General features: G+C 37.1%; 1 protein-coding gene and 1 pseudogene across 4 annotated transcripts; both read right to left on the minus strand.

Moving 5' to 3' along the window:
- Positions 1-15,320: 15,320 nt before the first annotated feature.
- LOC111141974 (cleavage and polyadenylation specific factor 6) lies at positions 15,321-50,396 on the minus strand. 4 transcript variants are annotated; one of them, XM_022494864.1, is made up of 11 exons: positions 50,296-50,396; positions 42,268-42,477; positions 40,626-40,729; positions 36,881-37,026; positions 35,829-36,002; positions 35,588-35,698; positions 34,600-35,104; positions 32,076-32,191; positions 31,447-31,600; positions 26,884-27,079; positions 15,321-20,191 (listed from the first exon to the last, which is right to left on the minus strand). In XM_022494864.1, exons 1-10 carry the CDS (start codon positions 50,353-50,355, stop codon positions 26,890-26,892), a joined length of 1,770 nt encoding a protein of 589 aa, XP_022350572.1. In that variant the 5' UTR covers positions 50,356-50,396; the 3' UTR covers positions 15,321-20,191; positions 26,884-26,889. The 4 variants fall into 4 exon arrangements, with proteins under 4 accessions (XP_022350572.1, XP_022350573.1, XP_022350574.1 ...); XM_022494865.1 differs by having other exon boundaries at positions 26,884-27,076; positions 50,296-50,395; XM_022494866.1 differs by lacking the exon at positions 35,588-35,698 and having other exon boundaries at positions 50,296-50,394.
- A 16,173-nt stretch (positions 50,397-66,569) lies between these two features.
- The window catches only part of LOC111142005, a 6,357-nt pseudogene continuing 837 nt past the window's right edge, over positions 66,570-72,089 (minus strand).

A 72,089-nucleotide genomic window follows, 5' to 3' on the forward strand; every position in this document is an offset into this window, starting at 1 on the left:
TTCATTCCTGACGCTGGTTAGTTTTACCTTCTCTTTCTTAAACTCTATCAGTCTCATTAAGGGCTAACCTTTTTAATTACCTTTTCAAAGTACCAATTGTTGACTGTGTTGATTCTCTGTTTAGTATTTACTAAGTTCTGCATTTATCTCTACAATTGCCTTCTATTCCTTTTTTTTTTTAAAGATTTTTTATTTATTTGACAGAGAGATCACAAGTAGGCAGAGAGGTAGGCAGATAGAAATGGGGAAGCAGGCTCCCTGCTGAGCAGAGAACCCAACATGGGGCTCGACCCCAGGACCCTGAGACCATGACCTGAGCTGAAGGCAAAGGCTTAACCCTCTGAGCCACCCAGGCGCCCCATCTTCTACTCCTTTTAAAATTTCTTGTTGTTCTGGTATCTTATCAAGGTAGCTTAAACTGGCAGCTAGCAAACTTCTGTAAATATTCCTGGTAAATACTTTAGGCTTTGTGAGCCATCGAGTAGTTCTCTTTATGCTGTTAGAGTACAAAAGCAGCCACAAACTTACATAAATGAATGCATGTAGGTCTGTTCCAATACATCTATCTACCAAAACAGGAAGGGGGCAGGATTTGACCAATGGGCCATATATTGCTGGTCCCTGGCTTAGACCATTTGATCCCTTATAGGTCTGTTTCCACTATCTGTCATTTCTCTTTTGTTCATATTTTGCCTTCCAGTAGGTAAATCAGGTTATTTTTGATTGAGGGACAGAACTGCACTCGAGTGCAGACTTTGAAACTCTGGATGATGTCAATCTTCCTCCAGGTAACTCACTTCTGTTCCTGGCAGGAGGCAGACTTACTTGCAGCACCTTTCATTCAAATAGGGATTAAGACAATTCTGAAGCCGGATAAGCTTTCTGGGATCCCAAATAAAAACCTGATGTGTATAGTTTTTCCTTGCAGCCCTCAATTCTAATTTGTGTTCCTTTAGCCCCATGCATGCTAAAAATTGTGTTTAGCTTCTAGTCCTCTTGGGCTCTACTTCCAGAATTGAAATTTTAGAATGTTTTTCAGAATCTCACATGGCAGACTCATAACTTCTTTCCTTGATTTTAACCCTGCAATTCTTCATGCATGCTTGCTTTTGATGCATTCAAACAGATTTATAATTTCTCCAGCTTTCCCAGTTGTTTTAGGTGAGAAAGTAGGCCCAAGCCATTCAGTCTGCCATCAGTGGAAACAGAAATCTCTTTGTACTAACCTAGTACACAGTGTGCCTTTTCAATGTAGAGATTGGCGTCTTCAGTTCAGAAAATTATGTTGATTATCTATTTAGAACTTCAATTATGTTAGGCTTTTTTTTTTTTTTGCCTGCCTTCCTATTTCTGTAATTTTAATAAAGCAATTATTTTTTAAACCTTTAAAAAAACACTTATTGTGCTTCTTTTCATTTTATTTTCATTTCTATGACGGGTTTTTTTTCTTTTTTCATTCTGTCATTTCATATTTCATCTTCTATTATCTGGCCATCTGTATTTTTGTATTTGACACTGTTTTCTTCTACCACAGTAGTAACTGCTTCATTGACTGCAGCTTTTAATTCATAGTAAATGTTTGACTGGTTGACTCCTTTCATTTGCAGGGTCTGGGGCAAGAATATAAACAGGAGCCCCTAACTATATGTCTAAATTTAAGAGTTATTAAACCTTAAAACGATGAAATAAAATATATTCAACCCTTCTATCTCAAACAAATATACTTTCAAAACAATTAAAGATGTGTAAAGCTATGGTTTTTATATAATTGAAATTCAGTAAATACCAGATAACTATATTTAACTATTACTGTACCTGTCTAGTGTTCTCTTGAGGGACCAGCAATGCTTGCATACAGCATAAAATAAGCACATTATTTCATAAGTTACATTACTTATCCCATCAATTTTATTTTTTTTGCCTTTATTTCAGCACAATCATTAATCATGTTATCCTATTTCCACATAATTTACATTTCACTGTCAGTAACAGTCTTCAAGACTATGAATTTAAACAAAATCTTTTTTTTAATTAACATACATGTATTATTTGTTTCAGGGGTACCAGCCTGTGATTCATCAGTCTTACACAATTCAAAGCACTCCCCATAGCACATACCCTCCCCAATGTCCATCACCCAGCCCACCCTAAACATAAGCTTATTCAAAGTATACCAAATTTGTAGAGTACAAATTTGAACATAAAGAGAAGAAAATCAATGCTTGGCCCTTAGTGGGAAACTGCTTTGTTATGCAGGAATCTTTTACACTTGTGCTAAGGAAGAACTTGACAGTTAGTCTTTTCTGTGTCCCCAAACTTCAGACACTCAAATCCTCCTTGCTCCGTGAAGCAATGTCTGTAGCAACACAACCCACAAACCTGCATATTTGGACACGGTTGTCTTTTGAAGATACTAGGCAGAGGATATGGAGAAGTGTTTCCCTAGGGTCTAAATGTGGTTATTCACAAGAGCAGAAGTGTAGTTACTAATTGCACTGTGTTGGCACTAAGCATTGGAGTCAAAGTGACAGTGCTGCCTTGTGTGTTCTTTAATATATTTGTGTGCCTGTGATATGTGGGTCCCTCTCAAGTGTGGGACCCAGAACAGGGACTCTGTTTGTCTAGATCTATGGGTGGTGCTGGAATTTGGTTATAATTTTCATCTTCTGCACAAAACTTTTTCTGTTACTTTTTTTTTTTTTTTTTGGTCTGATGCCAAGTTTTACTGCTCTACTCGCATTTTTCTCTTTAGTATGTTTGTATCAGTGCAGTGCCAAATACTTCACACCATATATGTTTGCTGGCTCTTTCTAAAAGCTGTTATCTATCCCTTCTCCCCCATTACTCCAATAGTCTCCATTCGCACTTGTTTTCAATACCACTTACATCTTTTTGCCATTTGTGGATTTTGGTCTATATTCCAGATTTACAGGTCAAATCGTCTGTCCCCTTCTGCAAACTACCCCACCCAAAAGATATGTTGAGGTCCTAACTCCAGGTAGGTTAGAATGTGACCTTAGAAATAGGGTCTAGAAATAGAAATATTGCAGATAGAATCAGTTAAGACTGAGTCACACTAGAGTAGGGTGGGCCCCTAATCCAATATGACCAGTGTCCTTACAGTCATGAAAAGTCAGAGACACTAAGGCAGAATGTCATAATGAAAGCAGGGACTAGAGTTATGCAAATGCAAGCAAAGGAGTGCCAAAGATTGCTAGCAAACCACCAGAAGCTAGGAAGAGAAAAGTACTGCCCTGCAGTTTTCAGAGGGAGCATGGCCCTACTAACACCTTGATTCTGAACTTCTAGTCCCCAGAACTGTGAGTCAATAAATTTGTTTTAGTGATGGTACTCCATGAAAGCAGCGCTAGGAAAATACTATGCAGGCTGTCCCTCCTGCCCGCTTGTTGCTCTGGTAGGTGTCTAGAAGGTGGAAGGAACTTTGGATCTAAGCTGTCATAAATTTCACTGCCCACCATTCTCCACACTTACAAAAGAACTCTGTCACTAGAATTCCCTACGTGATTACCCCAAAAGGAATGCGCTCCCATTCCGCATACCAACCTACAAAGGATCCTGAATAAATATATACAAGGAGTATTTTCATACATGGAAGCAAATAAACTTCTCCACAGTATAAGTGTGACTGCAATATGGAAGACTTTTGAGTGACTGTGAGCTTGTGTCCTTGCCAAGGGCTTACATTATTGGGAACAAAGGCTCTTTATAGGTAGATGTACAGTAAGTTCTGGTAAAAGTCATTATGCCTTCTAAGTCCCATATGAGACACAAGTTTACTGTGTGAGAGAAATGGGATGCTCCATTGTTAGGACGATGGAAGCCTCATAGAGGTCACAACTCTAGAACTTTAGATTCTTCTGCTATTCCCTGACCAGTAACAGCTCATTAAAAAATATCTATCTTGCAAAACTGTGTACTTCTTGGGGGCTTCAAGTTTATATAAGGCAACAGGGTAAGGGGCTTTTCAAACAAGTGCAGAGGGCTTGGTCACTCTAAATCATCATGACACTTGGGTTTGTGCAACACTCCAAACATCTATCAATTAGTAACATCCCTATCCAACTACTTCCCCATTTATTTGCTCTTCACAGTATTCTTTTCAAGACCATCTCCTCTAAAGAAAAACAATAAAAAATTTTTAAAAAATAGACTATCTCCTTTCTTGTCTCCCACTCTCTTCCAAGTTCATTCCACTCATCTTTTTATGCTCACCACTCCTCTAAATCACACTACTCTAAAACACCAATGAATTCTGGATTGTCAAATCAAATGGTCGATTTAGTCTTCATCCTACTGAACCCTTCAGTAGCATGTGACACACTTCACACTCTCTTTTGTGAAACTTGGCTTGAGACACCCTCCTGTTTGTTCCTTTTTCTGTTCCTCCCTTCTTTCTTTCCCCTCTTACCAGGACTCTGGGATCATGACCTGAGCCCAAGGCAGACGCTTAACGACTGAGCCACTCAGGGGACCCTTTCTTTCTGGTTTTTGTTTTTTTTTTTTTTTTGGCTCTCTCACCTCACAGTCTGCCCCATCTCAGTATTCTTTGCTGCATCATTCCATTTTCCCTATTTCTAGCCATAGAAGCACCCTAGAGTTCATTTCAGTTTGCTGACCTTTTCTCTTTATCATCACCCTCTTGGTGATCTCACCTGGCCTTACTTTTTTTTTTTTTTTTTTTCCATTTTTTAAAACTGAAATTCAGTTAAGTATAACATATTTGTTTCAGGTGTACAGGTCTGTGATTCATCAGTCCTATATAATACCTAGTGCTCATTACAATACATATCCTCCCCAATGTCCACCATCCTCCTACTCCCCTCCCTTCCAGCAACCCTCAGTTTATTTCCTAAGATTAAAAGTCTCTTATGGTTTATCTCCCTCTCTGGTTTTGTCTTGTTTCATTTTTTCCTCTCTTCCCCTATGATCCTCTGCTTTGTGTCTTAAATTCCACATATCTGTGAGAACGTATGATATTTGTTTCTCTGACTGACCTATTTTGCTTAACATAATACCATCTAGTTCCATCCATGTCTTTGCAAATGGCAAGATTTTGATGGCTGCACAGTATTTCACTGTATATATATACACATCTTCTTTATCCATTCATCTGTCAGTGGAAATCTGGGCTCTTCCCATAGGTTGGTTAATGTGGACACTGCTGCGGCCCCACTGCCTTAGTACTTTATTGTACAAATGTCCTATTTATCTATTGTCAGTGGACATCTGAGCTGTTCCATTTTTTGCTATTAAAAATGTTGCTATAAACATTTTTGTTTATATGCCTCTAGTGCAGAGATTCAAGTTTTCCTAATGTATATATGCACATTTAAAAAGTAGTGCTAAACTGTCTTCCAAAGTGGATATACCAATTAACACCCCTTCCAGCAGTATTTTTCATTGGATCACATCCTAGCTAATACTTAGAACCAATTAAACATGTTTGGCCTATCTTGCAGATATTTCAATTGAAATGACACCTGTGAATTTAATATGCTTTTCTTAGATAACTAATGAAGTTAGAAATAATTTCACATACTTATGGAATGTTCTGTGAAATGTCACTTCATGTCTGTTGCCCATTTTTCTGTTGGGTTTTGTCATTCTTACAGATCTAGGTTTTTATATTCTTGATACTAGTCCTTCCAGACTGCGGCTTCTCTTTGCATTCTGTGGTATCTTCTAATGACCAGAAGTTCTTAATGTATTCACATTTATCAATATTGCCTTTTGATTTGTACCTTGCATTAAGAAATTCTAATCTACAGTCATAAAATTACTTTCTAGATTTTCTTGTATTTTCTAACTTTGCCTCTCAGATTCAGTCCACATTTAATCCACCTAGAACTGGTACTTACATATAGCATTAGGCAAAAATCCTAGTTTTTCTCAGAATAGTCCATAGTAATTTCCATTCTAGCATAAATCTAGCTTTCATGCATGTGGTTTTGGCCTCTGTATATTGTTCCATAGTCTGTTTATCTATTATTGCACTATGACTTAGTACACTGCACTCTCTTATTAGAAGTTTTGACTGACGGGCGTCTTCCCACATCTCATTGTTGTTCATCATCTGCCTTTAATTTCCACATAAGGCTGAGAAACAGGTTATCAAGTTCAATAACAAAAAGAAAGAAACCTCTTGGAATTTTAATTGAATTTGTACTAATGCTAGATCAGTTTGGGGGAACTGTCAAATTTATAATACTTTTTATTCATGAACATGCTATGTCCATTAATTTGGATCTATATTAATGTCTTCCAGTAAAGGTTTAAAACTCTCCAAAAGAGGGCTTCTACATCTTTGATGAAATTTAATACTAGCTACTTTATATCTGATTTCTGTATTTTGTGTTCACAGAACTTGCTAACCTATTAATTCTAATAATTTAACTTCAACCTTTCATATCATCTCCTATCACCTGGAAATAATGACCACTAACGAGACCCACTATTACATTCTCTAGAGTGGCTCCTCTGACTCCATGGTAGAGGAGATCACTGCTTTGCTACTGAATCTTTCTAAATTTGTTTCCTTGTCTATAAAATGAGGAACCCCAATAATACTGTTTTGACACTTACATGAAATAACACATGGGAAGTGGCCAGCATGTATTAGTCTCATCAACTCTTCTTCCAGACAGCACATTGCTTTTTTTATGTTCAAGGTATTTTGCACATTGCAATAATTTTGAGTATTCATTGAATAGAAATTATTCTATTTCCTGGCTCACAAAAACAGAAGGAATATTCCTTGGCTTATAATTCATTCCTGAATCCCATACTTAGCAGAGAACAGGCACTCAAATTCTAAAAAAGATAGGCTTTCACCTAGGGTTAAAAACAAAAACAGTATTGGGGCGCCTGGGTGGCTCAGCAGGTTAGGGCCTCTACCTTCGGCTCAGATCGTGATCTCAGGGTTCTGGGATGGAGCCCCGCGTCAGGCTCTCTGCCTAGCGGGGAGCCTGCTTCTCCCTCTCTCTCTGATTCTCTGCCTACTTGTGATCTCTGTCAAATAAATAAATAAATAAAATCTTTGAAGGAAAAAAAAAAGAACCTTCAAGTCCAAAGGACTGGGTTTAAAAAACAAAACAAAACGGTATTATGTAACTAAATAAAGGTAAGTCTACTGTTAAACCTACCATGAGAATTGTTTAGAATGACATTAGGATACTGTATACACCTCTTCAAAAAACATTAAATATATTCTTTAATTAAAGTAACAGTCTCTGTAGAAGCACAAAATTTGCAGGTACAAAATACCTTCCCTTCCAATGACTTAACTGTGTGCACTGAGCAAATTCAGAAGTATTTTCAGTGTAGGGATGGACATGAAAAAGATTTTATTAGTTTATTAACTGGTTTTATAACTGAACTCCATCAGAAAAATCAGGGTATTATTTTTATTACCTCATTCTGGTTTGACCATACTGCTGTGACTTACCAGAGATACAGGATTAGAAAAGAATCTTTCAGATCTTTCTTGATATTGGAACTTGGCTTGGATCTTTCAGTTCTTGTGTCTGCTCTTTACTAGTCGTATTAGTTTGGGGCTGATGAATACACTGAAGTCAATTACTCAATCATGACTTACCCTTTTCTTACATAAAGCTATCACTAGATGGCAGCATACTAACCTTTTAAAATATTTTTCAGTTTAAAATATTTTAAAATATTGAAACATTTATGCTATTTAAGTCATTATAAAAATCACAAGATATTTAAAAATGAGTTTTCACCTCCAAAATGAATATATATTTTTTAAACCATTATTACAAAGTATGTGGGAAAATATGATTTTTCACATACAGCTGGGGTGAAGGTAAATGAGAGGGCAACATCATGTGTCAAAAAAACCTCAAATGTTCATATTCATTTAATCAAGCATTCTAAGAAACTACTTTTTGGAAAACAGAGATATATATTTAGATTTATTTACAAGGATATTCACTGCGGTGTCTGTCCTTCATACTAGTCAAAAATCAAGTGAAATAACCTGAATACCCAATGACAAGAACTGATTAAAACTGTAAGTTGAAATATCAGGTAGCCACTAAAAGTTTAAAACCCCAATATGTTGATCATTACTGTATATAAGTCACTTGGGCATCTTGTCCCAAAGCAAATTCTGATTCCCTTTCCCTAAGTCTGGGATGGAGGCTCTGATTCAGCACTCGTTAACAAGTTCTCCACTCATGTGATGCTCACATTGGTAGGCTATAGACCACGTTTTCATTAGTTTTTAGACCATTAAATAAGAAAATGTTGATACGGTGTTAGCACTCAAGTGGCCCCCATATAACCTACCTGTACATTTTCTCTGTAAAACACAGGGCTCAGGCTTGAGATCCCAAGATTAAGAGTCACACGTTCTTCCTACTGAGCTAGCCAGTTGCCCAAGAACTTCTGCTCTTACTATTCAGCTGTGTTTGCTCTTAAACTATGTCATTAGTACTGTTTTCCTGTGATTTCATGGCTATTACATAAATCAGTGAAGTGAGTGTAAATAGAACTGGTTCAATGAAAACTAAGCTTAGTATTCCGGAGACTCAATAAAGATGACTCACTCTGAAAATCACAGTTGACAGTGACACCACTCCTTACCCGTTAAGACGGCGACCACCAGAAAAATGAAAAGTAAGTGTTGGTCAGGGTGTGGAGAAACAAATTCTTATGCATTGCTAGTGGGCATATAAAATGATGCACCTGCTACGGGAAAGTCTTGGGGTTCAACAGAATCACCACATCTGATTCAGCAATTTCACTGCTAGGTATATACCCCAAAGAATTGCAAGCAGGACTCATACTTATACACCAATGTTCACAGCAGTATTATTCACCACAGCCAAAAGATGGAAAAACCCTAATGCCCACCAACACATGAATGGGTGAAAGGTGGTATATACATACAATGGATCAGTCACCCCTTAAAATCAAATTCTGATACATGTTACACCCTGGATGAACCTTGAAAATATTATGCTAAGTGAAATATACCAGTCACACAAGACCACATAGTGTATGACTCCACTTATATGAGGTACCTAGAATAGGCAAATTGATAAGACAGGAAGTATGGCAGAGGTTGTCAAGGACTGGGGGTGAAGTAGGAATGGGGAGTTATTGTTTAATGGGTACAATGTTTGCTTGGGATGATCCAACAGTTCTGGAAAGAGATGGTGATGGTTGCACATTGTGAATGTATTTACTGCCACTGAAACATACGTTTAAAAATGGTTAAAATGACATTTTAAACATGTTTTACCACTTAAAAGATGCTCGTGAATTAGCTCTTAAAACTATTATTACAGGTTTCCCTGCCAACCAAAAGTAGACCCCCAAAATAACCTCAGGCTTTTCTTTTCTTTTTTTTTAAAGATTATTTATTTATTTATTTGACAGAGATCACAAGTAGGTAGAGAGGCAAGCAGAGAGAGAGAGAGAGAGAGAGAGAGAGAGAGAGAGGAGGAGGAAGCAGGCTCCCTGCTGAGCAGAGAGCCCGACGCGGGGCTTGATCCCAGGACCCTGGGATCACGACCTGAGCTGAAGGCAGAGGCTTTAACCCACTGAGCCACCCAGGTGCCCCAAACTCAGGCTTTTCTAATACGTTAGGACACGTTTTGCTAAGGGGTGTACGAAATAAATCAAGATAAAGCTCAGATGCTCACAGTGCAAAGCCATGGTGGTTTGACGCTGAGTGGTTTCCAGGGAAGGAGCCTGGTAGTGCCATTCACTGCTCAGGGTCCACACAGCCTCTGTAACAGCTGGTGGTCAACAAAGTGCTTGACATGACTTTTACTTTTTGCCTTTTCCCATAAAAGCCAAAAATCCTCTTCAGATTTCTCTTGGTTAGCAAAAACAAGGCACTAACTCGTAAAATTTCATAGAAGTGACATAAATGCAAACTTTTGTAAACAGTGCCTGTTTTCAGGAATACCTGTATACCATAAGCTTAAGCTAACAAGATGATGTGGTAGCGATATGAATTTAGAAGACATTCACTGATTCATTTAATGAACATGTATGTGGCACATGCTGATGCAGGAACTTAGGACTTAGAAAATAAGCAAGTCGGGGCGCTGGGTGGTTCAGTGGGTTAAAGCCTCTGCCTTCGGCTCAGGTCATGATCTCAGGGTCCTGGGATCCAGCCCCGCATCAAGCTCTCTGCTCAGCGGGGAGCCTGCTTCCCTTCCTCTCTCTCTGCCTACTTGTGATCTGTCAAATAAATAATAAGTAAAATCTTTAAAAAAACAAAAAAAAGAAACAAGTCATGGGCCTGTATATTCTAACAGACAACAAACATACCATACATTGTGTTGGGAAGCATATTATACATTGTGTTAATAAGCACTTGGGAAAATAAAGCAGAGTAAGGGAGTTAGCAGACTCCGCCCTTCAACAGAAAGGTGAAAATAAACCTCATTAAGATGTCATTGTCATGTAGATATCCAAAGCATTCTAGGCAGAGGAAATGGCCCCTGCAAGGGTGAGAGGCAGAAGCATGTCTGGCCTGTTTGAAAAAACAAAAACAAAAACAAAAGGCCAGAGTGACTAGAAAGTATTCAGCAGGGAGAGGGAAGAGTGGTATTGGGAGATGTGGTCAGAGAGGTGACACTTAGGTGCCAAATTATGGAGAAATCTTTTTAAGACTGGAGCTTTCCTGATAGAAATGTGTAGCCACTGCAGGATTTTGAAGAGATAGGATAAAAACAAAAACACAAAACACAAAACAAAAAACCCCTGACAGTTGTGTTGGGAAGACTGTAGGAAGGCAAGAGCAGAAAATGGGGAGAACTATAGGAATCATTACAGTAATCTGTTTTCTTAAAAAGGTGTTTGTTTTTGTTTTTTGAGAGCAGGGGGGAGGGCCAGAGGGATGGGAGAAGTAGGCTCCCTGCTGATCAGAGAGCCCAACACTGTCCCAGAACCCAGAGATCATGGCCTGAGCCACCCAGGCGCTCCTATTGCAGTAATTTAACAGGCAAATGATGAACGTCATGGAAATAGCAAGTGGCCAGATTCTAGGTATTTTCTGATGATTAACAACAACAACAACAAAAGATTTCCTGATGTATTGGATGTGAGGTGTTGAAACCAAGAGTAATTTCAAAGTTTGCATCTAAGCAATTGAAATGATGGTACTGGGTATTGCCTACTGAGAAAGACTGGGGGCTTAGCAGATGGTGGGGGAGTGTGAGAGGATGAAGAGCTCGGCATGCTGCTTGATGTGCCTATTAGATACTTAAGGTGTCTAGTAGACAATCTGGGGAAAAGGTCTGAATTGGAAATATAAACTTAGAAACTGAGCATATTAACACCTAAAGCTAAGAGACAGGAAAAGAGCACCAAGACATGCAGGGAGGCTAAGCCTCCTCAGAGTACCCCAAAATTAAAGATCTAGGGAAGAAAAACAGCAAAGGAGACTAAGAAGGATGTAGGGAAAAGTAAAATTTAAAATCTTCATTTTTAACTCTCTACTTTATCTGCCTACTTACGTTAACTGATATGGGGGCATGTTCCATTCTCAGTATTTACATGAACAGGGGTAACAACTGATAGAAGATAACTTTAGACAGATTACTGCCTGGGTGTCCTCAAAATGAGAGAAGTTGTGCCATTTATTTCTATCCTCTGTTTCGTGTCCATTTATATACTATCATTTAGAAAATCAGGGACAACACAGAACAGATTGCAATAACCTTTAGACAGGCAGTCTCCCAGCACACACAGATATACACAGCATGTTCACAAGTAATGTGAAATATTAAAGAGCTTAAATTTACACATTTTTTAGCATTTTAAGTTTTATTATGGGTCGAATTACCCATTTTTTACTTTTATGATGATTACTGTTTGTGGTTTTTAATATTTAATTTGAAAGGGAAAGCACACATGCACAAGTGGGGGGAGAGGCAGAGAGAGGGAGGGAAGCTGACCCAGGACCCTGAGATCATGACCCAAGCCTTAAGTCAGGTGCTTAACCGACTGAGCTACCCAGGAGCCCCATAAATTTATACATTTGGGGTAGAATGGCTGCTAGCAATTCTGGAATAATTTCCGAGTTGCATAGAAATAACTTGGACAGGTGTTTACCAAGGATATACTATTAACTGAAAAGCCAGCCATCACTGTTACTCAAATTCACTGAGTAATGATTACCTCTCGTCTTCACATTCTGCAAATCACCTTCTAATATACTGTGCATCTTCTTGGGATAAGTTAGATGCTTTGGTAAATTTTTTGCATTTTGTGTTTTCATTTAAGGTGATTCCCCATCCAACCCACCCCCTAGCTGGGGAAATCTAAAGAGGAAATAATGTAAAATGATTTAGGCAGTTTGGGAGATGAAAAAAACTAAAGTGGTACACAGTGGTTTGCATTGAAGTTTCTATACTGTACCAGGGTGAAGCCCAACTTCTTAATGTCCAAATTGTCCAGAATGTTAACATTTCCACAAATATATGCATCTCTCTTATATCTAATAGGATAGCTATAGTAATTATGACAGAGATAGAACCCACACAAGCAGTCAAGTTTTAAAGAAATATATACCACTAAGTTACTAAGGCCTATCTAACACAGAAGCATCCAGCACAGTATCTTGTGCAGAGTGGGCAGCTCTTTATTTGTGGAAGTGTAACATTTTAAAGTAATAGATTAATAAATTCTTACAATTCAGCTATCAATAAAGCTTAAGTTAGCACTTACAGTGTGGGACTGGGGGGGGGTGCTTAGTTTGATGACATTCAGCAAGTAACTGAAAAAAGCAGACCTGGAATCACGAACACATTCTAACTTTGACTCACCATTCTGCTAGGAGTCCTCTAACTCTTCAGAGCCTGCTGGATCACTTGATAAAGGAGAATACTGTCTTTTGGGTGATTTAAGAAACTGAGAGAATAGGTACAACAGCAATTTTAAAAAATGCTGTCGTCATCCCTTCCCCACCATCAAAACTACCAGCCATCAAGAGGGCGTGGGTGACTTTTCTGCAGGTGGGTTGACAACCTTAAACACAAAAGTGATGACAATTATTAATGCCGTCCCCAACCGGGAGCTTGATCTACCTACCTTCCGGGTGACTGAATGTGTGAAGTGGACTGCCACCACAAAAACGGAGTCTCTTACAGCTAGACTAACCAAGTCCCAACAAACCAATCAACTTCAGTTCATTCTCCCAAACTTAAACCACAAACCACAATGCCCTCAACTGTTTTAAAGTCACTAGATGAACATCTTAAGACTACCACCTACCTTCAGCTCACAAACCTCCATATATTTTTATCTATCTACATTTTCCCTCCTGAGGAAGGAGTGTTTCTCTTCTAACCCCAAGCTACTTCCTCTCTGGGCACTGGGCTGGCTCATTAGATAAAGAACACACTCCTGATGACGAGGTCATGAGTGCAAGCCCCATGTTGGGCAGAGAGCATACTTTAAAGCAAAACTAAACAAAAAGTCTCCAAAGCTATTTCTTCTCATAATACTGATAAATGAGCATAGATTCCCAAACCAAAAGCCTGGAAGTAGTACCAGACTCCTCACTTCCCCTGCCTCCCCATGTTTTGATGGTTTCTTTTCTATTTTAACTGTTACTACAAAGTTATGATTTTAACCCCCATCTTCAAAACTCCAAAGCCATATAACTAGTCAGTACTTAGTCATTTCTTGGCTCTCAAAGGCACAAAATTCACACTATCTCCACATTTTTTTCCCCAAAATTTCCCGAGTTGGGGAATGGTATACTATTACATAAGCTCTAAAAGCCATCCTTTCTCACCTCATACCCAAACTTACTAGATGTTTGCAATTTAGCTTCCTAAGTCTTTCACTAAATCAACTTAGATTCTTTATCTCTATTATCCTATCTCCCTATAGTCAAAGACTTCTGTAATAGTTTCACTGGCTTACCTTATTCTTTTCCTGACTTAAACTTACAGCCAGTAAGTTTTTTGAAATGCTAACAATCAACCCTTCACACACTTGGATGATTTCACATCATTCATTCTTGGGACAATCTTTTATGTGATTTACAAGCCCCAGTCTTGGCTTTTGCCTTTTCTTAAAACCCATAAAGGCCAATGTTTCTCACTACCCACTTCAGTCAAACTGGCATTCTTCCAATTCCTATTAATACACTCCCTCCTGACACAAAAGCCTTTTTATGCAATGGTCTCTCACTAGAAGGTACGTCCTTTCCCTCTTCACCAAGTCTTATTTGTTCTTCAAGTCTCAGTGTTATCATTAAGGAAGTAAACTCTTATTTCCTAAAGTTCTCCTATAACGCCGAATACATATTTTTTAAAGTTAAGATCATGTATATTTATCCCTTATCGGGCATGGACAACAGCGGCTGGCAGGAACTGTTATAACATAAAAATCCAACAGCTCTGTTAGTGAAATATAAAAGAGAGACAAGATGGGAACAAGAAGCATCGGAAACCATTTCTAATAACATTTCTTGTTTCACAGTAATGATTAGGTAATCAAACTAGGAGACCAGATAAATTCTATCAATCCTTCATAAAAAAATCTATCTTTTACTACATCAGGCCTTGACTGACTGCTATGGAGTCTTGTATGGCATCTGGTTAAAAAAAAAAAGTTCCTAGTAATCGTTCAAATACTCTCTGCAGGAGTCTCAATTAACTCAGTGAAAGGTGGATCTACGAATCCAATCTTCTTCAAAATGTAAACATGTAACAGAGTAGGGCAACAAAGCCTGAACCACAATTTTAGTGGGGCATGGAAAAGGGTCCTAGGAATAGTAGTAACTTATTATTTCTCATATGGTTATTACTGTTTACAGACTTGTTACCTTCACCATACTTTGAAGCCTACAGGTGAGAAATCCTGGGCCTGATTATAATAGCTGGCATATAAATCCTTACTGAAATCCCAATCTGTTACTGTTTTGAAAGTACTCTATGTTGTTTCTAAGCTAGTAGGTGAAATATTTTTGCTGTCATCTAGAAACATTTTTCCTTGATTCAAGTCTACTAAGATTAATAATCCTCTAAAACTAAGCAAATGTTTTCTGAACCTAAGGTTTGAGAATAAAACAACCTAGAGCTGTTTTTATGTTTTAAAGCCTAATTTTAAGCTAGGTATCATCTGCTTTAAAGACCATCAACATTCAATACAGAAGAAAATAACCACTGGTTAGGAGGCTGGCTCAAAGAATAAATACAGACAACAGTCCAATTTCTGCTATACTGCATGTTACCAATAGATAAGAATTATTCATAGCATACACAATGGTTAAATTATGAACCAAATAAAAAGGACAAACTGTAAAGTATTATCAAAACTGTGTTTTATTTTCAATACAAGATAAATACCATGCTTGTTACTAATGCAGTTTAGGGCCAACAATGGCCATATAGCAAACTGCTGAACAGTCACCTAAATGCTGAAGAAAGAAAAGACAAAGTAAACATTAAACACAAAATTGCAATTACAAACATTTTAATAAAATGGAATGAGCTTTTTAATAGAAGCTAATATGGAAGTCTAGTTCTCATAGACACCAAAAAGATGTCTATTTGATCAGATATCACCTTACCTTTTGCACAGAAATCTTATTGTGAAGTCACCAGAGTCAATAGCTAAAATTTTAAGACTTTCTTTGGCCTTCTGGTATTAGACAAATTATTTACAAACCGTGATTTAGTTAATTCATGGATACTGGTAATATGATACAATTTTTTTGTTAAGGGCTTTCCATTAAAAATTGTAAAACAACTTTGTAAGGCTGTACAAGGCTGTAAACTACTTTGCTAATATACCATGGGATGAAGAGGAAGAAGAGTAAGAATAGACCTTTTTTTAAGGCTAAAGTCATCAATGTTATAGATGCATTCCTTAGAATACATTATGATTTACCCCAAGGATCCTTTCCCATTAAATACCACCTGAGTACTACAATTTTCAAAGTAAAAAAATAAACACGAATTCACCATTGTCTTTTAAAATAATTTAACTTACAGAATGCTGAGAAGTGTTATGAAGTAACAGTGTGACAAAAAGAAAACATCTTCAAAATGAAGTGTTTTTACTTAATGCAGGGTCTGTCCAATTATGAAATTAATGCAAAACATTTACACCCATGGCAGAATTTTAGGATGCTCGCACATGAAAAACTTTTTGTAGTATTTACTATCCGCTGATACCATTTCAGGATTTGTGTGACTTCAATTAAATGCTACCTAATATTTTAAGACTCCTATTACAATATGTTAATATAGCAGGAAGTCTTTAAAACATTAAAATCTGTCTATACCTAACCAAGTGTTTATATGTCCCATACAAATACCACAGTAGCTGCATACTCAGAGTGAATGCCAACAACCTGAAATTTTAAAGAAACATTGGTTAAGACAAACCTAAATCAATCTAAACTGGATACAATTGCTTGAATATTTGTAAAAATTCATATTGCTTCTTTCTAATGCCAAGAAAGAAGAGTGTAAGAACTTCCTCCCAGAAGCCTAGACATTTTAACACATTTTCTATTTCAACTTACAAGGAAACTTTAATCCACAATCTTTTGATTTCTCTAGTCAAAAATCTCACATTACAAACACAAGGAATGCTATATGTAAGGCCACATCTTAGGAAATTTATAATTTTTGGTTGAATATTTATTAAAAAATTAGTCTAAGGCTTCTAAGAGTCAAGTTGCTAAAAAAATGAAATAAATACTCCAGTGTTTAAACTGAAGGTTAATGTAAAAAAACAACACACACACAGAGTAAGAACAGAAAAATAGAATGCTTTGCTACAAAAATCCCACTTAATATATTTTAGCACAAAAACATCTAATATGTACAATGGATAAGCGTGCATTTAAGTACATACAACTGCTGGAAACATTTACAGACGGCTATGGGATGCAAATGAACTTAATGAATAAAATTTAAAAGGCAGTTATCTGTAAAACAGTAAGACTCTCAATACTGTATTCTCAGTAAAGAATCAGAACATAAACTTCCTCTTAAAATAACAGGCTGAAGCTTAAAACACAAAATTGAAGCCATCTTATAAAATACAGAAAATGCAATGATCATTCAGGTATGAAAACCAAAATGTTGAGAGCACTCCAACAGAAAGTCTCATAGTAGCATTTCATTGTATAAAACAGTATGTATTTAGGTTATTGGCACATTTAAATACATAAGGGAAAGAGAAAGTATTTACCCTTCCAACAATTTTCCCCTTTCACTATAAAATGTTATACAACATTCATTAAAATCCCGGTTTATTTTAAGAACTGACCTTAAACTAGTAAAAAACAAAGCAGTATTCTCCACAGGAGAATTAAATGAAAATAATACCTTAAGCTACAATCCATAAGTTATCTGTGAACTCCAAATTGTAGTTAACTGCTTAAGAATATTCTAGGTAAAGGGGCCATTAAATGGGCTAAACTATGATCAACAGCCACTGCAACTTACTCCAAATCTTGTCTATGAAAACTGACAAAATAAACACTTCCAAATTTACATTGGAATATCCTTTCCAAAACATATATCCTTTATAAGCAGCAAAATCCATTCAAAGTGTTGCCTCAGAAGCAATACCACAGAGGTGCTGCATCACTCATTCGTAACTACTGGCTGAAAGGAATGTGACCGTATAGCACTAATAAATGCCTATGGTTTACAGTTAAACTCAAATTTGTTTTCATGTCCACTACAATTATTAGTAAAAAGAAATGAAAAGGTCTCTGAAACTCTCTTTCTCTTTTTTTTTTTTTTTTTGGTGTCTATGTAATGATTTATCTCTTTGGATTGTTTTTACATGTTAAAAAAAAGAAAGAAAGAGTTTTCAAATAACATTAGCTCAAAAATGACAGAGGGATAAGAAGAATAAAACAAGGCTTGCAATTTTCACCTTTAGTGCTATATATTCGTGTGTTATAAGGTAGAAGATGACTGTAAAAATTAATGGACAAACCAAAAAGGTATTTCCTTCTGACAACACTTAAAAATAACGGACTAGCAGCAAACAATTCTAGGACACTCACATTGTCTGCAACAAAAGTTATGTAATGAAATCAGCCAAGTAGGGAGAAGAGTGATATATAGAATGAGCAATTAAAGGGTTCCACTGATAAAAAAAAAAAAAAAAAAAAACGAAAAGATAAATGATTTAATTAGTACAAAATTTCCAGTTTCATCTCAAGTTCAAGCGGTTAGATTTTTAGAATTCCATTTTTAAAATGTCAGAAAGTATCTTATTCTCATGGACATTTACTTACCTTTTAAGCTTACTATTAACTAATTTCCCTTGTAATATATTTATGTCCATACTTCTTCACATTAGGGCATTGTGATTAAAATATAAAAAAGCTAAGGAATGACAAAACACCTACACACAAAACAAGAAAACTGATTTTGATTCAACTCTCAAATAATGTTAAAAAGGCAACTGCATTTTCAACAAGACAGAACACTTGAAAAATTTTTCTGAGAGCAAACAGTTCTGATAAACGCCAGTGATCCCATGCACAAATACTCTAATCACAAAATGTTTTAAAATAAAACTAGCAATAATAGGAATAACTTGAAATAGCTAACTTTGTAAGAACTAGTGTGATAGTGGACAAAACGGAAGGGAAGAACTGCATTGCAAATCTCTGGAGGGCTTCTGTAAGTTGCACATGACATAATATTCAGGGTAATTAAATACTTTTAAGCATTGCCCTAAAATTTGGCTGTATTTTTAAAAAACCAATGTGTATTATCAGTTCACTCAAAAGATAATCAGATCAAAAACAAATTAAACTTGCCTAGGATTTCAACTCAAATTTCTGAAATAGTGATTCGGAATGACCTTCCTATAAAAGTATCTAATCAAGTTGTCACCCTGCCTATGCTAATTTTGTAATTAAGAACACATGCCAGCCAAGTGCTTTTAATGTGGGTCTATATGCAAGGCAGATTTGAAAAAAATCTTTGATTAAGTAACTCTAGCATGAATCAGAAGGTTGCATGAATACACGTAAGATTCCTTGAACTGGTGACAGGGTACACCTATTATCACCCATTACACATACAGGAGATTACAACTCGGTATTAGTAAGCATCACGCCCTTCCAAAATCTATAGTAACCAGAAAATAAAACTAATGTTCTCCTTACTCCCATTTGTCTGCTGCACGGCTGTATTTACACTGCCTATGGCTTCAAAAATAAACCATAAGCACTATTAATATAAAACAGCAAATAACTGCCGCATCCAATCAGAATTGTCAAAATATTTCTTCAATGCTAGCAGTTTACAATTAAGCGTTTCAGTACATCTGTGTTGTAATTAAGCTGCATTACTGTAGCAAATAACGTATGGGTTTTTACTAAAATGTTAAAACCACAAAACTTTTTTTGACCCCTAACACATCGACTGGATTGCTATGTCTGTGAAATTTTACAAGTTTACATACCATTCAGCAAAATCACAAGCTAACTAGGTAAAAACAGCTAGAAAAGCAGAATATAGAAATATTAAATATCCATGTAATCACCTATTCTAATATCAAAATCAAGGGCAAGAGACACTTAATTAGTATGTTTAATTCACTGAACGCAAGATTAGATTGGTGCATATCCAAAAACGCTATTGCAATGCTTTTTTAAAGGACAGTATAAATGTCATAGTAACATTATCTTTAGATATTGCTGAACACAAGACTTTCCCTGAGGTGTAAACATCAAATAACTTGAACAGCTTTACACATCAGCCCCATTAAACAGTTTATTACAACACTACATCTATTGTAATCAAAGTGGTGCTGTTTACAGACATTATCATATGAACATTTTTAACAAGAACAAACTACTATAAAAACAAGCATTTACTTGACGTTTTTTTTCCAATTGCTTGCACATTATAATGGCCAAATGTATATAACCAGTAATAAAGTTGCAAAAGCTATAACTTTTTAAATCACACAGGTTTCCTTCAAATAAAACAGTTAAGCAACATAAAAAATAAAAGTAGAGCTACTGGTTACCATTTATGCAGATTTGCTTTATTCAGATCTATTCCTGTTCATTTTATCCATGAATCCTTACAGGTTCAGTTCAATCACAAGAAGCAAACTGCTGGACAAGCGTCATTTTTCCCCCATGAAGACTGTTTTGTCTTGGAAGGTGTTCCTCTTCCTTCAGCTGTAATGTGTCAAAATTTGTGATGTAGATTTTGCTATTCCCCATAATACACAGAAAAACGCTGGCTTAACTATACATACACAAGTCGTGCATCTACTTCACTGTTACGTATTCTAACACAAGAAGCATTAACTGAAACAGTAGCTGCCTTTATGGTGGAGAAATGCTCCCAATTTATGTGCTGATTAAAATTGAGACATTCTGATTCCATGCTTCTTAGTTATTACTGCCTTATTAATTTAGTGACAAGCAAAAATGAAAATATAGCAGCTGCTGTTTCTGTGATGATGGAAACATTTATAAGTCATTTTCTAAAGTATGCATACTACAAAAATAAATGGAAAAATGCTTGAATGATTTTAATGTATTTTTCATTCACCCACATACCAATTCTAAAGAACTCATTAACAATTAAATGTGAACTGAATATAAAATGCAATTATTTTACAAATTAGTTGTATTTATTTGACAGCATACAGGAACTTCTGCAAATGTTATAAATCAAACTGTTTCATGTTACAAAATTTATAAATAAAATTTATATATAGCTCAGTATGCACATTTAAATAAATATGACATCCACGTACAAATCTTTAGACGTAATACAAATTTAAAACATTTACTTTACTTTCACTCTATTCCACCTATATTGAAATAACTAATGTGGTATATAAGCTAACCAAAAACAAGCTAAAAAAGAATCTACAATGATAAATTTCATTGAAAACTCACACAACGAAAAAAAAAAACAATCAATTTGGTAAACTAAAATTTCAAGAATACAAAAATATGCAAACTTCAGGTAGAGGTTCACAAAAGAAACATTCAATTAACTTGCATGTAAGTCATCACTGAAACACCAGATATTTAAAATGTAAGTTCCAAGAGAGCATTTTAATAAGATGATGTAGTAAGAAGGGCACAATATTTAGTGATATGCTTGCCATAAAATTGGAAAGTACTTTGCTTTATAATTAAGAGTAATTAATATTCTGTCACAACTACAAATGTCATATTTTATGTCCTTTCCTCCCCAACTAGGCTGTAAACATCTTCAGAGCATCAATACACATATGCACTCACACTGCCTAGCAGTAAAAACCTAAATTTTACAACTGCAAAAGAAAACAAAAAACAAAAACCCCAGATGTTTTAATCCTGAACTTTCTCTTTTAAATAGTTTCTATTTCCCCGTATTTTTAAATGAGATACTTAAGCCATTTCTAATGTTACCTTTTGTTGTACTTTTATCTTATGTTAATGAAGCTTTAGGTGGAATTATTTCATGGGAAAAAATCTAGAAAGGCAGCTTTCACAGGTTTTATTTTTGTTCTTTGCAATGTATTTTTAAAAACTGGTATTAAAGACAGATAAGGAATATGTTCTAACCAGAAAAGATGCTGGGAAATTAATAAATCTTACTGCAAAAAGTATGTTATCTCCCTAACCTTTTTGTCGTGATGCGAGAGAGAGAGATCGGTCATTAAAGAGGGAAAAATTAAAGTCACAGCGAACAAAAAATACCCATTCCTTCCAAAAAACATGTGGCATACACTGCAACTTACTCTTATTCATCACTCCACAAAGGAGAATTTTACTACTTTTTCTGCAGAGAATCCTGTTTGTGAAATTGTAACACACATCTTTTTTGCAGGACAAATACACTCATCTTTTGCTTGAATATACTTCATATATCTTTACTATTAAAATTCTCTCATTTTCACCATACAGACATAAACTCTGGGGGTAGTCTGACAGTTTTTATTTCTCTTTCTAAACACTTTACATTTATCCATTTGGAAATACAAATTTTACAATCTCAAACGGAAGCAAATTTGAAGGCAATACAACCCATTTCCAATAATCCAATCCCATAGGAACTCTCAAATTTCTAGTTAGACATCTACATAAACAAAGATATCAAAAAAGCTTAAAAGTGACAAATACATTCAATGCTCATGTTTTCAGAATACCATTTAGTCAAATATGTTAATGTCAAAGTCACACAGTTTTAGCTATCAATTATAAAAGCAAGATCTATGTAGACACCTGTTAAAAAACTAAGACAAATGTAATCTACAGCTCTCCAGTGAAGTCTCTAAAGTAAGCACTAAGTAAAATTTCAATACAGAGAAGCACCTGTATTTTGAGATAATGTAAGATCAAGCCAATACTAACAGCTCAAATTATGAGCATTTCTGTTAAAACTCATCTAAGTAAATTTGTTAGCATCAGTATTTCTATGCTCATGGCCAATTCACCTTTCTAGTAAGATTCAAATATGTATCTGATACGGCTCTTTCACAGGCTTTCACATTAATAATCAATTAAAAGAAGTGAATATTGAATTGAAAAAAATTCCAATATACTTTTAGAGATGTGCTTCTATTAACTCAGTGAAATAAAATTCACGTTTCTCTTTTCTGAAAATTTCTCCTTAATGAGAGGAATGGGGATGGAGCGGGCAAAAGAAATAGAAGATTCTGAATATAAGTCAACTCTTATAAATCAAAATTCCTTCTTGCGGTGGCTAAAACATAGTACATGAAAATTCTGTTTATTGTAGGTATTTACAAAACTTCCCTTCCTACCACAACATTTGGTAAATTTCCTTCTTTCTACCTGTGGTCACAGTACTTACCTTACTTCATTTTAACTAAAGTCTTTCATTATATTATAAAACAGATACAAGATTGTTGCTCTAGGGCAGTTCACTATAGAAATAAACCTCACCACAGTCAAGGAAAACTCATCTTTGTCCCCCAAATTTCACAAAATGGACATTTCAAAATAAGCTACTTATGTGATTGAGAATTTCCTGTGAGGATTCGAACACCCTACCACAGAAGGCAAATTAGTAAATATGCATAGCATATATGGCACACTTACCCCTTTTCGGTTATTAGGTTTTCTTTAAAACAATGCTAACTAAATATTCATTCAAAACATTACTTAATTCAAAGTGATCTAATTTACAAACTAAAACAATGGTAGTAAATTTCACACTGAGATGAAGGTGAGAGCAAGGTGACTCACATTGGCACTGAATTTTCTTTTAACAGGGAACATTAATCATTTGTAAACAAAACCCATTCTTAAACCACAGTGAGCAAAAAACACACTATACATCCATTCTCGGGATTACTTCCTACCCTCCTGTCACTTAAGATAGCTGTGTAGTAAGGTTTTACAAATATTAAAAGCAAGAAAACCTGGAGCAAAAGAAGTGAAAACTAGCATATCCAGATGAAGCACAGCAGTTAGGACATATGGGAGAACACAAACACAAGGCTGGATAATATTAGGCAGATCTCAGATGACCTAAGAGTTGCAGAAATAATTTTTAAGTATCATTACCACCAGTATCATTCATTGGATGGTTAAGAGAACTTAATTTTCACACTGGCCTCAAAGTAACACTAAATCTTAAGGAGCTCAACACCTTAGCATATAAAAAAACCTTTTTATTCTTTTGGCTTTTTTTGTTTTTCCTAAATTAATGAAAAACTATAAACTAAGTAAAGAATGCAAACCACCCTAAATCTTGTGCAATAACAACACAACCTGAGATTATGGTATCTATGATTAAGTCTTACAACAAAATGTAGTTATTTAATCCTTTTTCCACACAAGATGCTTAAAATTTTATCAAAGAAATGGACAATGATTTGAAAATATGTAAAACCTCATTTCAGGGAGAGAAAAAGCATGAATAAAGAGTATATTAAAAAATAATTTGGATTCATTATTTTTTGTACACAAAAAAAACCACCCCTGAATCATTAACAGAAATTTGCTGTGTGGCATTGTTCCAAACAATAAGAGGAATGCAATCTAAAAGAAAATAACTGTGAAAATTATTTCTGTAAAAAGTGTACAATTTTAAAACACTGAACTACTTTTGTTTTGCTCAGAGTGGTCTGAGAATAGAGGCAGAAATTACAGAATATGAAATACAAGGTATTTACATATTGAAAATTTACAATACTGATATTCCCATTAAAATATGACCTATTTGAACTTGATACTGAATGCTTTTAGAAAAATTAATACATATTTTAAATGAGAGAATGCAATTAACATTACCAACAGTTCAAACACAAAAAAAATTAAGATGGGACAGACATTAACAGCTTGCCGACATCATTAAGTTTCCAGTTAAATTAAGAACTTGCCCTTTTAGCCATTCATCATTTTAATAATAAATTACATTATTGTTTTATTTATATACACGCTTACTGACATTCAAGTTAGCTTCCAAGTTACTTGTACTCCATTTAGTCCATTTAAGGTTTACATGAAAGCTCAAAAGGACTCATATTTAAAAACTTCTAAAAAGGTCAACAGACCCTATTATGATAATAATTAAATGTGCAGATAGTTTTCTTGTTTGTTTAGAAGTTTTCACTTGAAAATATTTAATCCTAGTCCCCAACCCTATAAATTCACATCTACATCCGTAATAAATATTGTTTGGTATAGCAAAGGTACAATATTCCAGGATAACAGAATTTTTTGCCCTAGAAATGCTTATGTAAAATTTTGCTTGGATGAAGGCACATAACAATATTACAACTCAATTTTGATTAATGTACAAACAAAACATGGGAATTTTGATATGGTACACATCAGTGATTAGGAAAAAATGTCAACCATAGTTTTCAAGTTAGGAATTCATAGTTAATGTCTGAATGTAATGAAACTCAAGCCATGATATAGTTAGGTGTACCCATTACTAGAATGTAATGTTAGTTAATTCAAAGTATTAAAATTAACAGTGGACTTTTCAAGGAGTTTACCTGGCTGACTATGCTAGTTTAACTGAAACCAGGAAGAAAAATCATTAACGTTGGGTATAATCTGGTTCAGAAGCTCCTTGATGGGCACATCCAATCTTGGAGATGTTTAAAAATGTATGGAAGTTTCATTATCATGCCCTCAATAATTAGAAGCTTGCTGATAACTGGCAAAGTCTAAATAAAGATATAACTCATAGAACCTGTACTTTACCATAAATGAAATGGCTGATACAGCTAAGCATTTCAAGTAAGTTGGCTAAAATTCACCTTAAGCAACTGATGGATACTGAGAATTTTTTCCTAAAATGGGATTAAGATTTATTCAACCCAAAGGGGAAAAAACTACATCTTTAAAATTTAGTGTTTAGATTTACATGACAGAACATTTAATTAATCCTTACATCCAAAAGCACTATTAATTTCAATAAGCTCATTTTAAAGTGAGAGATGTTTTGCTTCATACTAAATGTTTTGGGATTTATATTAAGTTCTATAATACAATACATGGAAAATTATTTTAAAATTCAAGTTTTGATAAATATTTAAGATGCATGTTCAAAATGCTAGGGAAGTATTAAAAATGGCCTTTCACTTCAAATAGCCCATAAAACTGTGAAAATGTAATAGCTAATGTACCATAAAAATAAGACTTACATGTTTATTTTATAAATAGTATTATTCAAAAAGGATCTCATTTGCTAAGATATATCTCTTATAGTTAAAGAAACTGCTATTCTGCCACAAAATTACATACACTTGATAGTCTTTGCTTTTGCCCGTAACAACTTAAATACTAACAATTACCATGACTAAATTTTCAGGGTTTCCCATGACTATGGAAAATAATTATGTAAAGAGTAGTTACCTGTAAGGGATTTGTTTAAGCCTAATTTAATTTGGATATACCACCAACATATAAAGAAAAATTATTTGTTTACAGAATATCCTTTGTGTCACATGCACAAGCCTCACAGTGCCCTCCCCCTACTTTTCACATGAATAAATGCTGTTCACAAATATAAAAATAAAAACACGTGAAAATGAAGTATAAACAGACAACTTCCCGCTTTATGAAAAATGTACACAAGAAATAGTTTTAAAATACAGAAAAAAAGACACATGATTATGGTTTATGAATGAAACATCAAAGAAAATTATTTCAAGGTTATTCTAACCTGGGATGCATGATTTGATACAACTTAAAATTCTTAGATATGGAGTACCCTGAATCCATTTTAATTAAGTTTCGTATCTTCTTTGCAAATTAAAGGATATGTTTTATTTTAAAACAAAAACCAGATGCCAAGAAAAGCGTCTTTTCTAAAGAGTATTTTTTTAAGTACAAAAGCTCTTTCAATGCTGAGAAACCATCCTCCTGTATTATAAGCTATTATAGTGTTAGATTGTCTTTAAAAATTTTAGGGAGTCAGTTCAAGGAGGGAAACTTTCAATTTACTTTTACAAGTCCAAGCACTGTGTGTGTGTGTGTGTGTGTGTGTGTGTGTGCGCGCGTGCGTGCGTGTGTATGAATTAACTTCCCGTATTTTGTATTTCAAATCACATGCAAACTATCTATATAATAAAGACAATTCCAATTTTCAGATTTTAGAAGTAGACATGAGTCCTCTTGATTGTTTTCTTGCTTTCTAAAGACCATCAATAATCTTAAAGTTTTAACTCAGCAATACAATATTCAAGGATAAAAGGTCAAATTTTTTTTTACCTGTCATTACTCACCTGTCATTTGTCTCAGATGTTTCCAGAAGATTAAATTCAGAACAAGTAGTTGGACCACTTAAAATGTAGGTATATACTGTATAAACAATAGCCTTGGAGTTATAATTACTGTTAATAACACATATGCTAAATATAACAGGAACAAGGAATACCCACCTTATTCTAACGATGACGATACTCGCGCTCTCGGTCCCGTTCTCGGTCCCGATCTCGGTCCCGGTCCCGATGTCTCTCTCGTTCTCTGCTTCTCTCTCTATAATAATCATCATGACGATCTCTACTACGGGATTTATGACGCCGACTCTTTTCTCGTGATCTACTATGGTCCCTCTCTCTTGAGCGTTCACGTCTTCTAAAAGAAATTACTGGATTAATGCTCTCCGTAAATGAATAGCAGTGGTTAAAAGTACCCAAGGCAAAAAATTCTTCACAAACCTAATTTAGACTTAGGATATCCTGAACTACCAATAACGATTTACCAACTCACCTATAAGCTTGAACTAGAAATTCCATTTTTAAAAATATTCACCCCCAAACTAAGAACCAGACACACAGGGGCAATACATCTTATCATCTATAACATGTAATAGCCTAAAACAGACACGTAGTAACTGAACGAAAAACAGAAAGGTAAAGGAGAAAAAATTTCAACGAACATGTTATTTCAAACTAAAGATTGTACAGAAGGTAGTTTCTTAGACATAAAAGTCATGAAATTATGAAACTTAAATACATAAAAATTACCATCAAGAGGTGACCTAAGCCTATCAATTTTACAACTGATAAACATATCAATTTTACATTTATAACTATCCCAAATATGATTGTTCATGAGTCCCACTCCACTAAGAAACTTTCTTTTATATGTTTGCTGCAGGGGGTGTGTGGTGGAGACCTGGGCGGCATGGTGGGAAGCAGAGTTCAAAACTTAGTTCAAGCTGTGAAGTGTGTAAACCTGGTGATTCACAGACCTGTACCCCTGGGGATAAAAATATATTATATGATTATAAAAAATAAAATTAAAAAAAAAAAAAAAAAAACTTAGTTCAAAACTTATGACTTGTGAGTTCAAAACTCACAAGTTCAAAATTTATGACCACTAGAAAACACTGGGATATAATTCACATTGTTACTCAATATAAAGAATTACTTCATGAGCTGCCTTCAAAAATAAAACAAGGGAACCTGGGTGGCTCAGTCAGTTAAGTGTCTGCCTTCGGCTCAGGTCATGATCCCAGGGTCCTGGGATCAAGTCCCACATCGAGCTCCTGCTCAGCGGGGAGTCTGCTTCTCTCTCTCCCTGCCTCTCCCCCCCCGCTTGTGCACACGCTCTCTGTCAAATAAATAAAATCTTTAAAAACAAAACAAAAAAACCCCAAACCAAACAAAAACCAAAACCAGGTAATTTAACTATAGTATACTGCTTAAAATACTTCTAGAAATTCTTCTAAATTTTTCACAATTCTGGACTTTAAGCTCTATTACAAAGCTATAATCATCAAGACAGTATGGTACTGGCACAAAAACAGACACAAAGATCAATGGAACAGAACAGAAAACCCAGAAAAGGACCCTCAACTCTAAGACCAACTAATATTTGACACAGCAGGAAAGAATATCCAGTGGAAAAAAGACAGTCTCTTCAACAAATGGTGTTGGGAAAACTGGACAGCCACATGCGCAAGAATGAAACAGGATCACCCCCCGCTTTTAAAAGATTTTATTTATTTATTTATTTGAGAGAGAGACAATGAGAGAGAGCATGAGCAAGGAGAAGGTCAGAGAGAGAAGCAGACTCCCGCAGAGCCGGGAGCCCGATGTGGGACTCGATCCCGGGACTCCAGGATCATGACCTGAGCCGAAGGCAGTCGTCCAACCAACTGAGCCACCCAGGCGTCCCTGCCCCCCCCCCCTTTTTAAAAAGATTTTCTTTATTTAAGAGAGAGACAGTGACCTGCATGAAAGCATGACAGAGAGGCAGAGATAGAGGGAGAAGCAGACACTCTGCTAAGCAGGGAGCCCAATGCAGGACTCAATCCCAACACCCACAGATCATGACCTGAGTTTAAGGCAGCTGCTTAACCAACTGGCCACCCAGGCACCCCTGAAACTGGACCATTTCCTTACACCATACACAAAAACAGACTCAAAATGGATTAAAAACCTAAATGTGAGACAGGAATCCATCAAAATCCTAGAGAACACAGGCAGCCACCTCTTCGACCCTGACTGCTCAACTTCTTGCTAGACACATCTCCAAAGGCAAGGGAAACAAAGGCAAAAATGAATTATTGAGGCTTCATCAAAATAAAAAGCTTTTGCACAGCAAAGGAAACAGTTGACAAAACCAAAAGACAACCGACAGAATGGGAGAAAATATTGGCAAATGTCTTATCAGATAAAGGGCTAATATCTAAAAATCTATAAAGATCTTATCAAACTCAACACCCAAAGAATAATCCAATCAAGAAATGGGCAGAAGACATGAACATTTCTCCAAAGAAGACATCAAAATGGCCAACAGATACATGAAAAAGTGCTCAACATCCCTCAGCATCAGGGAAATACAAATCAAAACCACAATGAGATACCACCTCACACCGGTGAGAATGGCTAAAATTAACAAGTCAGGAAAACGACAGATGTTGGCAAGGATGTAGAGAAAGGAACCCTCCTACACTGTTGGTGGGAATGCAAGCTGGTGCAGCCACTCTAGAAAACAGTATTGAGGTTCCCCAAAAAGTTGAAAATAGAGCTACCCTATGACCCAGCAATTGCACTACTGGGTATTTATCCCAAAATACAAATGTAGTGATCTGAAGGGGCACGTGCATCCCAATGTTTGTAGGAGCAATGTCCACAATAGCCAAACTATGGAAAGAGCCCAGATGTCCATCAACAGATGACTGGATAAAGATGTGTGTCTGTGTGTGTGTGTGTGTGTGTGTGTGTGTGTAATGGAATATTACACAGCCATCAAAAAACGATATCTTGCCATTACAATGACCTGGATGGAACTAGAGGGTCTTATGCTAAGCGAATTAAGTTGTCTTATTTTCTCTTATTATAGAGAAAGACAACTATCATATAATCTCACTGATATGTGGAATTTAAGAAACAAGGCAGAGGATCATAAGGAAAAAGAGGGAAAAAATGAAACAAGACAAAACCAGAGAGGCAGACAACCATAAGACTTTTAATCACAGGAAACAAACAGGGTTGATGGAGGGGAAAGAGGTGGAGGGACAGGGTAACTAGGTGATGGATATTAAGGAGAGCATGTGACGTAATGAGCACCAGGTAGTATATAAGACTGATAAATCACAGGTCTGTACCTCTGAAATCAATAATACATTATACATTAATTAACTGAATTTAAATTTAAAAAATGTAAAAAAAAAAAAAAAGAAAGAAAGAAATCCTGCTAAATTCTGAAATTCACAATAGGCAAATAACAACTGCCTGTAAGCTGAAATACCTAGAAATTCTTACTTAGTAGGGCTTAAAAAATGTAAAAGAAGACTATGTAAGGTATGGTCTTCAACTATGACAAATTTGTTCAGATACAAAAATCCTTACTTACACTGGGTCAGAAAGGTACTAATTAGAAAGCTGAGGACCATGACAAAGACAGGGTCCTTTCCCTTAACTTAAAATTAAGATTCTAACACCAGATAAAGTATACTGAAGATAGATCTATGAATATCATATAAAGATTAAAGATCTACCTTTCAAAATATGTAAAATTTCAAAGTTAGCTGTAATACTAAAAAAAAGGAACTACTTAATTAGAAAACTAAGAATAGACATTAACTTCCTTGTTCAAAGAAGTATTTATTTAGCACCTGTTCTGTACCAAACACTGTTTAGTCATTAGAAATACCGCAGTGAGCAGGACAGGTAAGGCCCCTTCCATCTTCCAACATGTATGTGTTCTAGTGAAAAGAAATGTGCAGTAAAAATAAAGAATAGGGGCAGCTGGGTGGCTCAGTCAATTAAGGGTCCAACTCTTGGTTTTGGTTCAGATTGTGATCTCAGGGTTATTAGAATGAGCCCCATGTCAGGCTCTGTGCTCAACACAGAGCCTGCTTAGGATTCTTTCCCTCTTCCTCTCCCTCCCCCTCAAATAAACAAACAAATAAATAAATGAATAAATAAAATCTTTTTTAAAAAAGACTATGGTAAGTACTGTGACTACGGTAAATACTATGAAAAAAATAAAAAGAATAACATGACATAATAACCTGGGAGAAGATTTCTTCTAGAAGTTAGATTGAGTTAAAGAATGGAGAATAAGAAGTGAGCTATGTGAAGAGTCAGGGAAAAGGGTTCCCAGCAGAAGGAATATCAGGTATAAAAACACTGAGGTGATTAAGTATTAATGGATCAAGAGAAAGAGAAGAGAGACCACCACCATGACTAGAGAATAGTGGGCAAGGGGTGAGGTACAAAATGAGGCTGAAAAGACAGGCAGGTATCACACATTGCCTCAATGTTTAGAGTCTTATTCTAAGAATAACTGGAAACCTTTGAAGGGTTTTAAAAACAAGCAAAAACCTGACATTTGATTCAATGTAAGAAAAGAAGAAAAAAAAATCAATATAGCTATTGCATAAACAGTAATAAGTAAAATCAAAGTTCTATGTTAAAGTCCCAAACACAGTATTTTTTGTTTGTAAAATAACAGTTTTAAATAGACATGAGACAGGAAAGTTTTACCTTGATCCAGAACCATAAGACTTGGATTCAATTCCATGAAGGCAATCTTGCAAAGAGCTAATAAGAACCTTGCAACGATCATCAGCAGATACTTTGGATTGTTTAATTAAAGAAATTGCAGTTACCAATGTCTCAATAGCACTCCCATAATCACCTAAGAGGGAAAGGAGAGACTGAAATCAAAGAAATTGTTTCCAAAATACCATCTAACCATTTGGGGTAAGAGTAATAAATCATTTTATAAAAGAACAAAATAACTGCAGAAGAGGTCTTAATTTTTTTAGTGTTTCTAAACGTTTGGAAAAACGTTTTATGTGCAAGAAATTAGCACAATTTGTTATTATTATTGCTGTGTAAAGCAGGTTATTAATTTGTAAATATGAGAGTCAAATTTAAGCCATTAAATGTAAAGACTAAAATTTAAATCTATACCTAAAAATGTAAAATTATGGATTTTTTTCATTACTGTGACACATAGCTTCCTTCAATGTCTTTTAAATAAACACAGATATGATTTGGGTATATGAATATAAATACTAAATGCAAATGACCAATCTTCAAGATTGCACATAGTTTTAGGCCATTCCTAATAACATAAATAAGAAATATTAATACAGAAATACACAAACCAGCACTGGCATCAGACACAGCTCTTGAAATAGCACTGCTTGAGATTGCCCTATTTCTATTCATGATTTCTTCAAACTCAGCTTCACTCAATGGCGTTCTTGCAGTATCCATTTCCCTGTAAAATAAATATAAACCTTAAATTGCACTCAACAAATTTTCCAAGTTAGTCAGAATAGTATAAAACAATTCATACTAGTTGCTTTTGACAATGCCTCAGAGCTAGCAGTTGTTTTTTCCAGAGTGAAGCATACTATTTATCCTACAAAGAGAGTAAGTCTAAGCAAAATTCTCTTACTCCACTATCTTTCAGCTGAAATAAAGTAGCAACTTAGAAACTTTGCCTTTTGGAGGCCAGAGATAATGTATTTACATATCCACAATATAGTATTTTTCAGAGTCATACAAAAAGAAGACACAATAAATTGTTCTGATGAATATATATATAACATAAAATAGTTATATATTATTACATCTTCTATTTATATATATTTTTAAATGTTGACAACAAAAAATACAGGCCTACACAATTAAGGAGTTTGGTTACATTTATGTTTGGATCCTCTAGGCACAGGGCCCAACTTACAAGAGAAGGATAACAAATGTCTGATTAATGAATAGAAATTCAGATGTGGACAAGATCTTAGACCATCTTGTTTACCACTGAATCCCTGGAAGAATATCAGGCAAATAAAAGATAGTAAGTGTAAACTGTTGAAAAAAATGGATTAAGTGCCAAAATTTTCTAAAGCTACTTGACAACTTTAAAAACTACATGTAAACTATGTGTCGACTATATTTCAAAAAAAAAAAAAAAACCTGTACATGTACAGTACAGGAAAAGGAAAGTCTTGCCATCTGAGTTACCAGTTACTAGGTAGGACACTGAGTTGAGGGACACAGTAGCAGTTCATTCCAATGAAATGAGGAAACAATCTAACTTTTTGCATGCTTTTAAAATATTATTGTTATTCCCCAAACTTTATAAACATCCTGAGCAAATTACAAGTTGTTCAAAATATAGGTGTAATTTCAACTAAATGCCGCGACTTGTGCCAATTCTATCCCCTTTAAAAAAAATCCCATGTTAAAATAGTAAGTTTTCTCTAATTTCTGATAAAAAATTAGTCATTAATAACCATCCCCACCATTCTTGAAAACCCGTTACTGCAGAAATTCTGTTATGTTAGGAAAAGGATATGAAACTCAAATTTTAAACAGTTAAACCAAGTCACGTAACCCACTCTTATATTCTAATTGTGAACATTTAATATGAAGTCACTCACTGGAATTAAAGTGAACAGAAGAAGTTATATACTAGTTCAACAGTTCTAACAGTTTTCTAAAGAAAACAGCGTTTTAAATAAAAGATTTATTTATCTGAGAGAGAGGGAGAGAGAGAGCACAAGTGGGGTGGGGGGTGGGTCAGACAGAGATGGAGAAGCAGACTCCCCACTGAACAGAGAGCTCAACTTCAAACTCGAACTCAGAACCCTGAGATCATGACCTGAGCCAAAGGCAGACACCTAACCAACTGAGCCACCCAGGTGCCCCAAAACAGCATTGTTGACAGTCAAATAGATGCACCCTCTACAAACAGATAATGGTCAATGAGTTTTGCTTACAACATCAAAGTTATTGCCATATGTCTGTGTAACTGCATGGAATTAGGCAGAACCTCAAATCCATTCCTTCAGGATGTTATCAGACAAATTGAAATACAAAGTAGTTTAACAGTGATAGTTTAAAAATATAAACTCAGAAGAAATTAAAGGGGCAAATTCAAATAGTTCTTGGAGAGTAGAAACCTAGCTCTCTAAATTATGTTTTGAGTATGGACAGTTTTTAAATGACTTTCAAAGGGCGCTAAGAGATCACTTACTTCAATAGTGATTTCCACCCAGCTCCCCTTCAAGCATCACCATTAATTATTCTAATTTCCATAAAAACTGTTTTACAAGCCCCTTCGTCTACCCAAATATACTTGTAAATCACTGAATGTTTCCATTTTAATTAAAAGTTGGTAATTTGCTACTCAGGACTCCTGATCAGCATGAGCTAATCAATAGTACTTATATAACAAACTGATCTAATTCCTAAAATGAAGAAACTTTAGTACTCTGTGTAGTATCCCCAATGGTAAATTGAGATTCATTTTATAATCTTATAAGTAGTTTAAGGATCCCATTTGCTCACTTAAATTATCTTTACTAACCTCTTTTAACTTAAAAAATAATGAAAATGAAAAAAAAAAAAAAAAGAAAATGAATCCCCAAGATTTAGTGACTTGCTCTAAATCATGCAGCTTTATCAAGTGGCAGAGGTGGATTACTCCCAAAGCTGTTTTGTGTGTCTTTCACATATGATATTGCCTCTTCTAATGAGAGAAAATAATTCAAAAAATTAAGTATCTGGGGAAAAGGCCATAATTTAAAAAAACAAACAAAAACCTTGGTGATGAGAGTGTGGAGTATCTTTTACCAAACAAATACACCAAGTCTACTGTCATAGATACATATAACTTACCTTCCAGGAGGCCCATAGTCACCCCTATCATATGGTGGGGGTCGGCCATATGGATCTGTTGGTGGTGGACCCCGGCTATCTGATGTAGGCATGCCGCTGTTAGTCGGTGGAGGAAAGAAAGCTGGATTCACATGTGGAGCTGGTGGTGGGGCACCTGGAGGTGGTCCAGGAAGATGCGGAGGAGGAGCAAGTGTAAGGGGTGGCCCAAGAGGGCCAGGTGGGCGAGGTGGAAAAGGGCCTGGAGGTGGAGGTGGTCCCTGCTGTGGAGGTGGTGGACCAGGAGGAGGGCCGTAGCCTGGAACTGGAGGTGGAGGGCCAGGAGGAAGCGGACCCAATGGAGGCTGCCCAAAAGGTTGTCCAGGAAAAAGAACTGGTGGTGGAGGGCGATCTCCTCGATTAGGAGGCCCAGCTAAAGGAGGAGGCAGAACCTGACCAGGAGGTGGAGGACCCGGTGGACCAGGTGGGCCTGGAGGACCTAAGGGTGGACGTGGTGGAGTCTGTCCAGCTATAGAATAAAGGAGAGAAGAGAGGAGAGGAGAGGAGAGGAGAGGAGAGAGAGAGAGAGAGAGAGAAAAGAACACTTCAATAAGGTATTGTAACCTTTATGTCAAGAATATACTTTTAAAGCACAACTCATAGACCAAGATTCTTTCTCTTTAAATGAAACCCATATGGTAAATGCTACACTAACAACTATAGAAGTGCAGTATATCTTTACAAATTTAACTAGTTTAATTTATGCTTAAGAAAAATTATTGAAACAAAAAACGTTAATAAAGAAGATTACAATGCTTAGAGATAGTTTCCATCTTTCAGCGTACACACATTTCTTACAGTGAAATCACCCACCTTATATTCTACTCTGATGCCAAGCTAGAAAGTGAAACAAGGAAAAATGGTCTTGAAAGGATTTTTTAAGAGGTAAGAAAATAAGACGGATGTAAATATTCTATATATAAGTCAAGCAAGTTTGGAGAAAAATAAAGACCTTTTAGGCCAAAAATGGGTATTTCCTCTATGCTGTGCCCCATATGCCATGGAATCCTAGTTTCCAGGAACAAAGGCCGAGTTCCTTTAACAAGATGCTTGATCAAATTTCCTGGATTCCAAAAATAGCATAACAAGGAGAGTAAGTCACATTAATAATGCATTACTTGAAAAAGAGAGAAAAGGAAAAGAGGTATTAAGGTAGACACATTTTATCCATGGTAATTTAAGAAAAATTTTACCTGGAAAAGGTGGGGGTGGCCCTCCTGGTCCTGCTGGTCCAGGAAATCTGTCCCCACCGGGAACAGCCCCTGGAAAACGGCCCCGTCCTCTACCACCTTGTGGAAATGCTGCACGTGAACTGCCTCCTGGAGGACCAGCTTTACCTTCCCCAGACATTTGTCCTGATTGTGTAGCTGCAAATATCCAAATACTCATAAATAGCATTTATTAAAATAGTCCTCTGAAATGTAACCACTGCTATTAGAAACAACTCTATTTCAAAGTTCATGTATGCTATAGGCTAACTTGCGGATGTCTTGGGCCTGTCCACACTACATGAGGAAACACTGGTTAGAAAACATTCACATCAAGTTAAGTTCTTTTGAAGTCTCAAAGTATCCAGACTTAAATGTGTTTCCAATAAGTAAATATGAGTTAATTTCAAAATACCAGTACTCTACAGCAGCCAAAACTAAAATTCTCCCAATAGAAATCTGAATTTCAGTAAGCATAGATTATTTTTTATTCTATTCTTCAGTTAAGTCTTAAGTGCTAAGACATTAAAAGAAAAACAACCACTTCAATTTCTGTTAACTGCATGATCATCCACTGTATCTCTTTAAGTGATAGCATTCATTAAGTGTGTAAAGGCAAATCTTTCCTATATTCACTTTACCAAGTGGGGGAAGGTCTTGGTGCCAAGCGAAAATCAACAAGTATTTTCTGATTACCAGTGGTTTCTTCCCCACCACAACACACATCCACATAACTTCCCTTCAATCTAAGGATTAGAATGTAGTTTCTTTCTCTAGGATGGGAATGACAGGACAAGAATGGAAGGGCTATAGAACCTGCACACTGTTGTAGAATACTGGGTCTGAGACATATAGAGTTTTCAGTACACAGGACCATAGTCATAAACCAGACTTAAAACCAAAGGATGGGCTTTCTAAAATGGATTCTCCAATGAACTAAGTATTAAGATGACTTCTCTAGTGTAGTATCTAACAAATACTAGCAACATTGGTTAAAATGTACATCTTTGAATAAAGGCCTCTGAGGGATTGCTTACTTTTCCTGGACTGCATTTCAAATTGACTCAGGAACTGTTTATTGCATGGAGTTACAACAGGATTCTGACCATGAAGTTCTCTTTTAGGCAACAGATCCATTAACTTTTTTGAGGATGCTTCAGATCCAACACCAACAAGGGCAAACCTAAAAGATGTTTAAAGGAGTGAGGGTAGGTGGGGAGAGATTAACAAAACTACTGTTAAGGAAATGATGTGCATTTACCTTTATCTAAGAAAAATGAAAATATTTCTTAAATTAAAAATATGCAAGCTCACATTTGCATCTTTAATTTTTTCAAAATAATAACATACCATATACCTCACTCATTTAAAAAGTGTACAATCCAGTGGGTTGTTTTTTTTTTTTTCTGTATATTCAGAGTTTTACAACCATTACCACAAGCAATTTTAGAGCATTTTCAATATCTCAAAATCAAACTCCATACTCATTAGCTGTCACTCCATTTCCTTCCATCCCCCAACCCTAGGAAACCACTAATTCACTTTTTGTCTCTATGAATTTGTCTATTCTGGACATTTCATATATATGAAATTTATAACATGTGGTCCTTTGTGATTAGCTTCTTTCACTTAGCATAATGTCTTCAAGGGTTATGCATGCTATAGCATGGCTCATTACTTAATGTCTTTTTATAGCTGAGGAGTATTTCATATGGATATAGCACATTTAAAAAAAAGATCCCATCAGTTGATAGACATTTGGGTTGTTTCCATTTGTTGGTTACTATGAATAATGCTACTGTGAAAAGACGCCCAACATCACTATCAGGGCAATGTAAATCAAAACCACAATGAGATGCTGTTTCATATCCACTAGGATGGCTATAATCAAAAAGATAAAAAGTGTTGATGAGGATGTGGAGAAATTTAAAATTTCATACACTACTGACAGGCATGTAAAATGGTATGGTTACTTTGATAAATCATGTGGCAATTCCTTCAAAGGTTAAATACAGAGTTAACATATAGTCCAATAATTCCACTATTGAGTATATATAAACACACACACTGCATAACAGAACTGAATATGTGTTTATACAAAACTGGTAAAAGAATATTCATAGGGGCATTATTGACAATAGCAAAAGTGGAAACAACCCTAATGTCTATCAAATGATGGATGGAATAAAGATGTAGTATATCCGTATGGTATTCAGCCATAAAAAGAATACTGATATATGCTACAACATGGCTGAATCTTGAAAACATTATGCTGAGTAAAAGTCAGTCACGAAGAACCACATACTACATGATTCTATTTTTATGAAATGTTTAGAATAAGCAAAACCATAGAAATAAACTGTTAATGGGTATGCAATTTCTTCTGGGGATGATGAAATGTTCTGCAATTAGACAGTGATAATAAATATACTAAAAACCATCAGACTGAGCATTTTTATTTTTTATTTATTTTTTAAAAGATTTTTGTTTATTGGTCAGAGAGAGGGGGAGAAAGTGTGTGCACGTACAAGCAGGGGGAGCCGCAGGCAGAGGGAGAAGCAGGATCCCCACTGAGCAAGCAGCCTCAAGTAGGACTCAATCCTCGGACTCTGGGATCATGACCTGAGCTGAAGGCAGACACTTAACTAACTGAGCCAACAAGGCGTCCCAAACTGAACATTTTTAAAAGGCAAATTTTATGGATGTGAATTATATCTCAATTAAGAAAAATAAATTAAAAAAAGAATTATATCGCAATTAAATTTTTAAAAAAATTTAAAAAGAAAAAAGAGAAAGAAGGAAAAAATGAGAAAAAAAAAAAAACCCAAATGGCTACCAATTTCATACAGTTATAGGATATTCTAAATTATTCTCAGAAGGGCTCTTAGGTGGTCTTCCTAATGTTCAAAATGGCCCTTTAACTAGATCCCTTATTCTAGTCAACTAATTCTACTGTGTGACTCAAGATTATCCTAGGTCACAACACTCAGAAACAATTTAATGAATTCACTAATTTAACAAACATTTATGGAACACCACCACCTATATCCCAGACCCAATCCAGGGCTAGGGACACAAGAAGTGATCAAAACAAAATCCTTCCTCTCATAGAGGTTACGATCTAATGGAGACAAGACCAATTAGGAAAATACACTGTAATAAAGAAAAAACAAAACAGAGTGAAAGGAGCAGAAAGTAATATTTTGCATAGAATGATGAGGAAAGAGAACTCTGTCAACAGAGGCCTGAATGAAGTGAAAGAGAGCCATGCGGATATTTGGGGGTAAAACCAACCAAGAATAAGAAACTACTAGTGTAAAAATCCTACGTAGGAATATCTGAAGAACAGCAGAGATAAATGTGGCTGAAACAGCATAAAGAAGGCAAAGAATGGTGTAGGATCTAAGGTCAGACAGGTGAACAGGTCACACAGTGCCTTCTAGGGCACAGTTAAGATTCTGTCTTTTACTCTAAGGGAGAGGGGACCATTAGAAGAAGATCTGAGCAGACAAATATTGATGTCACTTTTTTCCAGTATTACATTGTGCAGTAACATAAGCTGCAGGGGATTTAGGGTGAAAGCAAGAACAAGGCTATTACAAAAGTTCAGTAAGAGACAGTAGTGGCTCAGGACCAGGTAATAGAAGTGAAGTTCATAAGTAGTGCTTGGATACCCCATATATTTACAAAATATTCTTAATGTAAACTGATACTCTGAACATAAAGCAGACTAAGGCATATTCCTTATTATTTTGCATCTAGCAATTTATCTTAAAAAAATCCAAAATCTGGGGACGCCTGGGTGGCTCAGTTGGTTAAGCAGCTGCCTTCGGCTCAGGTCATGATCCCAGCATCCTGGGATCAAGTCCCCACATCGGGCTCCTTGCTTGGCAGGGAGCCTGCTTCTCCCTCTGCCTCTGCCTGCCACTCTGTCTGCCTGTGCTCAGTCTCGCTTCTCTATGACAAATAAATAAATAAAATCTAAAAAAAAAAAAAAAAAAAAAAAATCCAAAATCTGCACCTGAAGGTTTATACATAGTGATGCCTCTGGAATATTATTTATAGTAAGACTGAAAACCCAAATAACCAAAAATAACAATGGTAAAATAAATTACTGTAGCACACAAGGTATGATGGAAAGAATTATGACATTAGCAACGAAGTGAATTTATGGATAAATATGTTTTACTCATGTTATGAAACATGTGAATTATAATCCTGTTCTTTTAACTTTTTTTGCACTAAATATATGCTATGAGCACTAGGGAAAAACCTACAAGCATATTCACTAAAATCTTAAGAGTGATCGTGTATGGATGGTGACCTTGTGGCTTTTTATTTTCCTATCTCTGGGTACCTATATTTTATAATGCTGCTCTAATGATCCTATCTCATTTATATAATTTAACAGTTAAATTAAACAAAACATTCATTTTACATAATTCTCCAGTTGCCCATCTTTCCCCATCCCTTAATCACAGGATAATGCTTCTTCAAACTGTCTTTTCAATAATCATTTCAACCACAAATGGAGAAAACTCAAACCCAGGAAAATTAAATACATCTAATCTAATCTGTCCACACTTCCAACTGCACTAGTTTTATTAAGTTAGAACACAGGGTAAATGAAATGAGTGAAATGAAGGGAATCTCTGCCCAAGATCCTTTTGCCAATGTGGATAATAAAGCGTGCACACAGTTAGCATTAAGAATAGTTACTCCCAAAATTATAATCACTAGGTACTAACTTATTAGGGGAAACAATGAAATTAAAATTCTTACCCCTTTGACTGGCCATTTGCCCGGTTTTCAAAGAATTTTATCTCCAAAATATCATTTACTCCCAAAGAATGCACTGCTTCAGTTAAGTCTTCATCTGTTGTCCACTGCAAGACATTTCCCCCTCATTAACCATCAAAACATAGCCAAGATTTGTATTGTTTAAACTTGTTTTTAAGAGTAAACTCAGAACAAACAAGACAGTTTATGTTCAGTGCAAATCTAAGCAGAGTTACTGTCAGTTAATCTTTAATTTTTAAATGGTATAAAAGCACTTGAGGACATAACTTCATCCCCTGATAAAAGTTTCAGAAATCAGAAGGAATATATCCTTGGAGGTAAGATTCATTTCAAAAAAAAAAAAAAAAAAAAAAAAAAAAAATTTTTTTTATTCTTAAAGACTTTCTGGTCTCTCCAAACTTTAAACTCCTATGATATTAAGTTTTTAATAAAACCAATCTCACTTACCACTTCTTTCCTTAAAGGAAATTATTTCAGAAAATAAATCTACCTTATGTTTGAGTGTAAGATTAAAAAAAAACACTAACATGTACTGAGTACTTATCATGTATACTTTATATCAAATATTTAACTCTTAAAACAATCCTGTAAGTCCTATCACTATTCCCCTTTCACACATGGTTCAGTGGAGAAATTTAAAGCTTGTCCAAGATCACAAAAATAATAGATGGACAATCTAAGATTCAGTCTTCTTTAGCAATCACACTCCTGATATTGATACTACTGATACTCTCTCCAACATTATAAAATTGCTCAGACTTAGTGGTTGGAGACTAATTTTTTTTTAAATGTGAACATTTTAAAATTCTACCAAGGAAAGAAGGATGACAGATTTTGATTTCTAGACAACTTTTAAACTTTCAAATGTATGTACTAAATGCTTCTAAGCAGAGATATAAAGATTCTATATGGCTGTTTCAATGAATTTTAAGATTTAATGCTAATAAAATCATAAATACACACTGAATGCCCAGTTAATGAAACGCCCAACCAATAATCTCATAAAAAACCCAAATTAAAATACAAAGTATATAGCAGTGTTTCCATAAATGAGATTTCAAATTTAAAAGAAGAAATAAAATTCAGTAAGTCTGTAATATAAATTAGATAATGAAAACTTCTTTTAAAAAGGATTTTACTTTTTTAAGTAATCTCCACACCTAATATGGGGCTCCAACTCACAACCCTGAGACCAAGAGCTGCACACTCTTCTGACTGACCCAGCCAGGAGCCTAATAACGAAAAATTTAAAAACCCCATATCAAACTGTTGTTCCTAGAGTTCTGAATCCTGGTTCCAGACTTTACATATTTTTCTTTGTAAAACTAGGATAGCAGAAGTGTAGAAGTAGTAAAATATAAAGAATATCTGATTTAAACTCAAAATAACTGAATTATATTTAACTGGAATGTCTACCAAAACAAGGTGAATGACCACAAAATTCAAAACTAGATTTGGAATTTATAATGTTTAAATATACTTGAATTTCTCTCTTCATTGCATAAACAAGCATACAGAACATCAAATCTTCAAATTTTTATTTTATAAAACCGGAACAAATTAACTACTTGAACAGTTCAAAACCAACTACCAATAATTTAATTCATATGTTAAGTTTACTTACCCATGTTAGGTTTCCAATATACAATGCAATTCTCTTTCCAGTATACGTATAGACAACATTTGGTGCTGCTCCTTTACCCACATCATCACCAACAGTTGGTGGGAGAGTATCCATGTAATCACGGTCTTCTGGGGCATCTCCATTATTTGCAGATGGAGAGATGACATCATCATACAAATCTATCTGATCATGCCCACCATATTCAGCTTCCTGAGACACAGAAATAATGCTCTAAATTATACAACAGTCAGACTACCACTAAACAGACTGGAATACAAACTCATTCAACTATTTTGTTTTAAAAATCTGGTAGAAGATAAAGCCCCAAAGATCTCAGTAAAAATCTTCTCTTTACTTCACAGATGTATTCTTGAATGGTACCTATATAAAGTGAGTTTCTGTACAATAAATCCTATTTTCCCACTTACATATATTGTAATATAGGAAATAACATTCCTCAGGGATAAGAATGATATGGAGACAAAATAGGTAGTGATGTAAAACTTTCCTTGGAAGTACAATACTCTTAGAGTAGAAGTAACAATACATGAATGCAAAGAGATGGGCTTTTAAAAAATGACACAAAAATATCACGAACAAAAGTCAGAGCCATTATAAATCTTTAATATTTAACTGCAGGCAAATATAACTATTATTTTCTATGGTATTCAGTATCTTGTTTCCCAACTCTGTGAAAGGTATTAGTTTTAGAAAAAAGCACAGTGAGCTAAGCCAAAGGGAAGAGATGAAGAAATGTGGGTACATAAATTATTCCAAATGTCATTACAAATGAACAAGGAAAAGAGAAACAGTAAATAAAATATGCATAAAACTATCCAAATTAGTATCCAGCAATAGTTTCATTATTCTCAGCCAACAAAGAGTTAATGCTTACCTGACCGCTTAGATCTCTAGTCAATTTAGCAAGGGATATCTAGTCAATCAGCAAGAGAAAGATGATATGAACAAGGATCTAGTAAAGCTCTGCCACTGAGTATCACCAGCAGAATAAAAACAATGCCAGTGGATGCCACTTACATGCCCGAATGGTAAGCAAGCAAAAAAGGAAAGCAAACAAGAAACAGAAATCTACACAGGAGAAAAATGAAAAAGAAGGGTTCTACCATAAATAATTATAAGAAAAATGAAATACAGACGCTGGCAGAACACTCAACACCATTTAAACTGCCCTTTGTAAGGGCCACAGGCTTGACTAGCCAGAATCAGAAGAAAAAACTACTTTTATCTTCCTTCCCTTCCATCACTAAGTATCTAAATCAATGTGAACTATTTCATTTTTCTTATGAGGTAGAACATTTGAGATAATAAAAGAAGAGAATTACAATCAAAAAACAACAAACTTGAGAGCCCAGATACTGGGTTATATCCTCTCATTAATATAATTTATTAAGGAGGAACTGCTATATAAATGGCACATAAGGAGGAGCTAAAAGTTCTAATAGTTTTAAGGAGTAATAGGTGTTAGACAAATGACCCAAAGGAAAGCATTTGTAACAGGACTATAAACAGATCAACAAAATATTGTTATTATAGGCCCCAAGAGAATATAGCTTTGCTTTGTTATCCAGAAGAGCAGTAAAGATTTTTTTTTTAAAAGTGGAAAAAACCTAAAAGGGTAAATAACAATTATACACATAGCTAAAGGAATCTGAAATTTACAAAGTCATCTTCAGGTAATCTTCTGCATAACTGAGTCAACCAATTTACTAATTACATAACAGCATCTTTACATAACATTTTGTTATGAGGTAGAATGTCTGTAAGACTTATCTAATAAGGAATCCAAGATCTCTAGGTTAAGTCACAGAACAAAGCCATCTTTAGCAATGGGCAAAAACTAAGACCACAAATAACTAAATTATGCCTTGATTTTGTTTGTACAGTAATATCAAAATAATCTTTTGTAACTGAGTTTTTGTTAAACAAAGTAACATGCTCAAATTGCAGTGACAGTAAAAATTAGGAAAAAGGAGTTTAAGTTTTGTTATGAAGTTTCAGTGTAGCTGAAGCTTCAGGTAGCGTAGTTGCAGCAGTGGTTCCATACACTTTAGACACTAACAAGATTCCCACAAGGGGCAGTGGGCATTTTAAACTCTTGCAATCCAGTTCTGTACATCAAGTGGAATTATTATTATTATTCAAAGGGAGTTGTGTTTCCATCCTCCTCAGTAGAGACTATAATCACAATATATGGTCTGAGGGAGAGTAAAAAAGAATGCAAGGATTATTTAAATTTATACTTTCATGAAACAGGCTTAACACATCATTTGATTTTTCATTAGTTGTGAATCTAGGAAAATGTTTACATAAGTAGACAATAATTTACAAGCATAATCGCAGCTACACTAACCTGGTGAATCACAATCACTTACTATTTTTGTCCGTCCACGAATTCCTATGTTGACACCAACCAATTTTCCACATTGATATGATTCTACCAATATTTAGGATCAGCCATTTTGTCTGGTAGTTGGACTGCTTCCAATTGGTTGAAGTATGATGCTAATTGAGACCAGGGTCCTGGGGTTTGATATCCATGTGGACTAGTTAGCTTCGCTCTGTTCCAAGGCCACAGCCTGTACGTCTAGCCCCAACGGTATGCATTTGGACGTGGTGAAAAAATATTAATGAATCTGAATACATTTGCTGCCATTACTAAAAATGCAATTCAAAGCACATACTCTTGAGGTATCAGTAATCCTCCTTTTCAGCTTCAGCATATCACATCTATCCTCCATATTAAAAAAAGATACAGAACACATCTACTTTCTGTTCCCATTTTAAAAAGGGGGAAAACACATATTCTGAAACTATGCAAAATGTGTATTACAGGTCATATACAAAGAAGGTGAGCTCTGAACATGTACTGAACAAAAAAGAAATCGCTTCTACTGTGTCAGAGAGAAATGGTCAGCAGTGTCAAGTTCTACTATGGAAAGAATCTTCTCAATTATCATCTTTAAGAAATTTTAATGGCATTCAAAAACAAACAAAAATCAACACTGCCCCTCTAACTATTTTAGATGCCAAATGCTGCCCAGTCTATCTGCTTTTCATAATAACTAATCTATTGACAGAGCTGCACATAACATGTAACTTCCAATAAAATAATAGTTCTCAGGGTTCGTTAAAAAAAAAAAAATCCAGTAATATTTCTCCTTCCCTACACTCTAAATAGCTACAATCATTCTAATGGCAAGGCATCCTTTTAAGATTTTACACTTCAAGATTATGTTCTACATGATATACAAGTAGCTGTTGCCACATTAGAAAAAACAGTTTAAAACAACATGGATAGTAAAATAACCAAAATTCTATTAACTCCCTTTTATAGGCAATGTTTTTTCTTCCCTCCAAGCACTTGTTTTTAGACATACTTTCCTTAATCACTTCCCACAAAATTTTAGTATCACAGATGTCCTGTATATACATACATTCTGTATACCACCACTGGGCTGACCATGGAATAACCATACAAAACTCTTCATTCTCCCTGACAAGCCCAACATGGCTTTTGGTGATCCTAAATTGTAATAATAGCATCCCTGCATTACATGAGAGTACCAGTAATGGTACAGCAAGGGCCACTTGTTTCAAAGCCCCTCTACTTAAAAGAGAAGGAGGAGAAAGGAGGAAGAGGAGAAGAAAAAAGAGAAAGGAACATATAAGCCATTTTCATTTGGAGAAATAAAAGGGGGTAGGTTTACATTTTGCATTTACATTTACAAAATGTATTCTATACCAAGAAGAAAAATACCAGCATGCAATATCCAGCAGATCATCTAATTCATATTTACCTTTATAGAAAATACATCATTTTCTGATTTTTATCTACTTGTGTTCTGAGTACATTTGAAAATTAGTTTGCAATCCCTGTAAAAAGGTCAACTAATGGTAAAGAAGCCAACCTGGTACTAAAAATATGCCACATGAACCACAAATGGTGGACAATTCACAGGCAGTTGAATAAACTACCCTCATAAATTGTAAAACTGAATGGGAAGAGCTCTACTCCCCTAAATATTTTTACCAAAGTTTCTGAGTCTATCTCTACCTACCTCATTCTGAACCTTACAACCTTATCTCAGAGGATTTCCTATTAAATATAAATTTACCAAAAATAAGGTTTTCACGGACATTTGCCCAAGAAACTTATTTTCCAAAATCGGCTAGACAACTGGCTAGAATAGATACATAATGATTAAATATAAAATATACTGACTCACGAAATAAAGGCAAGTTGTCTTACGAGGATGTCTAGGTCCTTAATTTCTAAAGGAATTTTTTCCCAGCCACAACCTATATACATTTTCATTTTAAAACTCAGTGGTCCAATAAATAAATAAATAAATAAATAAATATATAAATAAAAATAAAACTCAGTGGTCAAAGTACTAAGCACTGTTACCAGTGACCTACCACTAGACAGATCAATAACTAAATTCGATAGTAAGAGCTTTTCATCTCCAAACATGCAAAACACACACTTAAATGTATACAGTGTAAACTTTCCTCAGGTTGCTAGTATTTTTTACTTTCCCCATCAATAAAAATTCTACAAGGATACAAAGGAGTTTTAAAATACGCGACCTGTCAGAGTGTTTTAGTTATGTAGATGTCTCTTACCCCCCATTACAACGCATTTTAAGAGTAGAGACTATCTGAATTTTGTAAACCTCCTTGTTGGCATATAGTAATAGATAATCAAGAAATGTATTTTGAACAACTGAGTTTGAAAATTTTTTATTTGGTCTTGGTCAAAATTAAAAAGTATTTGTTAAATAGCAGGGTTGCTAACTACCACATGAGAGTACAAATCCCAGCTCAACCTGTACTGAGACATACTACAGAGGCTGAAACAGAACTGTTTTCTTCTCAACTCCAAATTCAAGTAATGTAGAGGTTTGGAAGTAGTTCAAATTCTCCTTCCACTGGAGCAACTAACTGTTCTCAATTTGGTTATATCCAAAGACCTTTAATTTAAGAACTAAAGAGCACCCATAAAGAATAGCCAAGTCCCTTGTGCCTTCTCTCTTTCTCCAACTTTATTCATTCTAAATTCATCTGGTGAAGAAAGGAACCCTACAGTTTCACTAAATTTATTCTCACCCCATTCCCAAATTTTCTTCTCCTAAGACAGCTGACTGTCTCATACTTTCTGATATAAGTTTAATCTGTCCTTAACCAAAATACACACCTGGGGGGGAAAAAAAGCTTCATAAAGTACCAATTAAAAGGGAAAATACAGACTACAGAGAATTTCAAAGTGCACAAATGCAATTAAATCTGCAGCTCACAGTGAAGAACAAGGTTTTTTTTTAAGGTTTACAGCAGTTTAGAAGCCAAAATAAGACAAGATTGGTTATAATTAGTAAAACACTTAACCCAACTACAGTAAGAGTCATAGTTTACTATAGCAGCCAGTAGAAATAAGGTTACCAGCTCACAATAAAGTGAAAATTAGATCAGTAATTCTGTAGTTGATTCTAATTTTGATCAATTTTCAGAAAAATATTTCAGTAACAGTAACATTTTTATAAAGAGGATGGACCTTGAAAACGACCAACTATCTTTTTGTGGACATATTTTGTACAGGAATTACCACAGCAAGCAGATTATAAAAGCCAATGATATGCAAAATAATAACAAAAACAAAGCCTCTATTTAATCCCATTAATCTTTTCAAAAGTATAAAGATTTTACTAAAAAAATTATACAATATGTGAGAAACAAAACGCTGTTAAGTTTACATCAACAGAGAGCTACATTTTTAAGAGAACCCTATAAAATAGTTCCTTATCTGGGCCACAAAATTTTAATCTCTTCTTACCTCCTGCTCAGTCAGCACTAGTTACTGCACAAGGATAAGCAAGCATCACTCCTTCCAACTATATGTATTAAAGAAATGGCCATCCCAAATTAAGTATGGGAAAGCTTTAAAAAACATCTTTCATGAAGAGGTCCTGAAGAAAGCTCAAATTCTAAAACTGCACCCCAATTCTTCTTTTATCATGGGGAAAAAGGCAAAGCAAATGTATTTTCTTTTTAAGAAAACCTGATGAAGATAGTCTTGAACATTCTCTTTTGGATGGAATGTTATATCCATTTGATAAATAAAAAGACATTTCCTAGAGGTCTTTGTCTACTGATCTTAAAAGCATTACAATTTGATTGCAGTGCCCAAGATCATTTTCTGATTTGCCATTGACACAACTCAGGCTTCACCGATCCAAAATATAAACACAATAAAAAGAACAAAAAATTTAAAACTTAGCATTTGATTACAATATCCAGTCTTTAACAGAGTAGCAACAATTTACAGCTAACTGAAAAATATTTTTCTTTTTCAAATACTTAAACCAGAAAAGCACAAAGTCATTCCGGAAAATTAGAACTGTTAAGGATTTCTAGCTTTCTCTCTTTTTTAAAAAAATCTTGAGGCCTTGGGGCGCCTGGGTGGCTCAGTGGGTTAAGCCTCTGCCTTCTGGCTTAGGTCATGATCTCAGGGTCCTGGGATCGAGCCCTGCAGGGGCTCTCTGCCCAGCGGGGAGCCTGCTTCCTCCTCTCTCTCTCTCTCTGCCTGCCTCTCTGCCTACTTGTGATCTCTCTCAGTCAAATAAATAAATAAAATCTTAAAAAAAAAAAAAAAAAATCTTGAGCCTCTAGTCAGAAATAAAGTCCTGAATGTTGTGGGTGAAAAAAAAAAGAAAAACACATTAACCACTAAATTTATATCAAGCTTCTCTTACGGACCTGGACTGTAAAAAAATAAAGCATTTAGGTGCACTACAGTTAGGCACAATTTAATTTTTAAAAATGTGTTACTACATAAAGGCAGTAAAGATGGGAACAGCAGGCTTAGCGCTTACACGTCACTACTCTAGTAACAAACGAGATCTTTTGCAAGGATGTCCAACATCAGACATCACAGCTCCGCGGCTAGTTCTTCTGTGGCTTGTGAGATACCGGAAAAACCTTCCATTCTCACTTTCTCCAACCTTCCAAAACCTAAATTAGCAGATCCCTCGGAAGGCATTTTACATTCGCTTCCGAAAATCAGGTCTTATTTACATCCCTTTAAACTATACTAAAAGAATTTCGGGTCAACGTTCTTTTATTTTAATCACCCCTCTTATCTCTTGGTGAGCTACCCCCCCGCCCCAATCCAACCAACACGCTTCCAAGTCTTCCCTCGGCTCAGGCCATCTACCTTCACAGGTATTTTCATCACAAAAGCCAAGAACAACTGGGCCTCAAAAGCACTGCAAGACCTCGACCACCGAGGCAAGGCCCGCGGACCGACTTTTAAGCACGAACGATGGTGCAAAAGTCAAAGGACTTGTTGCAAACGTGCCCACACCGAAGCCGCCTTCAGAAAGTGTGAGGAGAGGAGGAAGAAGACGCCACGCCGAAATCTGTCGCAAACGTGAGCAGGAGCCCAGGAAACTGGGCGCGCGGGATACAAAGGGCCATGAATGCGGCCTTCCATGAGGCGACCGTGCGCGGCCGGGGAGACAAAATGGAGCGACGAGAGGAATCGGAGCCCGAGCTGCAGGGCCGGGGGAGAGGCGGCGGCCGGCGCGCGCCCCGCTGGGCTTCCTGCTTGGCCCGGCAGCGGGGGAGGGGGCGCGGCGGCGGCGGCCCGTTCTCCCCCGCAGCGCACACGCGGCCCCACCGCCCGGGCCTAGCGCGGCGGGAAGCGCCCGCCGGCCGCCGCCAACAATGGGGAGGGTGGCGGCGGCGAGGGAGGGGCCGGCGGCGGCTGCACGGCGGCCCGCGTCGGCGCTCCGGGCCCCGCGGCGGGCCGCATCACCCGCGGCCTGCGAAACGACGCGGTAGAACGAGGGGCGAGGGGGGCGCCGCGCCAGGGTCGGACGGCGCGGCCCACAGGCGGCAAGGGCGCACGGTCTGCAGCGGCGCCGGCTCGCAGCCTGCGGCGGGCCCCGGGTCAGCGTCCGGACCGCAGCGCCGCCCGCTTCAGCGGCGTGGGCACGGGCCCTCACGTACCTGGTTGAACTCTTCGCCCACATCCGCGTAAATGTCTATGTGGTCCACACCGTCCGCCATCTTCTCTCGGCCGAGGCCGCCGCCGCCTCCTGCAGGTCTGCCCGCCGCGGCAGCAGCAGCGGATCTAGCGGCGGGGGCGGGGCGCTCTGCGTCACTTCCGAGGCCCGAGGGACGAGGCGGGGGTGGCCGGGGGCGGCGGTCTTCTCTGCAGCCCGGCCGCTTGGCGGGCGCAGAGAAAAAGCCTGCGTCTCTGCTGGCGGAGGCGGCTTCTTTTGTGTGTGTAGGTTAGGCCTGGGGCTTGGGGGGCACGTCCAAGCTCTTTCCAGAGACGGTGTTTTCACGTTGCCTCTGGCACATTCAAACGTTTTGTACTATTTTCATTTCTCAGTTTTTCTCACGGTTCTCACAGCCAAGGCTTCTAGAGAGGTGGAAGTTTTATGTCCGTGATTAAATACGGAGTGTAACCCAGCATTCTGTGAGCGCCTTGAGAGCGAAAACAATGTTCTTATCCCCGCATCCTCAGAGACCCACAGTTTCATCTGCCTAGTAAACGCGGGATTCCCGTGGCTTGTTATCTTGGGTAATTTGCAAGCTACTTAGGTTATTTGCATGCCATTTATGTTTGCATCTCTATCTCCCGTCACCATCTCCTTTCATCTCCTCTTCCCCCGTTCGTTGCCCTTCATTTTTATCCCCTCATATCGCAGTTGGTTTTTCTCTGAATACTTCAAACGCCTCCAACTTGAATGCAGCCATCCTAGAGCCCACCCAGCACGATAGAGGCATCTTGAGGCAAGGGGCTTCTCTCTTAGAACCATCGAATGTCTGAGCGAGAAGGGAACTGGAAAAGGCGTCATCAGCTCCAAACATCTATTTTTCAAATGAGGGAACTGAGGCCAAATAGAAGGTGAGTGATTTAACCGGGATCACGTGATCAATTGAGACCAGTTTCTGCCACCAATATTTTATTCAAAGATGTCTCTCCGGTTAGAAACCTTACTCCTCTATTTCTTTTTCACCCATTTGAAAAACCACCAAATTAGAGTGTGTTGGCTAAGATACAGAAATCGCTCACACAATGATAAGCCAAAGAAGATCCACCTGTACTTGGTATGTTGGAAGAAGCTTCGTTGGAGTCTTACAGACCAGTGTGGTGATGTGGATACCAATTACTAGTCCGTCAGTTTACCAGCTAGATGGTCAGCTGCGGTCCGGACGCTGACCCTAACCTCTCTCTCATGTTCAATTTCAGAATCTTCAGACTTGTAATAATATGTACATCACCAAGGTTGAAGGTTGATGGTAGTATAAATGAGGTAATATGCAAAATGCCCCCATCCTCTTCTACTTCTTGGAAATACTGATTCTCTTTTTTCCATGGGGCTTTATGGAAGACAAAAGCAACTCATGATAAGGGGCGAGACCCATTTTTAGATTGGCGTGGGCACCATAGGCCCATGATAGATGTCTGTATCCCAGTCCCCAGAACCTCTGACTTTATTATTTTACATTGGAAAAGGGACTTCACAGGTATGATTAAATTAAGGAGTTTGGCTTATCCTTCATTTCCTGGTAGATCCAAAGTAATCATAAGGGTCCTTGTAAGCGAAAAAGGAGGCAGGAGAGGGGAGATTTGATGTAGGGGCAGTTTATGTTCTTTTTAGTACACTTAAAAATCATTCCAGGGTTCTGACTTCTGCCATTGCCTACGAAAAATCAGCGGTCAGTGTGACGGTTTCTTTGGAGGTCATTGGGGTTTTTCCCCCTGGCTCTGGCTGCTTTTAAGATTTTTTTCTCTTAGACTTTGGCTTCCTGCTCTTTTACTATGTATGTTTGGAAGTGCATTTCTTTTTATTTATGATGCTTGGGACTCACTGAGCCTCTTGAATACATTGATTGATGCCTTTCATGAGTTCTGGAAAATACTCAGCCTTTACCTCTTCAAATATTGCTCCTGCCCCACTCTTCTCTCCCTCTAAAACTCCAACAAATATATCTTAAATCTATTCTACCCACTATTTCTCTTACCTTCTCTTTTTTATCTCTTCATTCTTCATTTTTAATAGCTTTTTTTCTGAGATATTTTCTAGGTGATTAATTCTCAAATAGAAATTAAAATAAATAAATAAAAAATAATGGGTTGTCTGGCTGGCTCAGTCAGTAGAGCATGCGACTCTTGATCTCGGGGTCATGAGTTCAAGCCCCACGTGGGGTATAGACCTTGTGTTAAAAAAAAAAAAATAGAAACGAAAAAATAGATTACTAAGTCTCTCTCCCATGATGTCAGACATCTATTTAGCTATTAATTTTGGTTTTGGGGTGGGGTTTTTTGGTAATTTTAAGTTTTAGAATTTCTATCTGATTCTTTTAAAAATCTGTTACATTCATTTTTATAGCATTCTATCAAAACAGTGAGTCCTGGCTTTCATCTCTTTGAGTGTAGTTGTCATTGTTGGTATACAATCTGGGTTTCTGCTAATTCCAATATCTGGAGTCCCATTGAGTGTATTGTTGGTTCTTTGTTTTAGGTATTTGTTGTGGTTTTTTTGTTTTGTTTTGTTTTGTTTTGTTTGGAAAGAGAGAGAGGCGAGGGGCAGGCAGAGGGGAAAGAGAGACAATCTTCAGCAGGCTCCATGCCCAGCCCAACATGGGGCTCAATCTCACAACCCAGAGATCTCACAACCTGAGCCAAAATCAAGAGTTGGATGCTTTACCAACTGAGCCACTGAGGCAACCCTATTTGTTGTGTTACTTACACTGTTTCTCACTCACGTTGTCTTATTACCTATCATTGTGTGCAGGACATCATAATTAAAATACTTGAAGAAATAATATGAGTCCTAGGATAATTTTTATTTCCATAGAGGATTTTCATTATTTTCTGCAAGGCATCTCCAGATACTAATGAGTATTAGTATCTCATGGATCACCCTGGATTAGGGTAACCTCTCAGCCATCTCTTTTGAATCTGAAATGCAAAAGCACTCTGAATATATAGGCCTATCCTTTCTACATCTTGACCAGGTAATTCCTCACTCCCTGGCTGGCTTTTTGATGATTTTAAAATGTTATAGTGGTGTCTGGGTGGCTCAGTTCCTTAACCATCTGACTCTTGATTTCAGCTCAGGTCGTCATCTCAGGATCATGAGATTGGGCCCTGTGTTGGGCTGGGCATGGAGCCTGCTTAAAATTCTCTTTCACCCTCTGCCCCTCCCACCCCTTTGTTTATTCTCTCTCTCTCTCCCTCCCCAGCTCTCTCTCTGAGGAAAAATAATAATAAAAAATAAAATGTTGTTACAGGGTACCTGCTTACTTAGCAATGTTCAAGAAATGAAATGTAGTTTACAAAAGAAAATGCATAATAATAATAATAACAAAAAGTAAAAACTCTCCACTTATTCATCAGTGCTTCTACATACCACCCTCTTTGTTAGACATCTTATAAGTCATTAATGTACACAGATGAAAGATTAGAGATTTGGGTTTTTATCCTGACTTTACAACTGACCAGCTAAGTAGCCTTAGGCAAGTCCTTTACCTCAAGTCCTCCATGAAGGTCCCACTCAGTTTTGAAATTCTATTATTCAAATCTACACAGAATTCAAAGTCCACAGTGCCTTGAGAGCAACTTGACAATGGTATTACCAGAAATGTAGTGGGTTGAAACAACAGAAATTCATTATCTTATAGTTCTAGAGATCAGAAGTCCAGAATGGATCTCACTGAGCCAAAATCAGGATGTTGGCAGGTCTGCATTCCTTCTGGAAGCTTTAGAGGCAAGTACAGTTGTTTGCCTTTTCCATCTTCTAGAGGCTGCCCACATTCTTTGTCTGCGACCCTGTCCTTTCCACAATTACATCATTTCAACGATATAAACAATATAAAATCAAAATATTTAAGAAGAGTAACAAAGAGGTTGGGAGGAGGTAAATAATGTTCTAAGGTGTTCTGTACATGTCCTTCTCTATACAGAAGAACTTTCTCTCCTTTTCCATGCACATGTCTATGCAACAGTGGCAACCTCAGCTCCAGAGTTCAAACAAGCACCATTCAGGAAAATGGCTATCTGTTTTAAGTTTCAGTCACAAAATCTAAAGAACTAGCAACTGATTAGCTCAATTTTTATAGGAGCCTACTTTTAGTCCAATCAAGTTAGTCTAAGGAGATAGAGTCATAGAGTAAAAACACAGCTTACAAAATCTACTCTGTGAGTTAGGAAAGAGTGGACAGTTGTCAGTAAAAGACAATTGCTCTAAACTAAGCAGATACCCAAAGGCTTGTCCAACACATTCCACCTATTGGATGACAACACATAGAAAAAGACCTGATGGCTGGAGAAGGCAAATCCAAATCCATAAATATTTGACACATATATCATTGTGACTTACTTCAAGTCAGTCGATGGCATAATCTCCATAGAAATACGATTTTGGTTTTAACATACTATAGGTCATAGTTTAGCTCTATGCTCCTCAAATTTATATTTTTAAAATTTTTTAAAAATATTTATTTATTTATTTGAGAGGCAGAGCATGAGTGAAAGGGCAGAGTGAGAAGGAGAGAGAATCTCAAGCAGACTGTGCTGAGTATGGAGCCAGATATGGGGCTTGATCCCATGACCCTGAGATCACCACCTGAGCTGAAAACAAGAGTTGGACACCCAACCAACTTCACTACCCAGGTGCCCCTGCTCCCCAAACTTTAAAAAATACCCTTAACATTTTAAACATGCAGCCATAGTATACATAAATGTAAATATTACTTTATAAAGCATTTTATATTAACATTTTATACCATAAACACCCATACAAATATATAATTTTGAAGGATGAAATAAACAAGGTTTTTAAAAAGATTTTATTTATTTATTTTATAGAGAGAGAGTGAGCATGAGCGGGGGAGGGGCAGAGGGAGATCTTAAGCAGACTCTGTGTTGAGCATGAAGCCTGATGTGGAGCTCAATCTCACAACCCCGAGGTCATGACTTGAGTTGAAATCAAGAGTCAGTTGCTTAACTGACTGAGCCACCCAAGCACTCCAATAAATAAGATTTTTTAAATGCATGGCTGTTATAATGGCCTCATATTATCATTAGTGGATATAAATCCGTATTTCAAATAGCCTTGAAATTTTGGGTCCTGCTCTTATCAAATCTGATTACATCATCCTTGTTTTCATCTCCTTATGGGACTGACAGGAATTCATATCAGAATTAAGTATTGGCTCTGACACTTTCTTGTCTTTCACGTGTACTTACTTACTAGTATTAGTTATGAGCCATGGTTTCTTAGGATTTTTAAAACACTTGGGCATTTTGTAGTGGTCAACTTAGTTAAAGTGAGAAAATAAAAATCACCAAGTTTATGTAACTGGGCTCTCATAAGCTGCCATGTATCATAATACACAGCAAGTACAGTGTACTGAATGCCTGTATAAAGGAATCCCTTTAGAATCCTCTGGGTTGGGGAGAGAGTCCCCGTCTTTCCTCAGGACTACCTCCAACAGGAGCAATTATGTGGGAAGTAAAAAATGTTAATTATTCAAAATCCCTTGCTTTCATGGGCCCCTTCCATAATTTGTCTAAAACCACTATTCCTTTCCACGCCACTTTCCTCTCTGTCATGCATACTCCCCTTTGTGTTAGATAGGGGTTGGCGTGGCAACAGCCATATTTTTGCATCTTAGTGGAAGTCGAATCAGGGATTACATTTAATTTGGATTTAATGGAAAATATCTGTGTATAAGTTATTGTTAATCATCCTGACACAGGAATGCTTTCCAGAAATATTCTTATTCCCACTTTGCAACTCATCCAGCTTCTGTGATAGGAAAATACAAAGCCAGAGGTCATATGGTGATCTGAGTGTGTCCAACCATGCTAGCAATAGAAGTATGTGGGTACTGGAGGAGAAACAAAGTTTGAAATGTATGGAATTAGATACTATTCTTTTGAAAATTAGTCTGTAAAGAGACATGCAAAATTACAAGTGAAAAATTTGGTTCTCATTAATGCTTTGTCAAAATGGAACTCTCTACCAGCGTGAATATACTACATAATGAGGCATATAAAATTATCGACTTGCTATATATTCTTTTTTAAAAGATTTTGTTATTTATTCAAGAGAGAGTGAGAGAGCATGGTAAAGAGAGAGAAAAAGAACATAAGCAGGGGGAGGGGCAAAGGAAGAAGCAGACCCCCTGCTGAGCAGGGCATCTGATATGGGACTCAATCCCAGGACCCTGGAATTATGACCTAAGGGGAAGGCAGACACTTAACTAACTAAGCCACCCGGGTGCCCCTCAACTTGCTACATATTCTTTTAAAGAGAAAATCACATGAAATTGAAATTCCTTTGTTTCTTTTCTTCTTCTAAATAACAATTTGCTTTTTTATGTTATTTTTTGTTCATAATTTTTTGTTATTTTTCTTTAAGAAATCTCCCAAAATATGGATATATCAACCCCCAGGAAACCGATATTTATGCCTGCCACATACCTTAATAACATGAAGTCATTTGACATGAATTGAGTGGGGACACTATTCCTATATTAAATATTAGTTACTCTTAACTTTTCTGTTTTTTAAATAAAATATATAGGGGCTCCTGGGTGGCTCAGTTGGTTAAGTGGCTGCCTTTGGTTCAGGTCATGATCCCATGGTCCTGGGATCGAGCCCCACATTGGGCTCCCTGCTCAGCAGAGAGCCTGCTTCTCCCTCTCCTTCTGCTTGCTGCTCTGCCTACTTGTGCTCTCTATCTCTGTATCAAATAAATAAAACCTTTAAAAAATAAATTAATTTAAAAAATATAAAAATATATACTCTGTTATCTTTCCATATCCCAATGAATACATATGCACTCTCCAGAAATAATTATTTAAAGCAATGGGTTTAAACCAAATAATTAGTTAAACCAATTTGCTATGGCTAAATAAGAAAGACTTATTGCAATGCCAGAGAAATGGGGCATTACACCCTTGATTGCCACTCCTTGAATCAGTCAGTTCCACATTTTTTTGTTTGTTAAGTAGGCTGAATGCACATGGGGCTTGAGCGCACAATCCTGAGATCAAGAGTCGCATGCTCTGTGAGCCAGCCAGGTGGCCCCAGTTCCACATTTCAAACAGTGCACTTCCTGTTACCAAATTCTTTTAAATGGTACCATGTAAAAGTACAGGTTTTATAAGTCATAAATTGTGTAACGTTGGCTTATCATTGGCATTGTGTATACGGTATTTGCCCTGTTGTATCATTTGGATTGCATTTGGCTGCAAGTAAAAGAAACAAAACTCAAATTGGCCTAAACAATAAGGATATGCATTGTGAGAATATCAGTGAACTCAGAAAATTGACTCAAGCCTTGAGAACCCCTTTTGGAAAATAGGCAGAAGCAAAATAAGTCAGGATCATGCTGCAGAGATAAACTGCTTAGGAAGCTACTGCCGGCATTGTTGCCGCTAGACCATTGCCGTCACTCTACTGAACTCCACCAGTAATGGTTGCTCAGCTCATTGCCCACATCTTTGACTAAGCTCAGTCACCTCGTACCAACTCTAAGAGTTGCTCTTTTTTTATACATTCCCTTGAGATTCAAAGTACAGACCTGCAACATTAAATTTATAGCCTATGGTCAGGACATCTGGGTGGCTCAGTTGGTTAAGCATCTGCTTTCAGCTCAGGTCATGATCCCAGGGTCCTGGGATCAAGCCCCACATCAGGCTCCCTGCTTAGCGAGGTATCTACTTCGCTCTCTGCCTTTCCCCTGGTCATGCGTGTGCTCTCTCTCTCTCTCTCTCTGTCAAATGAAAAAATAAAATCTTAAAAAAAAAATTATAGCACAGGGTCATGCACACACTTCCAGGGTAATTAGCAACTGGCCAAAAAAAAAAGTTCATCTCAATTATGTACAGACAAAATACTGCATAGAAACATGTTCAAATGTTAATATCATTTTTGAATGATATTAATGATATGATATTAATATTTGAACTCATAATGGGATTATGAGTATTTTAATTTCTTATATATACATTTCTCTGTTTTTAATATTGCTACAGCATGTATTTATTAACTTTATTATCAAGACAGAATTTCAACTTTATTTTTAATAATAGGAAAGCATAGAGATGCCTGGCTCACTCAGTCAGTAGAACATGTGACTCTTGATCTTGGGGTTGTGAGTTCAAGTCCCACGTTGGCATAGAGCTTACTCTAAAAAAAAAATAATAGTAGGGGCATCTGGTGGCTCAGTTGGTTGAGGGGCCAACTCTTGATCTCTGCTCAAGTCTCAATCTCAGGTTGTAAGTTCAGGCCCCATGCTGGGCATGGAGCCTACTAAAAATAATAATAATAATAATAAATTAAATGTTTAAAAAATAGAAAGCCTTAAATTAAGATTTTTTTAATGCAGTTTAGCCATACTTTGGACTCAGGATGGGGCTTGATATTTAGAAACCTGTAATAATAATGAGTCACACACCTGACTGAAAAATAAAAACCTGTGAAGGCTAAGCTATAGTTTGCCATAAACTATTTTTCAGCACTTGTGTGAATTGTGTTTAAAAAACAGACTTTTCGGGGCGCCTGGGTAGCTCAGTGGGTTAAAGCCTCTGCCTTCGGCTCAGGTCATGATCCCAGGGTCCTGGGATCGAGCCCCGCATCGGGCTCGCTGCTCAGCTTGGAGCCTGCTTCCCCCCTCTCTCTCTGCCTGCCTCTCTGCCTACTTATGATCTCTGTCTGTCAAATAAATAAATAAAATATTTTAAAAAAATAAAAATAAAAATAAAAACAGACATTTCTCATCATGGTTTTAAGGTGTATTGTTTGATACAAGTGGTCTTTTTCTGTGCTATGTAAAATGCATTTATCTTTGTGTTTTGAATGATTCATTTCTGGTAATTACTGAAGATGAAATTGGAATATAAAATCCATGTGAAGAGCTGGACTTCAGCCAAATATAATAACATTAATATGCGTGAAAGTATTTTTCAATATCAAAAACTGCTTTTTTTTTTTTTTTAAGTAGGCTCTATGCCCAGCGTGAAACCCTACCTGGGCTTGAACTCAGGACCCTGAGATCAAGACCTGAGCTGAGATCAAGAGCCAGATTCTAAGCCACCTGAGCCACCCACGCACCTCAAAAACTGCTTTTTATGGAGCTAATGGGACTCAAAATTAGTAATCTTAACCCTTTTTCCCAACAATTTACACAGCAACTAAATAAATGTATCGATGATGACAGAATTTATTTATTCTCCTATCCAACAAATATTTTTACTGCAACTACTGCATGGGTGCTACTATAGTAAATAGGAATGAATAAGACAAATGTTAATAAGATTTCATTATCATGTAGTGAGAGGTGGCATGGTAAGGTGTAGTGTGACAGATCTTGGTTTGAAACCCAGCTCTGTCATTTGAGACTCAACTGTGCCATTCTGGGCAAGAGTTACTGAACTTCAATGGGACCTGTTGAAAAAAATAGAGATGATAGTATTTACCTCAAATGGAGGAATGGAAAGAAGCCAACAGTTATTGAGCACATAGTATTATGCGCCAGCCCCTGAGATACATGCTTTATAAGTATCAACTCAAATTAGAAAGTATATATACAGTATGAGAGATGGGGGAGCTGGTAGTCCTTAGAAGTACAGATATTACATTGGAATCTCTGGGAATATGTATCAGTTAGAACCTGGCAGGGAAGAGATGGTACACTCAATGGGGAAATGGAATATATAATAGAGTAACCATTTATGGGCGTTTAGACAGGGTTAAGAGAAACTAACAGAAGATGATGAAGCACTGTAGGGCAAGTTTGAGGGGTAAAGGGAAAAACCAATTACTAAAACTCAGAGAGAGAAAGAGAGAGAGAGATTTGTAGCTGTTGGAGAAGACTGCCTGAATCAGCTGTAGCCTTCATGCATACAGTGGAGAGATTTTGGAAAATAAATCCTAATGTTACATCTCCCTTGACCTTAGATCTCTTGGTGGGGCCTACCACTGGTTCAGCTCAACTGGAAGTCAGAGGGGAGGAGGTACCATTGGAATGGCCAATAAACGTCACCCACTAGAGCGGAGAGCAGGGTTGGAAAGGGTGGTAAATAGATCTGGAGAAGCAAAGAGAATACCCAGCACAGAAAGTATAGACATGAGCAAATGTTGCCTCCCGTGGATGTTCACCTGTGGTATCAAAAAGCTGTCATCCACCTTTTTGGAGAGCAGGGACTCTGGAGACGGCATCTTTCTAAGTCAGGCTTACTTCAGAACCAGTCTTGTTCTGAATTCTAAGCTCAAAAGCGATAAGATTTAAAATGTATTAGTCAACTCTGGTTAAGCTTTCCACATAACCAGTTCGGTGATTAAATTGTTCAATAGTGAGCATTACCAGTTTTTAAAAATGTCTTCTCCTCACTCAGAGTCAAGAAGAAATGTTTCATCTCATGCATTAAGTAAGCTATTATCAAGGAGCTTGGGTTCTGACTGGCAGGCTGTTGTATCCCCAGCTCGTCTCATTATCATTGACTCCAAAAATGAAGCTAATTCTGCCACTCACTCCTTTTTCTGTACGCTGTCTCCCTTCATCAAGAAACAACCCCAACTACATGGATCCAGGAACAGGAATACGGGGGGTGAAGTTACAAACGATCTCTACACTAGGCTCCAACAGCTTCAACAGCTCCAACAGTTAAGATTGGCCTTGGAGGAAGCAGGTCTGAAGAAAATGAACATAGGTGATAAGGATGGTAGTAGTGATAATAATGATGATAAACCCCTATATCATACCTTCTATACTCTGAATTCCTTAAGGTCAAGGAACACATTTTCCTCATCTTTATATCCCCATAGCATCTGGAAGAATGCCTTAGTTGAATAAGGTATTTAATGAATGTTGGCTGAATTGAATTGTTAAAAAAAGAGTCAACGAATTTCAGAACTAAGAAGGACCTATGAATCCAAGTCCCTCCCTCCCTTCCTTTTTTTCTATTTCTGTTTGTCTGCCTCTCTTTCTTGCTTGCTTGCTTGCTTTCTTCCTTCCTCCCCACAGAAGGAGAAACCTAATGCTAAACAGGTTGGTGGTAAAACATGCTGGTCCCACCACACAAATCTTTGAATAAACAAGGGAAATAAATTGGAATTGAGATCTAAGTGTTTACTAGGTAGTGTTGAAACAAAAATGAAAGGAAAAAAAATACAAATTGTTAAAAAGCCTAGGTTCATTCAATCTCAGACTTGTTGAATTTTCCTTTAAATATTTCTTTTCTTAAAAAGATTTTATTTATTTATTTATTTATTTATTTATTTATTTATTTAGAAGCACAAGCAGGGGCAAGAGCAAAGGGAGAGGGAGAGAGAAACTTAAGCAGATTCTGAGCTGAGCACGAACCAACAGTGGACTTGATTTCATAACCCTGAGATCACGGCCAGAGCTGAAATCAAGAGCCAGACTGACTGAGTTACCCAGGCTCTGCTTCTTTTCAATATTTCTCAGATATCTTCTATTCTGCTACTATTATCCTTATGGAGATTTTCATCACTTCAAATATCCAATATAGTTAACCTAATCCAATGTGCTAATTTTACAATGGAGGAAAGTGATTTACTCCAGGTCATGGTATAAGGGATGCATTTTCTTCCCCCTTTAAGAGCCGTATTCAAGTTTTGCCTAAAGTGAGAGTAGAATCCTGATCTATTGGCAAACACTTTGTTGCCTTAGTTTTGCTAACTTCCTTTGCATCAAGGATAGGATCATGACTTGGTTCTGGCCAATGCAACTTAGCTGAAATTTCCACAGTAGAATATGGGAAAACTTTTGCTTTCTTAATAAACAGGATAGCTATAACCTTTCTCCCCCTCTCCTTTTTACTGTTTTGAATGTAAACTTGATACCTAATGGAGTTAGGGCTATTGTATTGCCACCATGAATCAATAAACGTGGGCAAAAGCCAGTGTGATAAAGCTGGAATGCTGGAAATAGCCTGTGCTAAGATTCTGTTCTGGAGTATGATAGAACTATTGAAGGGTCACCTGGGTGGCTCAGTGAGTTAAGCATTGTCCTTTGGCTCAGGTCATGATCCTGGAGTCCCAGGATCAAGCTCTGAATCAGACTTCTGCTCAGTGGGGAGTCTGCTTCACCCTTTGTCCCTCACCCTGCTTGTGCTGTCTCCCACATGCTCTCTCACTCAATAAATAAATAAAATCTTTAAAAAAAGAACTATTGAATAACTTCAGACACTGTCAGAAAAAAATATATTGAGTTGTTATATATGCTAGATATGTTATTTAAAAAATTAAAGTTGGCCTCCCAAATCTGAGAAACATGATCTATAACCTTCACATCAGGAACCAGAAAGGTGGTGGGGAGATGGAAATTTTTTGCTCATCTAACAAGAGCCAGGAAAGGAGAAAAGAAAGAAAAACAGAAGTATAGATCGAAAACACAATACAAGATAGTAGTTTATGTCCAAATACAACAGGACACAAACAATGTATGTTAAAAAAACTCATCAATTAAAAGACCTAGATTATCAGAATCAAAATGATCTTGACATCACATAGGAGACACACCTATACAAAGACTCACAAGTTAAAATCAATGGATACAAAAAGATGTGACAAGCAAATAGTAGCTGAAAAAAATCTGTCATAGTGATGTTATTATCAGACAAGAAAATTTAAGAGAATTTAACCATTAATAAAAATAAAGCCAGCATTATCAAAGCTGTCTATGAAAAACCCACCGCAAATATCATTCTCAAAGGAGAAAAACTGAAAGCTTTTCCGCTAAGGTCAGGAACACGGCAGGGATGTCCGTTATCACCACTGCTATTCAACATAGTACTAGAAGTCCTAGCCTCAGCAATCAGACAACAAAAGGAAATTAAAGGCATCCAAATTGGCAAAGAAGAAGTCAAACTATCACTCTCCGCAGATGATATGATACTATATGTGGAAAACCCAAAAAACTCCACTCCAAAACTGCTAGAACTTGTACAGGAACTCAGTAAAGTGTCAGGATATAAAATCAATGCACAGAAATCAGTTGCATTTCTCTACACTAACAACAAGACAAAAGAAAGAGAAATTAAGGAGTCAATCCCATTTACAATTGCACCCAAAACTATAAGACATCTAGGAATAAACCTAACCAAAGAGGCTAAGAATCTATACACAGAAAACTATAAAGTACTCAGGAAAGAAATTGAGGAAGACACAAAGAAATGGAAAAATATTCCATGCTCCTGGATTGGAAGAATAAATATTGTGAAAATGTCTATGCTACCTAAAGCAATCTACACATTTAATGCAATTCCTATCAAAGTACCATCCATTTTTTTTCAAAGAAATGGAACAAATAATCCTCAAATTCATATGGAACCAGAAAAGACCTCGAATAGCCAAAGCAATATTGAAAAAGAAAGCCAAAGTTGGTGGCATCACAATTCCGGACTTCAAGCTCTATTACAAAGCTGTCATCATCAAGACAGCATGGTACTGGCACAAAAACAGACACATAGATCAGTGGAACAGAATAGAGAGCCCAGAAATAGACCCTCAACTCTATGGCCAACTAATCTTCGACAAAGCAGGAAAGAATGTCCAATGGAAAAAAGACAGCCTCTTCAATAAATGGTGTTGGGAAAATTGGACAGCCACATGCAGAGAAATGAAATTGGATCATTTCCTTACACCACACACGAAAATAGACTCAAAATGGATGAAGGACCTCAATGTGAGAAAGGAATCCATCAAAATCCTTGAGGAGAACACAGGCAGCAACCTCTTCGACCTCAGCCGCAGCAACATCTTCCTAGGAACATCGCCAAAGGCAAGGGAAGCAAGGGCAAAAATGAACTACTGGGATTTTATCAAGATCAAAAGCTTTTGCACAGCAAAGGAAACAGGTAACAAAACCAAAAGACAACTGACAGAATGGGAGAAGATATTTGCAAATGACATATCAGATAAAGGGCTAGTATCCAAAATCTACAAAGAACTTAGCAAACTCAACACCCAAAGAACAAAGAATCCAATCAAGAAATGGGCAGAGGACATGAACAGACATTTCTGCAAAGAAGACATCCAGATGGCCAACAGACACATGAAAAAGTGCTCCGCATCACTCGGCATCAGGGAAATACAAATCAAAACCACAATGAGATACCACCTCACACCAGTCAGAATGGCTAAAATTAACAAGTCAGGAAAGGACAGATGCTGGCGAGGATGCGGAGCAAGGGGAACCCTCCTACACTGTTGGTGGGAATGCAAGCTGGTGCAACCACTCTGGAAAACAGCATGGAGGTTCCTCCAAATGTTGAAAATAGAACTACCCTATGACCCAGCAATTGCACTGCTGGGAATTTACCCTAAAGACACAAACGTAGTGATCCGAAGGGGCACGTGCACCCGAATGTTTATAGCAGCAATGTCTACAATAGCCAAACTATGGGAAGAACCTAGATGTCCATCAACAGACGAATGGATAAAGAAGATGTGGTATATATACACAATGGAATACTATGCAGCCATCAAAAGAAATGAAATCGTGCCATTTGCGACGATGTGGATGGAACTAGAGGGTATCATGCTTAGCGAAATAAGTCAATCAGAGAAAGACAACTATCATATGATCTCCCTGATATGAGGGAGAGGTGATGCAACATGGAGGGTTAGGGGGTAGGAGAAGAGTAGATGAAACAAGATGGGATTGGGAGGGAGACAGAACATAGGTGACTCTTAATCTCACAAAACAAACTGAGGGTTGATGGGGGGAAGGGGGTTGGAGGGGTGGGGTTGTGGACATTGGGGAGGGTGTGTGCTATGGTGAGTGCTGTGAAGTGTGTAAACCTGGCAATTCATAGACCTGTACCCCTGGGGATAAAAATATATTATATGTTTATAAAAAATAAAATTTAATAAAAAAAATAAATAAAGCCAGCAATATATTTTCTTTTTTTATATTTCCCAGTTCTATTGAGATATAATTGACATACAACATTGTGTAAGTTTAAGGTGTACAGCATCATACTTTGACTTCCATAGATTGTAAAATAATTACCACAATAAATTTAGTTAACATTCACCATCTTATATAGATATTTAAAAAATAAAAGCAGTGTTTGTGTCTTCTGATAAAAACTCTTAGGGGGCGCCTGGGTGGCTCAGTGGGTTAAAGCCTCTGCCTTCGGCTCGGGTCATGATCCCCGGGTCCTGGGATCGAGTCCCACATGGGGCTCTCTGCTGAGCAGGGAGCCTGCTTCCCTTCCTCTCTCTCTGCCTGCTTCTCTGCCTACGTGTGATCTCTGTCTTCAAATAAATAAATAAAATCTTAAAACAAAACAAAACAAAAAAGCTCTTAGGATCTACTCTGTTAACAGTATTCAAATACACCACGAGGCAGTGTTAACTCTAGTCATCGTGGACATTACATCTTCAGTCCTTACTTACCTTATAATTAGAAATCTGTACCTAGTGATGTATCTTTTTTCATGTTGGAATGCATAAAAAAGAAAAAAGTAAAAGGAAGAATCACTGTGTAGAGGCAACTACTAATAACATATTGGGTATTTTCTTTGAGTATTTTCCTTTGCTTCTTTCCCTGACTGGAAGTAACTGTGTATTTTTTTATATGCCATAGGAAACTGATATATGATAATTATGGAAAAATGTAGACAATGCTGAAAAGTAAAAAGGGGAAAGTAAAAATTAGCATTATAACTAGAGATAATCCTATTACATTTCATGTATATCTTTCCAGATATTCTGATGCGCAAGTAGAAATATACATATGTTTTAAAAAATGGTGTCATGATGTGTGCCCCCTTTTCACCCAAGGATATAATGTTGTCTTTTTATATCAATAAATATCCTTTTATATCACTTTTATGGGTATATATTACCTTTGTGTGACCTTACCCTATTTCTCAATGCATATTTTTACAAAGTTGAAATGATACTGTATATCATTTCCCCTCTTGCTTTATTCATTTACTATAAAATTAGCAATTTCTCATATTACTAAGATATTTTTCTAAAGATAAATTTGAATGATCAAATGATATTTTATGGCTGTGCATAACCATCTTAGTTATTGTTCTCTTGTTGAATATTTAAATTATTCATGGTATTAAGTTGTTTCGCTTATAGATGCTGTAACAATAATCATATTTCAGAATAATTTTTTTAAAGCATGTATCTTTGAGACATTTTGTTATAAAAGCTGGCACTTGTATACATAAACTAACAAGAGCTTAAAATTCACCACATGATTACTTCATTTTTTAGCTTGACTGTCTAGTAAATCTTGAGCTTCATTGATTTTGGCTGCAAAATAAGGAGATCCAACCCTGTGTGGGTGATTTAAAAGCATAATTCATTGATGAGCATCTCTTATTTCCCCTTTATTGGCAGTAGGGTTTATGCCTACTATTAATGCTGCTTCTGTTTCATCACTTAGGGTTCAAACCCACCTTTATGATAGCCACCACTGAAGACAGATTTTGGTAGACTTTTAAAAACTTGTTTTACTTGAGGCTCCTTATGTTTCATGGCTTGCAAAATATAATGGCTTGCAAATCCAGTGGCAGCCGTGATCAGTCCAGCTGCTCCCACTGTGCTGGCCACAGCTCTGGCTCAGCTCCCTGGCCTCCACGGAGAGTGCAGTTCATCCCAGCCCAAAGGCCACGGCCGCCCATTCCACGCCTCTCCAGAATAATTTTTAATGACATTCGGTTCCCCTAGATTTTCCATCAAAGTTATTATAAATACAAGGAAGTCATCAGCAAGGCATTAATTGAATGTCTAATTAGTTATTAAAATGTATATAATTAGCATATTTGCCCCGGGTAAGTCAAATGTATGATTTAATAATGTTGAATTGAATGTTCTGATTATATTCTTCATAGTGTAGTTGGTCTTCTTAGGAAATCTATGCAGATAGGATATTTATTTCTCTTTTATAATACTTGAGCAGCTTATTACAATTTCTAGGTGCTACAGGCTTTTCTAGTTGTTTATATATTTTTTATATTTAATGGGTCAAATTTGTGATTTATTTGATGAAAAGTCTTTCATAACATGATACCCCAATCACAACATTGTTCTTCCCCGAATCCCTGCTTCCCTAAGTCGTAAGCACCAGCGGGCTGGTGGGAGAGGTCTGTTTCCTGAAATTGTAAATGTCTCAGGAATCAAGGGAGTGTGTCAAACACAGAGGTATATGCATTGCCAAGCTGAGTGAGCTGCAGAAGAGAATTCTGGATCTTCAGACTGAGGGTGAAGGTCAGAGGCAGATATTAGAAGTCAGAGAATTGTGCCAGGAATTGAAAAGCCAGGGACAGAAGAGGGGAGAAAAAAGATCTGATGAAGAGCCTGCAGTCTGGGCCTGTCTATATACCTGGTTGGAAGCTCTTAACGCAGGCTTTATTGCATGTACCTCCATATGGCCCGAGAATGTGTGCTCAGGTCGTCCGGAGCCAAGGCACCACCAACATACCTTCCTCGCCCCTCGGTTCAGTAGTATCACAGCTTCCCTATGTTAATAAATAGAAGGCTTATGTATTAGTTCCAATGGCTGCTCTAACCAATGACCACAAACCTAGTGACTTAAAACAACCCCAATGTATTATCTTAGAGTACTGGAAGTCAGAAGTCTGAAATGGGCCTGCCTGGCTTTAGGAAAGAGTCTATTTCCATGTCTTTTCCATAAAAGATCAGTCTGTAGACTTAAACAAATGTCTAGAGGAAACCACAGGCTGTTTGTGTCTTATTTTTTTAAAGATTTTATTTATTTATTTGACAGACAGAGATCACAAGTCGGCAGAGAGGCAGGCAGAGAGAGAGGAGGAAGCAGGCTCCCAGCTGAGCAGAGAGCCCAATGCAGGGCTTGATCCCAGGATCCTGGGATCATGACCTGAGCTGAAGGCAGAGGCTTTAACCCACTGAGCCACTGAGGTGCCCCCAGGCTGTTTGATTACTGCATAAAAGCCCCCATTCCTGTACGCAGAAGTCCCTTTTGAAAACTAAGCAGACCTAAGTAGAGCACATTCTGCCAATCCTATTTCAGGGGTGGCACTGGAGACAAATGGACAAGAAGAACCTCTCATAGGGCAAAAACTGGGGTCATGGAGAGGAAGGGAAGGGAGAGAGGTCTCCACTGACCCCCCCCCCCCACCGCCCACCCCCAGGCAACAAGAATACCAACTGCCAGATGTTCCTAGGGATAACCTCAGAACTTAACTCTACTAGTAGGGTAGGAATTCTTTGCAGTTACTGCTCTGTGGGATTTGATGATTGCTATGAACTAGAGGCTGCTGTTTTCTTCCCATTCTTCCTTTTTTCAAGTAGATTTAAAGTGTATGTGCATATTGACTACCCCATTCCTGCTCTACAATTTATAACAGGAAGATTGGAGGGCAGCCCTCTTGTCTTTTAGTTTATAGTTTAGTTTATAGGCGACCGGACCATGACGGGACCATGATAAAGAGGACTGAGAATTACCCAGAGCTGGATGCAGAAACTGGATGGAACTTTGGTGGTTTGTCTCCCCAGAGAGGAAGTTCGGGAGACTCAGTGGGGAAAATGTGCCAGAGACTGTTAGTTTCCCCTCAATATCTTTCTCTCTTCTTTCTTGGTATTAGAAGTCTTTAGCCTGGCACATGTCTCTCCAGAAAGACAATAAATTTCCCAGCTTGATTTCAGCTCAATTTTTCATATGATTAAGTCATGGGCAATGGGACCTGAGTGGGAGTAATGTTCGTGACTTCTGGGCTGCACTTTTTTTTTTTTTTTAAGATTTATTTAATTATTTATGACAGAGAGAGAGAGAGAGAGAGAGAGAGAGAAAGAGAGAGAGCGCACGTGTGCCTGGGGAGGGGCAGAGGGAGAGGGAGAGAAGTAGACTCCCTGCTGAGCACGGAGCCTGACTGGGCTTGAGGTGGGGCTCCATCTCACAACTCTGAGATCATGACCTGAGTCAAATTCAAGAATCGGAGGCTTAACTGATTGAGCCACCCAGGTGCCCCATCTGGGGTGAGCTCTTAAAGGAGTAGCATACTGTCTTCCTCTCTTCCTTTTTGCTGCTCAAAATGTGATGACATTGAGCCACCTGGGTCCGTGGAGCCCAAAAGAACTCCATACGATGGATAGTGGAGCAATAAGATGGGAGGAACTTGGATCTCAGACACTGTGGAGTGATATATCAGACTTTTACATGAAGGAGAAATAGATCCTTTTCTTCTGTAGAGCCAGTATTATTTTTGGTCTCTATTTGTGTGGCTGAATCTATATCTCAACTTTCACAAACAGGCTGAGTTTGAAGTACCTTTAGGAAGTTTCTTATGAAAAACGTCAAACATACACAAAAGCAGAAAGAATAGTATAATAATTTCATGCATACTCACCTTTGGCTTCAACAACTACCATTTCATTTTATTTCAGCTCAACCTGAGCTGCTTCCTGTCTCCACTGGAGGACTTCGAAGCAAATCCCAAATGTCGTATCATTTCTTCTATAACTATTTCAGCATGTATCTCTGAGAGATAGGATTTTTTTTTAAAGATTTTATTTATTTATTTGACAGAGAGAAATCACAAGTAGGCAGAGAAGCAGGCAGAGAGAGAGGAGGAAGCAGGCTCCCTGCTGAGCAGAAAGCCCGATGTGGGGCTTGAACCCAGGACCTGGGATCATGACCTGAGCCAAAGGCAGCGGCTTAATCCACTGAGCCACCCAGGTGCCCCGAGATAGGATTCTTTTTTAAAAAATGAGAGTTTGAAATGTTTTTGAACAAAACAAATGTAGATAGCTGGTTGAGTAGAACATATCTCTTTAACTTTCAGGAGAAACTTCCTGGCTTGAAGGTACTGCTTTGAGAGTCAACTCTCATGTGGAAGATATTTAAGGCCTTGGCAGTGGATGAGCTAACTTGGGGAGAGTGGTCACCTGAGTTGAAAACAGAAAAATTACATCAGTTTAAGATGAACAAAGTTTTCTCTCACTGGTGTCGAGTAGTGTGGGGAGTTATGCAAGACAGGGTAAATGCACATGTGTAGGAAGTTTTTATAGATATTGTTTCCATTACCCCCCAAATCCAGTCCTCATCTTGTTTTCTTTCCTCAGCAACTATCTCATTTTTTAGATACATTATTTGTTCAGGGTTGGTCACATATTTCAGTCATTTTTTTTTAAAGGGAAACAGTTTTTTGTTTTTTGTTTTTTTTTTAAGATTTTATTTATTTATTTGACAGAGCGAGATCACAAGTAGGCAGAGAGGCAGGCAGAGAAAGAGAGGAAGAAGCAGGCTCCCCGCTGAGCAGAGAGCCCAATGCGGAACTCGATCCCAGGACCCTGAGATCATGACCCAAGCCGAGTGTTTGGTCACGTATTTTAGTCACAGCTGATGAGACCCAAGGAATGTTTGCTGGGACTTCTAGGAAAGTCTCTTATTCTTCAGGAACTATTTGTATCTGGCTGGATGGTGCGGTGTGATGGAATGTGCTAGAACTGCTGCAGTCATTTCATTATCATGAGAGGATTCTAGAACTACCCCAGGGCCCTGGTACAGAGACCAAGAATGAGGCGAACACTGTGTGGAGACAAGGGAGAAACCCAGTCCTTCGTGACATGAGTTGCACTGCAGCTTCAAGCCTCTTCAAGCCAGCCTCATTCTGGACCTCTGAGTTACATGAGTTATGAGCTAATTTGCCTTTGTTGTTTAGATCATTTTAATCATTTAAATAATTTTCCATGACTTGCAATAGAATACATTCTGACTGATAAGAGTAGGCTATGTGGTCAATGTTTTTCCAGACCTAGAGGAACCCCAGTGCTGGTCATCTCAGTTTTAGCTGAGCAGATGATTTATTTGCATAAGAAAAGTAGCTAGATGCTGTTCTCCCCTTAATAAATTTCTTTCGAGTTCACTGCAGTAAAATGTTGCTTTTTGGCAGATAGGTAGATTTCCTGCAAGCTTCTGTCAATGGCTTCTATAGGTACTGGCCAGTTAGCCACGGAGTGGAGGCGCGGTGGGGGGAGCAGGTGGTCGTAATGGTGGTGCTTAAAGATATGGGTAAATAGCAAATGTGGAAGCAGCTGCTGTGAAAGAATGTGTTCTGGGTAGAGAAATGCGGCAAGTTGCGGATAAAATACTCTTTGTTTATGAGATAGACCTAGTTATTCTCTGCAGAAGCACAACATGAAGGTCTTGCTCTAAGACTTACTATGCACAACCAGGTGGACAGGAGGATGTAAAATAATGCCTTTTTCAAACCTCATCCTTCAAAACAGCAGCCAAACTGGGGTGAATGATTCTTACAGGCAGATATTTCTTTGACAAAATTTTAGAGGGAGGGAGGGTAGATGGTGTTAACGGAGGCCTAAGCAGGATGAAATGTACCACCATACTGATGAGGGATGGCTTCAGCCTTCAGGTTTTGTGTTGAAGTCATAGGGCCATCATCACCTAAATGTGGTTTTATTCTGCAGCTGACTCTTTAAGTAATCATTAAGCAAAGAGTGCTCAGTGGCTGATGATGTGGACAATTACTAAAGTCACCCCTAAATGATTTTTTTCTATGTGGAAGGGAGAATCTTATTTCCATTTTCCATTCAACTGAGAAAAAAATGACAGCCATGAAGACTCTGCCAGGAAGAGCACTCACACGTTTTTTCAATTAATTAACTAATTAATTGGGCAGAGAGTGAGTGAGAGAGAGAGAGAGAGAGTACAAGTAGGGTAGCAGACTCTCCACTGAGCAGGGAGCCCAATGCGGGGCTCGATCCCAGGACCCCTGAGCCG

Source organism: Enhydra lutris, unplaced genomic scaffold (genome assembly GCF_002288905.1).
Source record: "Enhydra lutris kenyoni isolate GAN:26980312 unplaced genomic scaffold, ASM228890v2 scaffoldscaffold7, whole genome shotgun sequence".
Taxonomy (NCBI): Eukaryota; Metazoa; Chordata; class Mammalia; order Carnivora; family Mustelidae; genus Enhydra; species Enhydra lutris.

What these genes read in the sequence shown, in the direction of transcription:
- LOC111141974 (XM_022494864.1), bottom strand. Translation starts at nt 50,355, where the DNA reads ATGGCGGACGGTGTGGACCACATAGACATTTACGCGGATGTGGGCGAA. An exon ending in GCAAATGGCCAGTCAAAGGG is followed by an intron (nt 37,027 to 40,625) that starts GTAAGAATTTTA and finishes AACATCTTTTAG; the next exon opens with GTTTGCCCTTGTTGGTGTTG. An exon ending in TGAAATGCAGTCCAGGAAAA is followed by an intron (nt 36,003 to 36,880) that starts GTAAGCAATCCC and finishes GGATATTTGCAG; the next exon opens with CTACACAATCAGGACAAATG.